This window comes from Pyrus communis, chromosome 15 (genome assembly GCF_041283825.1).
Source record: "Pyrus communis isolate YQ-2024b chromosome 15, ASM4128382v1, whole genome shotgun sequence".
Lineage (NCBI taxonomy): Eukaryota > Viridiplantae > Streptophyta > Magnoliopsida > Rosales > Rosaceae > Pyrus > Pyrus communis.
The window spans coordinates 23,028,724-23,097,173 of NC_142579.1; the positions used below are offsets into that span (position 1 = coordinate 23,028,724).

The 68,450-nt window shown below is 38.5% G+C and overlaps 5 protein-coding genes and 4 pseudogenes across 8 annotated transcripts; 4 read left to right on the top strand and 5 right to left on the bottom strand.

Moving 5' to 3' along the window:
- The first annotated feature begins 20,328 nt into the window (after nucleotides 1–20,328).
- LOC137742063 (F-box protein SKIP2 pseudogene) lies at nucleotides 20,329–22,654 on the top strand (annotated as a pseudogene). Its single transcript, XR_015956922.1, has one exon. The product of XR_015956922.1 is annotated as an F-box protein SKIP2 pseudogene (transcript).
- Nucleotides 22,655–23,864: 1,210 nt separating this feature from the next.
- LOC137708623 (small RNA degrading nuclease 1) lies at nucleotides 23,865–28,629 on the top strand. Its single transcript, XM_068447744.2, has 12 exons — nucleotides 23,865–24,101; nucleotides 24,368–24,550; nucleotides 24,638–24,727; nucleotides 24,877–24,945; nucleotides 25,441–25,581; nucleotides 25,672–25,788; nucleotides 25,891–25,960; nucleotides 26,126–26,226; nucleotides 26,565–26,699; nucleotides 26,793–26,900; nucleotides 27,125–27,232; nucleotides 27,831–28,629. Exons 1-12 carry the CDS (start codon nucleotides 24,069–24,071, stop codon nucleotides 28,224–28,226), a joined length of 1,551 nt encoding a protein of 516 aa, XP_068303845.2. The 5' UTR covers nucleotides 23,865–24,068; the 3' UTR covers nucleotides 28,227–28,629.
- On the bottom strand, nucleotides 28,593–34,323 carry LOC137708614 (phosphatidylinositol 3,4,5-trisphosphate 3-phosphatase and protein-tyrosine-phosphatase PTEN2A). Of its 3 annotated transcripts, XM_088685779.1 has the most exons (14): nucleotides 34,111–34,323; nucleotides 33,995–34,039; nucleotides 33,284–33,568; nucleotides 32,377–32,478; nucleotides 32,235–32,291; nucleotides 31,980–32,045; nucleotides 31,213–31,389; nucleotides 30,997–31,083; nucleotides 30,835–30,899; nucleotides 30,471–30,547; nucleotides 29,952–29,998; nucleotides 29,704–29,834; nucleotides 29,400–29,466; nucleotides 28,593–29,261 (listed from the first exon to the last, which is right to left on the bottom strand). In XM_088685779.1, the coding sequence occupies exons 3-14, from the start codon at nucleotides 33,512–33,514 to the stop codon at nucleotides 28,785–28,787; spliced, it is 1,584 nt and encodes a 527-aa protein (XP_088541905.1). In that variant the 5' UTR covers nucleotides 33,515–33,568; nucleotides 33,995–34,039; nucleotides 34,111–34,323; the 3' UTR covers nucleotides 28,593–28,784. The 3 variants fall into 3 exon arrangements, with proteins under 3 accessions (XP_088541905.1, XP_068303836.2, XP_088541906.1); XM_068447735.2 differs by having other exon boundaries at nucleotides 33,995–34,235; XM_088685780.1 differs by lacking the exons at nucleotides 33,995–34,039; nucleotides 34,111–34,323 and adding an exon at nucleotides 33,728–33,826.
- Nucleotides 34,324–34,583: 260 nt separating this feature from the next.
- LOC137734679 (protein RER1A) lies at nucleotides 34,584–36,142 on the top strand. Its single transcript, XM_068473945.2, has 4 exons — nucleotides 34,584–35,223; nucleotides 35,427–35,607; nucleotides 35,730–35,804; nucleotides 35,898–36,142. The coding sequence occupies exons 1-3, from the start codon at nucleotides 34,829–34,831 to the stop codon at nucleotides 35,793–35,795; spliced, it is 642 nt and encodes a 213-aa protein (XP_068330046.2). The 5' UTR covers nucleotides 34,584–34,828; the 3' UTR covers nucleotides 35,796–35,804; nucleotides 35,898–36,142.
- A 195-nt stretch (nucleotides 36,143–36,337) lies between these two features.
- Nucleotides 36,338–37,156, bottom strand: LOC137734672 (UPF0481 protein At3g47200-like; annotated as a pseudogene).
- A 2,777-nt stretch (nucleotides 37,157–39,933) lies between these two features.
- Nucleotides 39,934–42,452, top strand: LOC148690724 (uncharacterized; annotated as a pseudogene).
- Nucleotides 40,537–40,641, bottom strand: LOC137735814 (small nucleolar RNA R71; annotated as a pseudogene).
- Nucleotides 42,453–45,612: 3,160 nt separating the features above from the next.
- LOC137739403 (cysteine proteinase mucunain) lies at nucleotides 45,613–48,509 on the bottom strand. Its single transcript, XM_068478973.2, has 4 exons — nucleotides 47,908–48,509; nucleotides 46,450–46,685; nucleotides 46,202–46,342; nucleotides 45,613–46,107 (listed from the first exon to the last, which is right to left on the bottom strand). The coding sequence occupies exons 1-4, from the start codon at nucleotides 48,350–48,352 to the stop codon at nucleotides 45,829–45,831; spliced, it is 1,101 nt and encodes a 366-aa protein (XP_068335074.2). The 5' UTR covers nucleotides 48,353–48,509; the 3' UTR covers nucleotides 45,613–45,828.
- A 5,021-nt stretch (nucleotides 48,510–53,530) lies between these two features.
- Nucleotides 53,531–58,593, bottom strand: LOC137748091 (beta-1,4-xylosyltransferase IRX14). Its single transcript, XM_068488184.2, has 3 exons — nucleotides 57,508–58,593; nucleotides 56,694–57,254; nucleotides 53,531–54,170 (listed from the first exon to the last, which is right to left on the bottom strand). The coding sequence occupies exons 1-3, from the start codon at nucleotides 58,239–58,241 to the stop codon at nucleotides 53,933–53,935; spliced, it is 1,533 nt and encodes a 510-aa protein (XP_068344285.2). The 5' UTR covers nucleotides 58,242–58,593; the 3' UTR covers nucleotides 53,531–53,932.
- Between the last annotated feature and the right edge of the window lie 9,857 nt (nucleotides 58,594–68,450).

Genomic DNA, 68,450 nt, shown 5'->3' on the forward strand with positions numbered 1-68,450 from the left:
GGCTAGGTGAGGAAAATGTGGGTAAACAAAGAATAAAGGCTAAACAAGGCTCAACGGGGTTAAAACTTACAACATATACGAAGTATGGGAAGTAAGGCTATTTGGCTATGGTGGTGGTCACTACACAACTTCTTCTTGAATATGTGTTATGCAAATCAATAACATGCTTTGAATGAAATGGGCATGAGTTCTAGCATTTGGAACTATATGATGAAACGCCTTCTAAGTAGTAACCAAGCAAAGAATAATGAGATCATGCAACGACTTTAGAAAACAAGAAATCACAGATTAAACTCTCCAAAGAACGTTATAGGCTCAAGTCTCTCAGGGTTGTAGCGTTTGTTTGAGTTCCTTCCTTCAAGCATGTTACAAAAACGAATTTTTTTTTTCTTTTATGATTGCATGTGAAGTCATACATTATAACCATAACCAAGCATATACCAAGAGTAAATCATACTTTTCTCTATGTTTATAACTCTTTCTAACCGTCATGCAATTATAAACCAAATCCTTGTCATTGTGTTGGAAGGTATCCTAAGACACAAACACACAAAAACGACTCAAAACACTCTTTTTAGGCTTTTCAAAACAATTTTTTTTTTCAAATTTTTATGGTATTTTCGGAGTTATAAAAACAAAACATACTAAAATACTCTAAAACAACTTAAAAACGCCTTAAAACAGTAAGGAACAACATTTGAAGTTATGGGTGATAAAATCTCACGAATTTGTATCAACAACATTAGTTACCCCCCCCACACTTAAATCAAACATTGTCCTCAATGTTTTAAGCTTAAAATCACACCAAACAAAAGTAAACATAAAAACAGCAACTAAACATACTAAACATGGCAGAATGTAAATAACAAAGAGAAGAGTTTAGAGACGCAAATCTGGTTGTGGAATGTAAATTCCATCTTCTCCTTGTTGATTTCATTGAGGCTTGATGTTGTTGATTCCACAGGGGCTCCTCCCATCGTTGATTTTCCTTTGTGCTACTCTTGAACTGGGCAGCAGGATTCTTTTGGTCTCCCCCGGAGGTCTGAGCTTTCCCCTTTTATCTGTTTCTTTGTTCAATCTTTGCAGGAGTGGTCCCTTCTCTGGAAGTGTATCAACCGTTGAAGATGACTACTCGAGAGCAACGCTAGGTAAGCAATCAGGAATAGATTCCAGGCAGTTGGCTCCAGATCGGAAGACTGGTTCCAAGTGCCGGCTGATTGCTTCTTTTACCTTGCCATGCGAGTAAGAACAAGGAGAAAGAAAAAGACAGGGAAAGAGCATGATATGAGATACTTTTGCTTTTGACCTTGATGATATGAGATACCTTTGCTTTTGAAGAAGCGGTGAATGAATCAGCACATGTATTTGTTGTGCTGTTTCCTCCTGGGTCATATGTACTCCAGACATCTGGTATCATCTTTAGGGAAGAAGAAAAAAATTGAGTAATTCGAAAGGCTTTGCTGGGAGTGCGCCCTCAGAGGTGAGGGAGAGTTGGGCATTTTCTTCAGGTTTGCCCTGCCATAAAAGACGAAGGTCGACATATATAGAGATAATATCAAGTGGTGGTACTTTTTACCTTTGTCGACAAACGTTTTGATCCCGCAAATCCGGCTTTTTGAAATAATGGCGCCTCTTCGATCTCTGAACACGCCTCTTCGATGTCTGAGCAGGCGCCCCTTCGATTTCTGAACGACGCCCCTTCGCTTTCTGAACGACGCCCCTTCGCTTTCTGAACGACACGTGGTAGTGCAGATGCGGCTCCTTTTGACAAAGCTGCACGCGTCTTCTGAAAAGCTGAGAAAGCGTCGCCGAACTTTGCGCTTGTCGGCTAAAGATGTGTAGTTGCGATGATGGCCTCCACGTGTTGTCTGAAAAGAAGAACTCTTTTGACAAAGTTGAACACGTCTTTTGAAAAGCTGAGAAAGCGTCGCCTAAATTACGCCGGAAATTCCGGCTTTTTGAATCGGTGGACGCGTCGCCTTGGCTTCTTATTGAGGTATCGATCACCGCCACAAACACACTCTGAAGATTTCCCATTCTTGAAAATCGTCTCCGGCCCTTCGAAATTTGACTCCATCCACCCATTCTCTTTGAACACTTTTGAAAAAAATGGCAAACTCATCGAACCTTAGCTTAGATTTGAGTCTCAGCAGCGATCCGGTTGCGCCCCGTCAAGGTAATGTATGGCGCCCTTCTTTTTTTTCTTCTAACGGTCCTCTTTCAGGTGAAGACTCTGTGATGCAGGACGCCACAACAGCTACAATAGTAGCTAAAAACCTCCTCACTCCAAAAGATAGTAGGCTGCTGTCAGGACGGTCCGATGAGTTGGCCGTTCAAGAGTCCCTCGCACTTAGTGTTCAGTGTGCGAGTTCTGTGTCCAACATGGGCCAACGCCTGCTTGCTCGGTCCCGCCAAGTGGAATCGTTGATGGCAGAGGTGGAAAGACTCAAGCAGGAGATCAAACTGCTTAAGTACGAGAATAGAAGTTTGCACGTGCTTGCCAACAACTATTCGACGGGTATGAAGAGGAAGCTTGATGAGCTACAAGAATCCAATGGTCGGATGCAAAGTGACCGTCAAACTGACCGTCAAAGGCTTTCGGCTTACTTCCAGAGGCATATTTTTCCTGGCTCGTCCAGCGTTTGGCCAAGTATTGGGGCCTGGAATGCTCTAGCTCCGATGCCTCCTGCTCCGATGCCTCCCGCTTCTATGCCTCCCGCATCTATGCCTTCCGCTTCGACGCCTCCTGCTTCTAGAATTTTGCCCAGTAGTGGGGCTTCAAGTAAACGCCCTTTGTGAAGGCTCCATCTTTCCTTGTTTAGCAGTGCCTATCAATAAACCAAACATTTTCTCAATGTTACAATCATAGACTCACACAATTAATAAACAAACAAACAATAACAACTAAACAACCTAATAAGGCAGAAACGAAATAGCAACAAAGAGAAGAGTTTTTAGGAATCTGGAATTGGAGTGCTTTCTAAGTCTTCCTTTGTTGAATGCATGGGTTGCCTCCCAAGTAGCGCTAAGACACAAACAAACACCAAAATGACTCAAATGACTCTAAAAACACATATTTTTGGGTTTTTCAAAAGATTTATTTATTTTTTTATTTTTTTATTTTTTTTTTTTTTCATCAATTCTCAAACGGCATGGAATTTATCTTTGAATGGGCGGTGATACTTGAAATGATCCGGTAATAGTTTAAATTCCAGATTGGGTGCCTGAATCATTAACCACATGTTAGTATAAAAGAAAATTGAAATTCGGGGAGGCGGCTTACCTGTGTGCTCCAAAATGAACTCCAGAATAAACACCCCTTCGAAAGTTATGACTTGTCCCGTGTCATAAAATCCAACTTCCTTAGGAATTGTGGTTTCAAATATGTCCTCTTTGATGCCTTCTACATCTTCTCCAGCCACTACCTTCTCTTGAATCATTCTTCTTGGTGTACAAAGTCCTTTGAAGAATTCAACACCATCTAAAACTTGCTGTGTTGCACCAAGAATTTGAATAGCATTTTGCTCCTTTGGGAAGGCTTCCACGATGTCCTTTTTACTCTCTTCTTGGTTGGGAATCAAAAACCTGCTAGGAAAAGGGACATTGGGTGGAATAACATCAGAATAACATGGAATTGGGACGTCCTTACTGGTGGTGGGTGGTTTAGAGGGCTTAGGGGGCTGCGGCAAGGGTTGTTCTACCCTTGCCGTGTGCATGTCTTCTTCCTCCTCCTCAATTAGCAGCTCTTCATCCACTTCTAGGCTATGTTTGGACATTTTTAGGTCAGCTCCAACCTTCATAGCACTTCCCAAAGTGATAGCATTATGGATTTCAAAATCTTCCTTCGAGTTTTCAATAGTTGAGTTGGAAAGTTCACTTTGCTCTTGAATTTGTTTCATGAACTCCATAATCTGCCCAAATTGCTCGTCCAATTTACCCAACTTCTTGTCTTGATTTTGTTCGTCCTGCGTCAAAGAGGTTAGTAATTTATCATTATCCATGGACATACTTGAACTTGATTGGAATTGTTGTGGGGGAGGTTGTGGTGGCTGCATAGGTGTTGTATTGAACTCCTCATATGGTTGCCAATATGCTTCTTGTTGAGCCTCCTTGGCTTGATTTTGTGACCCCTGCGCCAAAGAATTTATTTCATTAAGAATTTGAATATAATCTATTGGCGAACTTGAATTTAATTGAGCATATTGCATATGAAGTTGTGGTGGCTGCATAGGTCTTGAATAGAACTCCTCATATGGTTGCCAATATGCTTCACGTTGAACTTGTTGATCTTCCCACCATATAGAGTTTGAATGATCCCTCCAATCTCTTTGTGGACATTGATTGGCTTGAAATCCTTGCCTATATGAAGCACCAAATGTAGGGACACTCTGCATTGTGGTCCTTTCGGCATACGGCGACAATTTAGAAGTAAGATTTGCCAATTGAGCTTGAATGCTAGCAAAATCCATATCTTACTTCTCTAGTACCTAAAATCAAAGAAAGAGAACTAAATCAAATATCAAAAGTAACAACAAACAAAGAAAACAACACTAAGTTAGAAACTAAAACGAAAACAACTAAACCAAAAAAAAGAAAAGAACCAAGGGATTAGCAAAGTTGCTAATCCCCGGCAACGGCGCCAAAATTTGATGTGAGAATTACTTGACACTCAAATTAAACCCTCGTTTGACAATTGTAGTAGAATGGATAAGTGAGGGATCGTTCTAGACCGGGGATTAGGAGGGCTTGCTAAAACCTTCTAAATTGACTTAAAAACATAAAAACACAATATAAAACACTATTTAATGCTCGAAGAAAGCAAAACTAAAAATAAGGAAGATTAAGACTAAGACTTCAACGAAATAGGGGGGAATTGGATTTGGACGAATTTAAACTAAAATGAATACTTGGAAACAAAACAAATTGTAAATATGGATTTGACGGAAATGAATGGATGGGAAGCTAGCTAAGGGTTCTTTCTCTACACATGATATTTATGCATATGAATCAATTTCCAGTTATTCCTTCATTGAATTATGAACGACAATGCCCCAAATTAACCGTGACATCACTAGTTAACCCTCAGATTTTCCTTATATTATTGGATTGGATGGCATCATTCGACAACCCAAAACATTCTCAAAAGTTCCCTACATGTCATCATAATAGAGATACAATCGAAGATCATTAAGAATAATGAAAACCATAAGCATTGACAAAGCATTTGCAACTATGACATCATGTTACTCATGCTAAGAATTAACTTAACGCGATCGTGACAAGCGACCTTCACTACTTTCAAGTATAAGTTAGTAACGATTATGTGAAACCTTCTTAAACTTTAGCCACATATTCATGCATGCTAATTAAGTGTCGACCCTCAATCAACAAACACAAATAAGTTAATCATCAAATAGTTAAGCCAATTTCATTCACAAATCAAGAGTTCATAACCGGAATTCATCAATTCATATCACATAAATAATCATGGTATTGAAATCACCCCTAGCCAAAAAGGGTTTAGTTCCTCATAACTTTGAAATCAAAGAAACACCTAAACATTCCAACAACTCAAACTTGAATTGTATGAACGTTTAGGCACTCTTCTCTTCCATTCCTCATATTACAAAACAAAGAGAATTGAATTTAAACATTGAAATCAAATAAACGCGTAAACATTCCAACAACTCAAACGTGAATTGTATGAACGTTTAGGCCCTCTTCTCTTCGTCTTCGTTGTAGCACAAGGTCTAAGGTGAGGTTTGGGGGATTATGGAAATGGATGAGGAGTGGTGTAGAAGTGGAAGGGGAATGGAAAAATGGTGTTTGGATTATAAGGGGAGAGATGGGAAGCTCACGGCTAGGGAAGGGAGAATGTGTTTGTAATGTGTTGTGTATGAAAATGAGATGTTCATGAATGAATGAATGCAAGGGTATTTATAGGAGTAGTGGAGGGAACATATGGCTATGTCATTTGTAGGTGAAGTAGGTGGGTGTTGTAGGTGAAGTAGGTGGATGTTGTAGGTGAATTAGGTGGATGTTGTAGGTGAAGTAGGTGGATGTTGTAGGTGAAGTAGGTGGATGTTGTAGGTGATTATGAGTGATAAGTGATAAGTGTATGATATGTTAAGTGATAAGTGAATGATTATGATAAGTGATAAATGAATGTATGATATGATAAGTGGTGAATGATAAGTGATAAGTGGTGATGATATGTGATAAGTAATGAGTGGTGATGATAAGTATGGAGCATGTGAATTAACTAATGAAGGAAATGCATGTGCAATGACAATGTGTTAGAATGGATGTGTGTTATGCATGGCATGATTGGGATTAGGAAAGGTTTTAAATGTCCTAAAACTAAAGAGAACAAGGTTCCAACACTTTGGTCTTCAATTAGGTCTTCAATTTCGTCCAACACTTTGGCTCCAAGCATAAGCTATCCATCCTTAGCCCAAAAGTGCTCCAAAAGTCTCCAAAATGCATCTTTTTGCTCCTTTAGCCCTTTGGACCTATAAACACACGAAAATAGCTTAAAGTACTAAAATAACTAAAGAAACATAACGTAAATGCACGAGAACAAGCCATTTAAGTCGCATGAATATGCTCCTATCAGTGACCACGCTCGTCCTCGGGATAGGTATCACCTATATGCGAAACAACTACAAAAACGTCAATTTTAAAGCGCATAACCAACCTTTAGAAATAACTTTTCAAACAATGTTCAAATGGGGTGTATGATACACCAATGTGATCTACTCAATCTCAGGAACATCCCCATATTTTTAAAATAATTTTTCACCGTCGCACGCGCCCCCACGTGCCGGCCACGCGCAGGTACGTGTCTAGCACGCTGACGGCGTCAACTGACGCTGTTAGGAATATTCCGTTATTCCTAACGGATTCCGTTAACGGCGTCAGGAATATTCCGTCAGACTTGACGGAATATTCTGTCGTCTTCTCCGGCGAGCCTTCGGCGCCGTCGCCGACGCCGAAAAATCGGGAAAATTTCAAACTTCAATATCTTCTTCGTTTTTCAACCAAATTTCACAAAATTGGTACCAAAATGAAGCTTAGAACTAGAGGAACACAATCATACTACTTTCAAGGGCCAAAAACCACGAAATCTCACCTGCAAAAACACCCCAATTCCGGCCAACCTCGAAACTCGTGATCCCGACGTCCAAAACCTTCAAACGAACCACCTCGAGCCTCCTAGGGACCTCACCAAGCTTCCTACAAGCTTGAAATTCCCTAAAACGTGAGAAATCACGTGTGCATGAACAGTACTCGAAATCGGACATCGTGGATTCGACGTGAAAACGAAGGTGTTCTTACCTGAAAATGGTATGGATGGACTCCTACAAGCCTCACGAGCTCGAATGTGGTCTTGGTTTCCTTGATCTGTGAAGGTTTAATGGGATTTGGGTGTGTGTCCGTACGTTCAAGAAGAAAAGGGGAGGGAAAGGGAACACGGGACAGTGCAGGGAAACAGGATAAGGGAAAGGGTGTGGAGTGTGGGAGTATGTGTGTGGCCTACAACATGCCAACCAAACTAAAAAACAACCAATAAACGTAAAGAAATCGAACTAGGGTCAATTTCGTCTTTTCACGCGTACGTTTTTAAATTTCTCGGGACGAGCTGTCACAAATATCGAAATCACAATCAATGAGCTGAACTTAAAACTTCTAACTTACATGTGAATATCAATACCACTGCAGTATACTACTTAATGACATTCATTTTTTGCCTTGAAAAAAAAAAAAAAAACTAAAATTGTTAGGGCATCTCCTATGAAAAATGAAAAATCTCGTAAAATAGGTATTTTGCATATTCGGTAGGCCGGAAATTCTCCATTGAAAAAAATGCAAAATTTACATCTAGACCGGAAAATAGAAATAAAAGTGAAAATTTGTATTTTTTTTTATAGGTAAGCCCTGCCAAACAAAGAGAGAAAATTTAATAGGATTCTAAGTTTACATCTCGACCATTAGAGTACAACTCACGTTTATATCTCCAAAAAATGTAAAATGGGATGTTAATGTGGGATTTGACTACAATACTTATATCACAATCATTATTTCAACTGTCAGATTGTGATTGTATGAAATACATATGTATTCACATGAATTATATCTCACCATCAGAAAAATATTGTATTAAATACACACACACACACACACACACACACACACACACACACATACATACATACATACATATATAAGTATTGCATAAATGCGATTTTTACATTTCAAATTTGCATATCTCTATTGAAGGTTGTCTTATTGCTAGATATAAAGTACCAACGAGGGCCAAAACCCATGAAGGATGGGAGGAGGGGGCATGTGCCCCCTCTCATTTATCTTGGTAAAAAAAAAGAGAGAAGACTTTATGAGTAGTTTAACAAAGATACCTCAAAGCTACATAGTATTACAATCTAGTGATATTCTTTTTTATTTGTAAGTGAGAGGTCTTAGGTTCAATTCTCACCGAAGACAAATTTGAACCACATTATTACTAGCCCATTGTGAAACTAAGCTCACTCTCCTTCCCCATTAATGTAGATAATATTGTCTGTTAAAAAAAAATACCTCAAAGTATCTCTTCTTTAATTCTTCTATGTGAAATAGACGAGTTCAACAAAAACTATAACAACATCAACATCTCTGTAGTGCAACTCTATCACTTGATCTTCGTCTAAGATTACGTTGAGGCGAATATCAGAATTGGTTATGAAAGCTCACGAAGAAGAGCAACAAGGAAAAGCCTATATGTTTTCAAGTTAGTCTTTCTTTAAAAAATAATAATAATAAAGGGCCCCTTAACCTTCCCTAGTCTCAATCACTTTATAAATTTGAGCTTCGCAATACATATACGATTTAACTCGTTGTTTTATTTACTATAGCAATATGACCTATAAACAAAGATGAGAATGTAAACTAAACACACAATGGTATAGGTTAGTCACGTGCTCGACGAAATGTCTCACAAAAAAATATGCTTCACGCGCTATTGTTGGGTTCAATAAGAATAGAGTCATGTATGTACTACTATTTAATTATGCCCCAATGAATTAACTTTCTAGCTTCATTTGGTGCCAACTATAGATTTTAAGGAAAACTAATGAAAAAGGCTTGAAAACTTTGAGTTTTAACGATAAAGATAAAATAAAGGGTAAAGTGAATAGTACTAAGATTGATTTTTTTAGTGTAAAAATATGATTTTTTCGTTAATGTGAATAGTATTGAGAGTTTTTTGTTAAAAAAATCCCTAGATTTTATCCAACAGAAATAAAGTTGTGCAAGTTGTAGTAACATATTCTAAATTAAAATGTTGAAGGAAACAAATCTAAATAGAAGCATGGCTTAACCGTGGACCAAGTCCTAGTCAAAGGGTATATGTATAAACTCGTTTCCTATTGTTCTGGAAATCGCATACAAATTAGGGCGGCAGATCAGAAGAAGAAGTTGAAGAACCGATGGCAACTACCGAGAGAATGTTGACCCAAAATAAGAAAGAGAAATGCTAAAAAGAATCTGTTAAAACGGAATTCTTTATAAACTCTCAACTAATTTATATTTTTTGCACAATATTTTATAATGTCGATCTGAAAATTAATATTAAACTGTAAGGTGACAAAGAATCTATAAAAAGTTTCATTTTAAGAAAAACATCAATATTTATTTACAAGAAAAAAGAAGTAATCGAGAAATATAATCACTGAATCACATTATGATTGATAATCCACATTACTCTATAATTCCATGCACAATTCGCGTACTTAAAAAAATTTAACAGAAATGGTTAATTGCAAAATTTGCCCCTTAATATTTTGTTTTCCTTCACTTTGGTGCTTTTAACTTTTTTCGTTTAGAGTTGGTTCTTAAACTTTTAAACATGTTGTTTGGGCCCAAAATATTATTGTGGACTCAGCTTTGAGTTATTTTCGGCCCAGTAGCATTCATCTAGAATCTTGTCGTGGGCTATCTAATAAGGGTCAGTTGAATCCTACTGCGAGGAGGATTGGTTTAGATAAGGGTGAGATAGTTGAAACCTAGTGCAAGAAGGAGTCTTAAGGCTAAGACTGAGGATGCGGAGAATTAGGCGATGAATCTGGTTTGTTAAAGAGCTTGGTTCAAAGTCCTAGTGAAGATAGGATTGGCCAAGACCTAATCATATTAGGTTGAGGAGTTCTAATTTGAGTATAATTCTAGCTCGGCCATGAGGAGGTTTGCTACTATAAATAGAGAAAGGAGTGCATCATTCAAGGTCTCAAATTCAACACACAAATTGCCCTGCGCAAAACTTCTCAATAACCTTTGAGATTTTATCCTCTTCCCTCTTCTTCTCGCCAACACATCTTCAGTTTGGATAAATAGCACTATGAAGGCAAACAGCAACATCTTCAGTTTGGATAAACAATACTGGAGCCGTAGAACCAGCCGATCAAGGATCACTTTCAGTTTGGATAAATAGCACTGCTTCGAGACCAATTGGTTATTTATCCAAGTCTCGGTCGACAAGGGTTTTCGAGTCTTTGTTGGTAGAGGTCATCTCATCAGCCTTCTCAACTAAGTAAGGTGTTAGAAGTTATTAGGCTCGACACGTTGAAGGCCGAGTTGTTTTATGATTGGGTATTCACAAGTATCCTTTAGAGTTCGGCATTCCGACAGCCGAACCACATTCACCATCAAGACATACATCTCTTTTGAGTACTTGTGTTCGTATAGTTTGGTGCCGGTTCGTCGTGCTTATACTTTTACGAATATAATCACCTTAACCGAACCCAGCGCTGACGATCCGTGAAGTTCGCAAGATTAGCAGCCTTGTCTTTAGGTTTTAGAACCCAAAGGCCAAGACGTGTTCTTTCCTTGGCTGCAGTCTCATGATCAAGAAGTCAGCAGTGCACTCAATGCAACATTAACATATTTTACTCTCCGGCTGAGCTTGGCTGTCGAGTTGGCACGCCCCACACATAACTAAAGGACGTAGTTAGCTTATTAGTTACTCGGTGGGATGAGTGCTAAAGCTATGAAGTTCATGACCATTGAGACACGGTCAGTAAAGAAGAAAACGGTCATGGGTAAGTCAACGACTAATCTTCCAGTCTAAAACCCAGGACAAAATGGCTTAACACAGGCACAGAATCCTTCTGCTGCCACGATACCTGAAGCCACAAGTGCGACACGCCGAGAGAAGCAAGTAAATCTCGACTGTCAACCTCATGATGCAGAAATCCTCACCAAAATGACAACATGAATTTTTGTTAAAGGATTAGTGGAAGATTATGACGAAGACGGTGGTGAGGCATCTGATCCACCGACTAGGTCGTTTCTTCGACAACGACTTGAAGAGCAATATCGAAAATTTAAGCAAATGTTCAGTCGAGAGGTGAAAAACATACTCGAAGAGATGCACGATAGTAGCGTTATACACAACATGTTGCTCAAACTACTGGTTAATAAAGCCCACGAAGGAGGACCTGCCGATCGTTCCAGATACCCTCTATTTAAGAACAATCCCTTACCAATGGTACAGGTCGAGATATGATCTGCTCGGCTCAAAATGATCGATTTGGAAAAGAGAGGTGGGTCAAACAGTAGATCGGATAGATTTAACCAAGGAGAAAAAAATGACATCTATTGATATGGTCGAGGTTTAGAGAATGATTGATTCGGCCCTAAAAAGGAGGCCAAAGTTACCAAAATTCATTCATCCATATCCAGCCTTCATAGAAAAGTTTGAGTACCCCAAGGGATTCAAAATTCCAGACTTCAGCCTTTTCACTGGAGAGTCATCCCTATCGTTGTTAGAACCCGTGGCTCAATTCACTGCCCAATGTAGGGACGTTAACAGTGATTTCCATAAGCTTCAACTGTTCAACTTCTCGTTAACTGGCTCAACATTCGAGTGATATATAAACCTTACACCCAACTCCATCCACAACTGGGAGGAACTAGTCGAGAAATTTCATGAGCAATTATATCGACCAGGAATAGACATGTCAGTATCTTTTCTGGCCAGGATGGCTCAAGCTTCTGATGAATCCCTAATGGAATACCTTATGCGGTTTAAGTCGGTCAGAAACTGATGCCGAGTACCTCTCCTGAAAGTCGAGTTTGTTGAGCTTGCCCTAAACAGCTTGGATATGGAGTACAAAAAGAAATTATTCGGGGTAAACTTTTGAGATATATACGAACTGGCTCAACATGTCGAGCAATATGATTATTTGCTTTGAGAAGAAAATATCTCGAAGTCCCCATCCTGAGGAACGATCTACAAGAACCCTACGGTTAGTTATGCATCGGCCGAATGCGAAGAATCCTAATATGCCAGTATTGACGCTGCCGAGATGATGACCGACAAGCCATACATACGCAAAGCATTAGCTCATGCTAACTCCAAAGATGCCAAAAATCGTTCGGCCTCTAAAAAAGCTATTATCAAAACATCGAAAGTTTATACTTTTGACATTACCAAGACCGACGCCATCTTCGACCAGTTGTTGCTCGTGAAAATTGTCAAGCTTTGGCCAGGGCATAACATTCCCAAGGCTGATGATTTAAAGGGCAAGACATATTGCAAATACCACAATTTGAACAAGCATACGACAAATAATTGCGTCGTATTTTGCAATGCCATTCAAAGTTGGATCGACAATGGTAAGCTCAAGTTTCCCAAGAAACAAATGGGCGTTGACACCGATATTTTCCTTACGGCGATAATAAGCATGGTAGATGCTCATCTACCTAGGGATAAAGGAAAAGGAAAGGTTAAGTTCCTTCCAATGCAATTCGTCCCAAAGCAGAACTTTCGGCCATAATTAACGATTGATTTATTTTCAAACGAGCCACCCAAAGATTTGAGGGAACCAGCTATTGTCGAGTCAATGTTGGAGTCCAACACAGAGGAAATTGACAAGCCGATGGTTTTATGTAGTCGATGCAAAGCGAACATAGTCTTAGCTGAGCCAAAGGAAAAGCCACGTCAGTTTGAAATATCGCAACAAGTGCCCACAGCCGCGGTAACATCCCAAAAAGTGCTCGGTACAGGCCAATGCCATAAAGTTTTTGATAGGCTTGGCCCTCAAGTACAAGATAACATGCCATATCCGGCCAGACGACGCCTTGATTTCAACGCGCCTTTTACAACGAGGATTATTATGCACGTAACTCTGGCAATCCAAGTTCACTCGCGAACCAGCGCACATTCAGACTTCCTAAGCCACGTGATTAGTGTTGGTATACCTAGAACTCCCATACCGGTATATATATTGTGTTGTCTAAATTACAGAAGTGTCGGCACTAAAGAATGGAACTCAGGACTTACAAATGGGTTGTCATGTTGTTCGGCCTTAAAAACGCCAGTGCCACATACCAACACGCTATGAATACTATTTTTCATGATTTAATTGGTACCATCATCGAGGTCTATATCGATGATGTTGTAGTTAAATCAAAACGTTGCCGAACACATTTAGATGATCTTCGGTAGGCTTTCCTTCGTATGTGCCAACATAACCTTAAAATGAATTATGCTAAATGCGCATTTAGTGTATCGGCGGGCAACTTCTTAGGTTTCCGTGTACATCATCGTGGCATCAAGGTGGACGCAAATAATGCTCGAGCAATCATTGATGCCCCACCTCCAACAACCAAGAAGCAATTACAATCACTCCTCAGTAAAATTAATTTCCTCTGCCGCTTCATTTCTAAATCGGTAGGGAAGATGAAAGCTTTCTCCACGCTCTTGAAACTTAAGGATTCTGATTGTGGATGCAAATTTTCGCCTTCTCATTCTTTGACAAAAGTGCACCTACAAAACAATCAACACATTTGGTCAAGGCCAAGAGTTTCACGCGTCCACGATGAATGAGGGGCTTTGGCCGAAGAACCTCCGATGCCAAAGTTAGAATTTAGAGAGAAAAGTGTTTGGAGAGTTTTTTGGCAGTTTTGCAAGAGTGTGTAACTTAACTTTTTAGAGAAAATAGGGTCCAATTTATAGAGCATGGCCGGCCCTCTTTGGGAGAGAGAGTGGTCAGCCTTTGGGTGTTTTTTGGGGTGTAACGGGCGAGGTATTTGGCAATTAATAGATTAATTAGGTAAAAATCCATTAATTGGCCAATTAACTCAATTTATATGGAATGTTTTGAAGGTTATGGAGTAAAAACCTTGTAGGGAATATAAGATGAGGATGGATGAAATAATTTTGAATTTGTTACATATTTTGGGCACTTTTGGCTTGGCTAAGGGATGTTTGCCCACTGCTCGCACGTAGGAAACTTGGTGTGCCTCGAGGGTAATTTTGTCATTTTCACCCAAAAATCCACGTGTCGCCTCTTGATTATTTTTTGCTCCACGCTGACAAATTCGAATGGCGTGAGGAGCACCAAGATGTGTTCACACAAATTAAGGTTTCCCTCACTACCCCACATGTCCTTGTGCCGCCTCGGCCCGGTAAACCCCTCAAGTTGTATATCTCGGCCACCGAGGAGTCCGTTGTCTGTTTTCTTGCATCAGATAATGACACAGGACTAGAGTGGGCTATTTTTTTATCTTAGCCAGAATCTTAACTTGGCCGAGATAAATTATTCACCTGTTGGGAAACTTTGTTTGGCGTTCCAGAAACAATCATAACGGACAACGACACGATTTTTACATCCGACAAGTTCAAAAAATACACAGCGAGTCTAAAAAATTCGGCTTGACCAATCTACATTGTATTACCCATATTCGAACGGATAGGTCGAAGCAAGCAATAAAGTTTTAATCGGTATTCTTGGAAAAATAATAAAAGAAAAGCCCAACATGTGGCATTTGAAGTTAAATGAAGCATTATGGGCATATTGAACTTCACTCCGATCAACAACAGGGATGACCCCATATGTGTTAACTTATGGGCACAATGCAATGTTACCGATTGAGCTAAGCATAAACTCGCTACGAATCATCAAGCAAAGCAGTTTATTCAGCGCTAAATATAGTCAGGCCATAAGGCAAGAATTGGAAGACTTGGAGGAAGCTCGGCTCGATGTCTATAACTTGCTAGTGGCGCAATGTCAAAAGATGTTCAGTGAAGGTAAATTAGTGTGGCAAACCGTGTTACCAGTAGGGAATAAAGATCCTCGATTCGGAAAATGGTAGCCGAATTGGGAAAGACCGTTCGTCATCCGTAAAGTTCTCGGCAAGGGGGCATACCATCTCAGAGATCGAACTGGCTTAGTTCATAAATTACCAATCAATGGAAAATTCTTAAAGAAATATTATCTAGTCATTTAGGAAATGCAGGAGTAAAGAATTTTTATTGATTTTCAAATGACGTACAAGTTACAAGTATTCAACCATCCTACAATTAGACAGAGCCCTAAGGAGTCGAATGAAGAAAAGCTTCAAGAGCGACTTTCAGTTCTAGCCACCTTACTTCGCCCATCATAACCTCGACTTGCTGTGTTCTCTTGTCAAGCTTCAGTTGTTGAATCCGCTTCGCGCTGGTTGCGTACTTCGCCAGTCAAGGTTTGTTCGACTCAAAATCCTTTTCAAGCTCAGAAGCAGTGGCCAACCTCTAATGTTGAAGTTCGGCAATTTGACGGTCAAGGTCAGCCGGTCTTTCCTTCTTCGCCTTTATTGCCTCGAGCTTTGGGCGAAGAGCTTCATGAGCAACTATTGCAACCTTAAGGTCATTCTCTGCCCGAATAGCCCTTTCAAAAATAGTAAAATATTGTCAAGTTCTCTCTAGGACAGATGACAAATGAATAATAGACTCGTTGCTCAGCAAGCCGCCGAATGCAAGGTTGTTCAGGCATTCTGTCACATAGTCGACACCTTTGCATTGTAGAATTTACGAGGCCGAGAAAGATATAACTTATTGTAATAGTAAAGCAGGAAGGCTTCGTGCTCTCATTTCTTAAGAGATTCTACTTCCAAACTAATGAAGTAGGTGATCAGACTATTGTAGTTGAAGAAATTCTTGTGCAATTTTTGCACGTCTTCTTTCGACGGCCTTTGATTCTTCTTCGAAAAAACTTCGATGGCCCGCTCATCGAAGATTGCCTTTAGGTCCAGGTTGAATTCGTACTTGGAGATAATGACATTGATTGAAAGACCAGAGGGAGAAATGCCAAGTATGGCCGTGATGTCCAGCATAGTTGGACCGATGAGACCGAGAGGAAGGAACATGGTGTTGATGGCCGAACACCAGAAGCTCAAGGCGACCATCAGGAGCTCTCGGTCCATGGTAATTTTAAAGGTCGAGAGCTTAATGACATCAAAGATGCCGAGAGTCTTCCACTCGTCACCAAAGTGTGGTTCCATTCGAGTGACCCAAGCAGCCCAGGTCACTGTGGTTGAGGGCCAGGTTCCTTAGGGTTTGGCCAATTCCCATTTCGACCAGTCGTAACCTTGGAGCAAGGGTTTTAAGCAATGAGTCTTTAACATATGGGTGATGGTTTCTGGGACGTTGTCCTTAAAAAGGGGTCCTAAAGTCTGGTGGAATGCGCTCGAGTCATCCTCGGATTGAATAATTTTGATGACGTTCCGATTGATAATGTCTTGGCATTTGTCGCACTCCTAGGTAATCTTGGTGATGAAAGTGTTGGCAGCCATTGACGAAGACTTGAAGTTTTTCTGGGTTTCAAAGTTGGGTTGCTTTTCTGGGTTTAAGAACAAGTGGCAAGGAATTATGGAGATATGAAAGCTTAAAAAGGTAAAGTGAATTTGGATTGAGTATTTATAAGCATTTGGGAAGAAGATTAACAGGTTCATTTTAGAAGAATGAGAGGTAAATTTGACCAAAATATTTAGTAATCATGGCAGATATTTGAGAATCCAGGTGAAGAGGCCGAAAAGCTCGCGGTTTGAGGATGCACGATTGCATGTAGCAGCGAGTTTAATGGCGAATGGACGTTTCAGTATCCGCATGCCTCAAAAAGGCTGAAAAGCTCAAGAATTGAGGTAGCACGATTGCGTGAGACGACGAGTTTAATGGCAAATGGACGTTTCAATGTATGCACACCTCAAATATCATTATTGAGAGCCAAACGTACCAAGGAGATGCCACGTGGCAAGGAATCTAACAGGGTTAAGATCGTGCAATCACGCCTAATAAATGCGCCTGGGTGGTTGGGACATTCAAGGTTTTTCAGTGTCCTTCAGGAATGTGCTAAGGGTTCATTTCACTTTTTCAAGGTCGAGGCTCAGCTAAAAGTTATAGGCTGAATACCTCAGAAGTGAGAGTGCAATGTTTGGGCCCAAAATTATTTTGGGCCGAGCTTAGAGTTATTCTCGGCCCAGTAGCATTCATCTAGAATCTTGTCGTAAGCTATCCAGTAAGGGTTGGTCGAATCCTACTGCGAGGATGATTGGTTTAGATAAAGGTGAGATAGTCTAAACCTAGTGCAACAATGAGTCTTAAGGCTAAGACTAAGGATGATGGGAATTAGGAAATGAATCTGGTTTGTTAAAGAGCTTGGTTCAAAGTTCTAGTGAAGTTAGGATTGGCCGAAACCTAATCAGATTAGGTTGAGGAGTTTTAATCTGAGTATGATTCTAGCTTGGCCATGAGGGGGTTTGCTACTATAAATAAAAAAGGGAGTGCATCATTCAAGGCCTCCAATTCAACACACAAATTGCCATACACAAAGCTGCTTAACAACCTTTGAGATTTTATCTTCTTCCCTCTTCTTCTCGCCACCACATCTTCAGTTTGGATAACAACACTGTGAAGGCAATCGGTGACATCTTCAGTTTGGATAAACAGCATTAGAACCGTAGAATCAGCCGATTAAGGAGCACATTTAGTTTGGATAAGCAACACTACTTCAAGATCGATTGGTTATTTATCCAAGTCTCGATCGACAAGGGTTTTCGAGTCCTTGTTGGTAGAGGTCATCTCATCAGCCTTCTCGGCTAAGTGAGGTGTTATATGTTACTAGGCTTGGCACGTTGAATGCCGAGTTGTTTTATGATTGGGTATTCACAAGTATCTTTTAGAGTTCAGCATTCCAACGACCGAACCACATTCACCATCAAGACATACATCTCTTTCGAATACTTGTGTCCGTATAGTTTGGTGTCGGTTCAGCGTGCTTATACTCTTACGAATATAATCACCGTGATCAAACCTGGCGCCGACGATCCGTGAACTTCGCAAGACTAACAACCTTGTCTTCAGGCTCTAGAACCCAAAGGTCGAGACATGTGCATTCCTCAGTCGTAGTCGCAAGACCAAGAAATCAGAAGCGCGCTCAACGCGACATTAACATATTTTATTCTCCGGCCGAGCTTGGTTGTCAAGTTGGCACGCCCCGCACATAACTGAATGACATAATTAATTCATTAGTTACTTTGCCTGCATGCCACATAAGCTTGGTAGTTTTTTAGAGTCAACACATGTGTTTAGCGATTTCAAGCATTATTGTTCGTTAGAAAAGTTGACATAATAGTTTTGACTATTATTCTGAAAAGTAGTTCAGTCAAAGCAAAACATGGTTTATACACCTCCATCTAATGTGGCCAAAATGCATTTCATATACTAGCACATGACCGCTTTTATCCATGAATATACACATGTGCCGAAAACGAACAAAATCATCGAAGTTGGATTCGCCCGTATGGTTTGGTGTATATTTTAATCTACAATAAACATGACATAATTAATATAAAAAAAAGGCGTTTTGATATAGATGTCTCGTTTTTTAATTTTTTAGATTAAACATACTTTCTTTTTGAAAATTTGATCAAACATTTTCCTAAAATTTTGGTCATTAATTTCAATTTTTCACATAAGTTTAATTTTGTTTAGAATTTTAGTTTTTCACGACTTCTCTTGGACATTTCAGTTTTTTTTCTTCCTATTATCCCTATATTTATGCATTTATTATCCATCTCTATGCATTTTTTTATTGTTTGTTATAATTTTTACTTTTTTTTTTGTGTGAATATAGTAGAATATTTATAATAAAAAATTGTCATATTTTATTATTTAGAAGACCCAACACATAATAAAGATTTGTTTGATTATATAACTACGTCTAGTTACCTATAATATGGACACATTTAGTTTTATAGTGGATTTGATTTTTTGTATTTCTCGGTACATTTGGAATGTAAATGTACCAAAAAAGGGTTATCTGATAGAGACATTTGGTTTTGTGGTACATTTGCAATTTTTTGTTCATTTGGTCTTTTGGTACATTTGGAATCTAAATGTACCAAAAGGGTTACCTGACAATGGGCACCTTTGGTTTATGGTACATTTGAAATTTTGGTACATTTGGTTTCTCTATATATTTGAAATCTAAATGTATCAAAAGAGTTATATAACAATAGGTACATTTGGTTTCTTGGTATATTTGAAATCTAAACGTATCAAAAGTCGATACTTTTGTTCCCAAATGTACCATAAGTTTTAAGTATATTTTTTATATATCTATACGTGAAAAAAAATATGTATTGAAGACTTTTTATTGAGACATTTTTAAGAGAAAGATAATATTTTTTTAATACTGATAATAAAGAAATGAGGAATTAGTTAATTAATTTTTTATTTTATTAAAAAAATATCATTTTATGCATAGAAGGGGATTCAAAATTAAATTCCTATATTATAGGCAATTAGTTGCTAAGCTACCTTATGCCTCTATATAAATGCATTTAAATTAATGACATGGAAATTAAATAAATAGAAAATTAGTGAGGTAACAATTGATCAAAACACCTTAATCAAATCTTTAAAAGGGATGAATGTTTAATCAAACAACTATAACCATAGAAAAGATGTAGTGCATTCTAAAATCGTGATTACGTGAAGAAAATTGACATGATTTAAATCATTTATTTACATATGTCACTATCAAAGCGATGATTTGAATATTACCATTGTTTGCAAAATACTTTAACATCGATTCCTAACTCCCACTTGTTCCACATCATTTGCTATCTTCAAACAACCAATCTTATCTTAATATCTCATTTCGCTTTTTAGTACGTAGAAATTGTAGAAGTTCTTAATCGAACGCAAGATGTTTCTTTAACCACATCGACAACACAACAGTTTGATCTGACAAAAAAATCGAACAGATTGAAACCCGTCCACCAATGACTCCGTCAACTTTTATAACGAAACCAATTCACATTGGTCTACTCCTTGTTAAACACAGTTTTAAAAAGTCCACAAAATGACTTGAGAAGAAAAAACAATGAAGGACCAAGTTGTAATAATCCATAATGTACAGGGGATAAATGATAAAATCTGTAATTTGACCCTGAAAAATTAAAAGTAAAAACAAAACAAAAAAGGGCGCGTATCTGACGGCCAAGCATGAAAAAGGATGGTCGGCCGTGGCCCGTGGAGATTGCGAGGACGCCACGGAGCATCCCATTTGACGGGTCACATAAAACGCACTCAACGCCCACTCTCTCTCTCTATCTCTCTCTATCTCTCTCTCTACGCGCCTATTTCCGAGAGTTCTATTTTATACGCTCACAACTCACAAGAAGAACTGACACACACACACACACGCGCGCATTTTAAGATAACATTGAAAAAACCAACCACCGCCTCTCTCGCCCTCTCTCTCTCTTTCTCTCTCTTCTGGCGGCGCGTTCAATTCACTTGCAGCAGCGCTATGGGACAGTCCTCTTCGCTTCCTGAGGCTCCGGCGGAGCACAGCCCCAGAGAAATTTCAACGAGCCGACGGTTCAGCTTCAAAACGGTGGCGATTGCTTCATCCTCGACCGACGAAGACTCCGAGTTTTACGGGGAAGTCACTCAGGGCCGTGACTACACGTCTGATCTTCCGGACGAGTGTTTGGCGAGTATTTTCCATTTCCTCGGCGCCGGTGACCGGAAACGGAGCTCGCTCGTCTGCCACCGGTGGCTGAGAGTCGACGGACAGAGCCGGCACCGCCTCTCTCTCAACGCCCAGGCTGGGCTTCTTCCTTTCCTGCCTGTTCTCTTCGCCCGCTTCGACTCGGTCACGAAGCTCGCGCTTCGATGCGATCGCAAATCGATCAGCCTGGACGACGACGCTTTGGTCCTGATCTCGATTCGCTGCAAAAACCTCACGCGCCTCAAGCTCCGCGGCTGCCGCGAAATCACCGACCTCGGAATGGCCACGTTTGCGCAGAACTGTAAGAGCCTGAAGAAGCTCTCCTGCGGCTCGTGCATGTTCGGCGCCGAAGCCATGAACGCCGTCTTCGAGCACTGCCCGGCGCTCGAGGAGCTCTCCGTGAAGAGGCTCCGCGGCGTCCACGACGGCTCAGAGCGGATCGGCGACAAAATTACGTCGTCGTCGCTGAAATCGATAACGTTGAAGGAGATACTGAACGGGCAGTGCTTCGGGCCGCTTATCGTAGGTTCCAAGAATCTCAAGACTCTGAAGCTAATCCGCTGTTTGGGGGATTGGGATACGGTTTTGGAAAAGCTTGGAAATGGGAACCGGGGTTTGATTGAAATTCACCTGGAGAGGTTGCAGGTGACCGATTTGGGGCTTTCCGCCATTTCGAAGTGCTCGAATTTGGAGGTTTTGCACATTGTTAAGGCTGAGTGTTCGAATTTTGGGCTTATTTGTGTTGCCGAAAACTGCAAGCTGCTGAGGAAGCTTCACATTGATGGATGGAGGACGAATAGGATTGGGGACGAGGGTTTGATTGCCATATCGAAAGAGTGCCCCAACATACAGGAGCTTGTTCTGATTGGTGTGAATCCCACCTCTTTGAGCCTAACTGCAATTGCTTCCAATTGCCAAAAATTGGAGAGGTTGGCGCTTTGCGGTAGTGGGTCAATTGGAGATGCTGAATTTGCTTGCATTGCTGCGAAATGTGTGGCATTGAAGAAGCTGTGTATTAAGGGGTGCCCAATTTCCAATGCCGGGCTTGAAATGCTTGCTTGGGGTTGTCCCAGTTTGTCCAAGATTAAGGTCAAGAAGTGCAGAGGAGTGAGTGGTGAGGCGGCGGAGAGGTTGCGGGAGCGAAGAGGATCATTGACTGTGAATTGGGATGCTGGTGAAATTGGATCAATGGATGCTAGTGGGTGTGCAGGTGGAGCCGTAGAAAGCGATGTGGAGCTTCCAGTTGATCACGTAGCAGTTGCTATTGCTCCAGCAAGTAGCAATAGTCCATTGGCATTGTTGAGAACAAAGTTTGGGGTTTTTTCAGGTATGAGTTTTGTTCCTTGCACATTCAGAAGGAGGTCAGGTGGTCAGAGTAGTTCCAGTTCAAACTTGTAGGTGATGTTCTCGAGGGCTACAAAAGTTGCCCTCGGGGCCTCATCTCACGTTGGTACGTTGTTTACAGTGTATTCATTGAATGAAGTTTCTTCTGTATTCGTGGCCTACTTGGGGCTTTTCGTGATGTCGTATTGAATTTTTGTTCGCAAGAAAATGCATGCAGAGAATTGCTGGCATTCAAGTTGTAATGTCTAGCTCAATTATCCAGAAAACAACTTCATCTATTGCAGTTTGTTTTCGTAATTTGCTCACGTCATAACTTGTTTACTTTTTCCTTGATACCATCGTTCATGTAAGAACTTGAAACTACATTCATCTTGATTGCGTTTAATCTGAGCGCAATGGAGTTATGTCGTGCTTCTATGTTGTGTAATCTTACAATCCAAGTAACTGTGCTCAATCTAATGTGGCGAGGTTTCGTGTGATTGCTTTCTTGATATGCCTGGGATGGTGTTTGTCTTCTAAGCACGATGCGTTCAATAAGCGGTTTTTGATCATCCAAAGAGAATAGGTTAATGCTTTTGAATTGCCAGCAGTATCTCTTGTTTACAAGCCTAGCTAATAAGTTAATGCTTTTGAATTGCCAGCAGTGGTATTGCTTTTTGCCCGCCTGAAAGACTGTTGAGAATATTGTTGCCAGGTTGTGCACCCGAACCTGACCTCCTTTTTCTTCCTTGAATGTCCCATACGTTACATGTATTGTTTGTTGCCAGCGGGTTGGCATGTTCCTTGCTACTTCCATTGGAGATGCGTTTTTTCATATGAACTAAGTTAATACGACACTAATCACTCGTTTGGACTTACATCACAATATGATTTCAAAGGCCTCGTTTGCAAAAATTAGTCAAATCAGACTCGTTTTACCATTCGATTGTTTTAGTAGAAATTATCAAATTTCTTTATTTGCACCAAGGAATCAGAAAGTTACATGGGCCCTAAACAAAATCAGGAATGCCCATTTGCTGAATTGCAAGGAGTTTGAGGTGGTGTGGATGAAAACGATGAATCAGCAATTTTCAAACCAAAACAACACAATCTCTGCTGACGAACGGCCTTCTTTTTATTTTTATTTTTTGTGTTTCTCCTCTAGAAAGGCATGCTTACTTAACAAAAATGGAAAAAGAATAAGAGAGCTTAAAAATATGAGAAGAAAAGTGAATCAAATCAACTAGAGATCTAATTCTTGATTTTTAAGCGTTTGCTTACGGATTTCAAGGGAAAACTTTTTCTTGTGTGTAAGTAGACGTATGAGAAAGTTAAAAAGTGAAATGATTCACTTGCTTATATTTTAGTAAACGCATGAAACTTGAGAATTAAATTAATGAAAAATGAAGACCAACAATTGTAGCTTTACGTAAATCCGTAAGTAATCCAATCCAAAAGAGAGATGGATGAGAGTTTGAATTAGAATAATGAAAAATGGAGTTGGGATTGTTTTAGAAAGCAAGTTGGATTTGAAGATTGAAGTAAAAAAATGAAATGTTCATACTAACCTTTAGTTTCTATTTGTTGGAAAGGACGAAATGAGACTATATGAGAAGAAAATGATAATTTCAAGAAATAAAATGAGACAAAACTAGCTGTAAGAAGTGAAATGCGATTAAATGAGAGTTCCACGAGCAAATCAATTAATAAGCCAAAATACGATTGGTCTTTTGCCATGGAGTGCACCAGAAAATATCGAAAACACCCTTAAGGATCCTCCTTTGTAACATGGGCTAAACCCTATAAGCGAAAAACCAAAAACCCTCTCAGTACCGGTTTTTTCAGCCGCCTGCCACACGAACTTCGCGCCGTTGCTCTTCGCCTTGCGTGTGGTCGTCACCGGAAAACGCCCCAATGGATGATTTATTCGCTACCGCAGAGAAAAAGGTTCCCTCTCTCTCTCTCTCTCTGTACCACAACTTCATACTCTTGGTCTCTCAGCTGAGTTTTCACCTCACAAATTTCTACTCAATTCGAATGTTTTCGTCTGTTCTACTTTCTGGGCTGCCGATAAAACTGATTAAAAGCCAAATTATCAAAATTTAAGTTTAAGCATTATTGGGTTGTAACTTATTTGGTTTAATTGTGGGAAAAGTTGGATGCTTTTGTTTTGTGTGAATTTTGTTGAATTTTTCTGAAATTATGGTGGATAGGTTCTTGTGGAAATTGTGAAATTGTCCCAAAAGAGAGGGATGAAGGGTGATAAAGGAGACTGGAAGCAGTTTTTAAGTAGTTATGATAAGAAGTTTGGGGCTAGCTTGAGTGATCCCGGTAGGCGGTCCAACGATGTACTGACTGCATTTTTGAAGACTTTTAACAATGAGGATGATTTGAAGGTAATCAGCTGTGTCCAGTTTGTATGTTAATTTGATAAAACAGTTGTTTAATTCGGATGGTGATTGTTGCCCCTTTTGTGTTTTCAGGTTTTGGCTAAAGTTGTCCAATGCCATACAAACCGCCAAGCCGTGGAGCAATTGTTAAAGAATTTTCCAGAAAATGAATCCCCAGAGCAGGTATCTTTTTTTGTTACACGTAGTTATTGGTTTTTGCTGGCCCTGTAATTTTAGAAGGGTATGCTCCCCTAGTTGCTAATTGCCTTTTTATTTTCATTATGCACAGTTTGTTAGATAGTATTAATTTTGTCGTGATGATGGCCATGCAGAAGCTTGTCCGTGCAACTCTTGAGCACCCACAATATCCACTGGATTACTCGTTCGCATCAAATGATCAGGTTTACTGGCTGTATCTGTGCTTGCATTCTTGTTTTAAAGTTACATTAGTTTGAGTGTGTCTTAACATTCATATGAATCCTTTGTAGTGAAATTGTTTCATTCATTTCTGCATTGCTTTAGATTTCTTTATTACTTCATACACAGGATAGGCATTTTCCTACTCGCCTATGATCCTTTTTTTAGGATAAGGTGTTTTACGGTGTTGTTTGTCCATGTATATCCTTTCTGTTGGAAAAGGATAACTTCTGTTTTATGGAAGAGATATTTTGCGTAGCAAACTGTTTTGTCGCTGTAAACTGAATGATAAAAAGCAATAGAATTTGATTTCCAATTGTTTTGGCCCTGATTTTACAAAATTGGTTACAAAAACTTTGGCTTTTCTACTTTGACTAAATTAAAAGTGATATGCTGTAGAAATCTTAGCTTTTCAAATGGCTGTAAGTTTTACCTGGTCACGTGTTTCTCCCTGTTAACTTGTATAAATGACGAAGCAGGATTGGGTAGCTACAAAGCTAGGTAAAAAATCCAAGGTGATGACCTCAAATGCAATGTTTGCTGTTGATTGCGAGATGGTTCTATGTGAAGATGGCTCTGAAGCTTTAGTAAAGGTGTGCGTAGTGGATGCCAATTTACAGGTATAGCTGCTCTTCAATGTAGACTAGTTACTTGAGTAGTACCTAGGCCTTTTAAAAGTCCCTTTTCTCTGTAACCTTGTGAATTTACAGGTCAAACTGAATGAATTTGTAAACCCTTGCAAAGAAGTTGCTGATTACAGATCTGAGATTACAGGAGTTTCAGCATCGGATTTGGATGGAATTACATGCACATTGAAGGATATACAGGTATTAAGGTTATTTACATGATTCAAGGGGTTCTTTTTCAATCTGATTTCAAGGGATTATGCATGACCCTTTCTTACCTAAACTTGTTGGTTTATATTGTAGAAACTCTTGAAGAAGTTGTTGTCAGATGGTACTATTTTAGTCGGGCATAGCTTATGTAACGACCTGCAAGGTAAGTTAACTGTTATTCTATAAGTAGATATTTGGGCCTTTTTGAAACAAGTCATTATATGTTGTTCTCCTTTTCAGTTTCTGCAATTTAAGTATGACTTTGTAGTTCTTTTTAAATTTTTTGCTGTATTGTTCATTGTTCTTAATTGCTCTTTTTTGTTCACAGCACTGAAGTTGGAACATGCCAGGGTGATCGATACTGCATATATCTTCAGATACTCTGATGGACCTATTGATAGAAAACCTTCCTTGAACAATTTGTGTAAGGCAAGTTATAAGAAACTGGAATCTATTAATTAGTCTATTGCATGATTCTGCAATTGAGTGTTTGTCCATCTTTAATTAGGGATGACTTGAAATTTTTTTACCTTTAAGTTCTTGATTGTTGCAATGTGGGCAGTTATTTACTAACTTTGGCTATTTAGGATGGTGGTCTACATATTTTGAATTTTTTTTTGGTATTGTGTATTATCACTTTGGAGATGCTTTTGGGATAAACTTTTAAAGCTTCTGTTATATTCTAACAAGAACTAAAGCAAAGAAACTATGTGTTGGGATTTTTTTTTTGAGATGGATGACTTATTTTTCCATATTATTTTATCCAGTCTGTATTGGGTTATGAAGTCCGGAAGCAAGGTTCTCCACACAATTGTCTGGATGATGCTTGTGCTGCAATGAAACTAGTTCTTTCTAAGATAAAGGGCGAAGTTGGTGTTGTTGCCCCCCCAGCTCAGGAGGATGTGAGTTTCTAGTTTTTCATCATCTTTTAAACTCCAAGACAGTAATTCCAGGTACATCATTCATTATTGTCTAAATAAATCCTTCTATTGTAGGTACGTGAAGTTAATATGGCAAAGCTACTTCTGCATAGGATACCAATTACAGTGCCTAGTGAAGAACTGCACAATGTCGTTCCTGGGAACTATACGATACAAGTCAAGGTTCAATATATATCCCTACATTTGTTAAATTTAGTGGTTCAGTGTGCTATAGAGGTATTATGTTATGGTTTTACTTCCAAAAGACCTTCACACACCATATCATAGATACCGAGGTTTGGCTTTCATTTGGATAAAATGGTCGGGTATCATAACTTTCTTTCTCCCCCCTTCCCACTTTCTTCCCTGCTTGTTACTGTGAAGTTAATGTAGTTAATCATTTCCAGCAACCATCTGTGAAAGCGCAAGGAGATAAATATTCTGCCTTTGCTATCTTTACGAGTCCACAAGAAGCACATCAGGCATATGAAAAAGTCCAAGGCAGCCGGGAGAAGGTACATACACTTATATGTCTTTATACCGTTGACCAGAGGCTTTAAGGGGATCCCCATTTTTTGAAAAAATGGGGATTGATTGTGTGGCCCACACCACATCGAACTCCAAAAATCCAAACCATCTATTTTTCAAGTTGCACTTTGTAGACCATCTTGCAAAATATTAGCCAAAATTGGAAATGTTTGAGGCATTTAATTGAGTTTAAAGAAATTGACGAACATTATGTTCTTAGAAACATTGAAATTTCTTCGTGACCATTAAATGGGTAAACGGATTGAATTGATTTTTTGCAAGGATGATCTATGATTAGAGACTTAAAAATTAGACGATTTTGATTGTTGAAGTTCGATGTGAAGTGGGTCCCACAACTATAAGATATCTCATTGACAATGTCGAACACATATATAAGATATCTTATTGTGTGCATGCTGTTCTTTTTACATGAGTATATTTTTCTGGTTATATATCCTTGATTTTCATTTGTGTGCTTCAAGTGATGGGGTTAGTTGTCATTACAAGGCAATTCTGTCATCTATACGGCACTCGGATTTGTTTGGTTATAAAGAATATAACGATGTTAAACTATCTTTATTATAGGACTCATGTGGACGGCCCCAGAAACTTGTTGCATTTAAGCTCAGCACAGGTGTAACTGCTGATTTATTCGTTCGTAAAATGGCAAACGTTGATTCGTCTGCCCAAGTCTCATCGAAGAGAGCTTTAGAAGTTGAAGAGAACTCAGGTGTACATAAAAAACAAAAGACAGGTCAGAAAGTAGAAGAGGAGACAACGGCAGAGCTAAATCAGTGCTGCGATCACCTTAAAGAGATGGAAAGGTTGAAGGAAGAACAACAAAAGGCCCTAGACAAGTGTTCTGATCAATTAAAGGAGATTGAAGGACTGAAGCAGCAACTTCAAAATAAAGAGTTTGAAATTTCGACACTGAATAAGATTGTTTCTAAACTCCAAGGGGGCAAGAAAAAAGGGAAGTAGAATTTAGTGTGGCCCCGAGAATTATCCGCAGCTCTGGAGGCACGTCAATTCTCAGCGTGTTGCAACAGCTCGTAGCCCTTCGAATGTGATGGGCAGTTTAACATCAGGCTTCATGAAGAAAAAGGTCGAAGGTCTCATTTTTTGGCAATTATGGCTTCCCCGTTGCATCCGTCGAGAAGTACATCAGTTTTGCTGCTGATCAATTTTGACTGGTGGGATTTTCCGAAGATACAGATTTATTTATATGTAACTTTGATTGGTGATACAACATTTGATTCTTTTTTTTCGAAAAAAGAAAGAACAATTTCGTGTTAGCCGTTCTACCTAAATAACGAACTGAGTAGGGTGGATTTTACTGTTAAAAGATTGCAAAAATGGCGAGATTAACGCCCCTTTTCAATTAGCATCTGATACCTCTGTTGAAAACAATGAAGGAAACACTCAACCAACATCTGATTCCTACGATCGTTCCGAGCTCTGCTATCTATTGTTTGGAATGGTAAATACACAATACAGTGGTGTCTCTTGTACAATGTCAAGTAAAATGGTCAAACTGCTTCATTCACTATCAAAATCGTCATCCCCGAAAGAGAAAACTGAAGCATCCGCGGCTATCGCCCTTATATCATCTGCCCCCGATGAGCTCAACTTGCGGGAGTGGCCCAGGTGAGATTTTTCAGCACCATCACTAGTCGGTTTTCTGGAAGTACTCCGCGGGCTATCCACACTTCTGGTGTTAGATGGATGATTAGATGCAGCAATTCCAGCTCTAGAATTAGCTTCCGGTTGCCTGCTCGTTTTATTCCCAGGCTCATCTCCATCACTATCTGAAAATACATCGTCACCATCTTCACGCTGAAAGATTTTACTTTGGTTGGGGTTTCCTGCAACACCACGAGTTGAAGCATTGGCGTCACTTGAGCTACCCTCAGGTTTTCTACCCGAAGAATCTGCTTTATCTTTTGTAGGCAAAGTAGTACCATCATAGTCTATCATCACAACTTCAACCTGAAATCCTGGACAAGGGAATTTTCTCTGCAAATCACAACCAAGGGTGTTTCACAAGCAAGCACCACGAAGAAACAGAAATGTACGGTAGAGAAAGTGAGAGATGATCTAACATTTGACATATATCATATTCATAAGTAATTAGATGAAGGTCAAACCATTAACCTTGTCAAAATCATCGAGGTCATCTGCGGTTAAGATTTTTCTGTTTTCTGTCATTGTATTTAACCAGCTGAAAAGAGGTGAGAATAAAAACGAAATCAATCTGGCAGGCAATTCTCTTTATATATATTTATTCCATTTCTTGTACCACAATTGCTGAAAGTAAAATTTTGGATATGAGAATAGCAATATTAGAGCAGGTCGCGTGAAACAAAAGCATGACAGATTCAACATTCGTCATTAAATTAGTAAAGGAAAGTTGCATCATAACAAAAACAAGAGTAATATAGAGGAACCGATTACATACCAATAGAAGTCTCCATGGCCATCTTGGAAATGGATTTTGAAATCCCCCACTAACTCAGCAAGACCAGGTTCCCCTGGTAGAGCGAAAACCACAATCCCTTTCTTCCGTGCACTGATCCAGAAATCTTCAGGCTAAAAGAATGAGTTAGTGGCCTTAAATCAGAAACTCAATGGATTTCTACGTATGTATCAAAAAAAAAAAAAAAATAACATGCATATCGAAACCGTTTTACTTTGACAAGCACTTACCATAAGATCTTTTGTTTTTGGATGCTTTCTAGATGAGAACAAAATTCCTGTGCATTAGGATAAACATCCAGATAAGTAGCATAAAACAGCTTCTAAATGTGGAAAGAGTGAAGGCATTTTTAGAAATGAATATGCATGCATGGCTCTAAAAACACGCACATGCAACAACACACAATGAATCATCACGCAAAGATGGCAAACACACACAAAATGTATAATCATCACAACTTCAAGTATTGTACGAGTACTCAACGGCAACTCTGCAAATCGTTATCTGTAACTCAGTACTAGATTCCCTTATCAAAAACGCTATTTTGTACCCAAACAAACTCAAGGTTGGACAAGTAACTAGTTCACGAAGTGAACAATATTAGAAAGGATCAATATTTAAAAACAAAACTGCCTCTTGGGAATCAAAGAACAGTACAGCATCTTTTATACTAATTATAAATATCTATAAAAAGTGTGATGGTTCAGAGCATCACAGAATATTGCAAGGATGATAGCATCAAAGCTTACCCTTATGATCCGAGATTGCAATGGAGGGCCTAATCCAATAAGGGCAATTGTGAAGCCGAAATCCCCTGAGCATGCACCTATAATATCACAACTTTAGTACCTTCTAAAATGGAGTCTTACGGTACAGACACACTAGTACACAAACACACACACACACAGAGGCAAGCGATCTATGTCCATAACTTTAGATATGGACGATTGAGATGCATCTCACCCACTGTGCACCTTAATAACCTATGTCACCTCAGATCTCAACTTAGCTCCTCAACCTAGGTCCTCATTACAACACCACTGTAACACTTTGATACATATACAAGTGAATGGTCAGACTGATATATTTTGGAGAAGTATGTCAGAAGTGTACCTTCGAGGTGGAGGAGTTTCTCCATTGAAGTGTTTTAAGATATGCTCAAAGTATTTGACGTATCTCTAGGAAGATAATAGAAAAAATTGTTAATCACAATGATGTAGATAGATAAGGAACATCAAGCTTAAAAAGCAAATCCAAAAATTTTAACCGACTCACAATCTGACTAGGGAGAACCAGAGCCTTTCCATCTATACATCTTTTATGGTTATAGTAATTCATGGCCTCCTCAGCCGTAGGGAAGAACTGCAGAGTCATGGAAAAACAAACAAGAAAAGGTTATGGTCATAAGTGCAAGAAATATAGAGCCAAAAGAAGCACCAATGTTTCCAGCATACAACCCCCAGGTCTTAAGGTGCTGATTATTGATCTAACCTTGAGAAGTAAGAGAAGGCTACAAATCATTACTCCAGTCCTTGCCATACCAGCTTTACAATGGACAACCACAACATTTTCAATGCCCTCCTTTAACCATGAATGAGCACTTCGACAGAAAGATTCTATGAGTTCGATTGGGGGGCAATTATGATCATCAAACGGGAAACTTGCAGCCTTAAAACATTCAGAGAAGCGAAATATAGAAGAAGCTGTTATTCAACATGACTGAAAAACAGAATTGCAGCATTGAAAAGTTAAACTTCTTAATCTTTCTGACAATACTTTCAAGTTTCTTTCCCAATACATTAATGCATACAAGATAGCTCTCATTAAGCCTATCACATCATTCACAGAATATCTTATGATTTCATCCATGGCCATTTTGTTGTATAATCAAGATTTTGAAAAACTTTAATAGCTCCATCAAAGATACAGTGTTGCTTAATTTTTTTGCGTATAAAAAGTGCCAACCCCTTCATCTAGCAGCAATATCATGCCTTATTTTTCTATTTACTTATAAGGTTTCACATTTTTTGCAAACGGCAAGAACCAAAAACCTGGGACAGCCTCACAACTTGGTGCACTGACAAGGTAACTGATGGTTGGCCAAGGACTTGTATTTAAGCTAATACATATGCCAGAAAAAAAAATTAAATCCTGCAATTTTTCTACACATTTGTTCACATTTCTTTAAGACGGATTATCAGATTCCTTCACATTTCTTTAAGCCTTCAACACATTGCAAGTGAAGACAAAAAACACACCTTCCCCTCAAATCGCGATGCATCATACAATCTCTCTGAACAAAGATTGTACACTTTATATTTTCCCTGCAAAAGAAATGTCAAATTGACAGAGTTTTTTAAACTAGTCATTGGCCGAAAAGAGGAACAAAACCGCAGAGATAACCTAGAAGCACCATATTCTTAAGCTCAACAGATAATTTCCTGAACTGTAAACAGATTTTCATGCTCCAAAGTCAAATATTTATGCCTTCAAATTTGAAAACTGATTCCCACCTTGTGAGTAGTCTCAAGAAATCTGATAACTTCTTCCATGTGGTTTCGGTAAAAACCCTGCATCACATGTTGTAATTGGTATGTTAAAAACGACACACCCAAGCTTACTGGATTCCAAACAAAAACTATGTAATTTTATTACCTCAACATATCCAAATAGACCTGAGCTTATATCTCCAGCTGGGAAACCCATTGCAATTATATTCTCAGTAATGTATGTCAGATCCAAATCAAAACCTCCCTCCTGCAAATTTAGTGAAGAATAGGTGGCTCTCATAGGCAACATTCTTTGTGGAAAACTCACAATTTTATTATAGGTGAAAACAAAGGTAGTTGCAAAAGGTAATTGACTGCAATGATTAAGAAGTTAACCAAAGAAAAGAAAAATCATATACATATGCACATACAGCCTAATAATTCCTGAATGCTTAAGTAATGGGTCCCACACACACGAGTCGAATATTGCCGATATTCCCCCACTTTAGCCACCCGGGAGAAATGGGTGTGGGGTCTTACCAAAAGTCCTTGGCAATATGTGTGTGTGGTACCATTGCTTATAAAGTACTACATGACTCTTCTTCTAGCCAATGTGGGACGCAAATGTGGCTCTAATCTAAGCCACCAAACTCCAACAGTTCTCACACAATAGTCCAAAAGGTCAGCATGGCCAAGTAGTACAAGGAAATAAGGACTGGAACTTTGATGCCACTGAAGTTTCTAATATCATAAAAAAATTTCTTGTGTACATACTTTGGGTATCAATGGCCACATTCAAATATCTAATGATAAGTTTAATAGTTAGATGGGTTGACTATGAAGGAAAAGTCTGACATGACCTAATCACCGAATGACTAAACACTCAAAGCCAATCTATCACCATTCACCAGTATGTAATTTTGTTGAATTATTGTCTGAGCAATCTACATCGAAAACCCTATTTGCATTCTATCAAAAATTGAAATGTTAATAAAGTAGTTGAATTTGTTGATACACTTGGCGTTAATAATCAAGAAACAAAACTGAAGCACCCCTCAACTGTGGTAAGGTACCTGGTATCTTCGTTTGTTTTGAGAGACCAAATGGCGCGCCTTGACCTGCACAGCCTTCACTGCACTCTGAGATGTGTTAAACAAACCCTTTGTAAATGAAAGAAAAACCCCAGATACCGCTTTCGCATATTGAGTGCTATTATTATCTTGACCAGAGGCAGCAGTAGCATTTTCAACCCCAGAATCTTTAGCAGGAGGTTGAGTTGACGGGTCATTAGCTTTCGACTCCATTCAGGGGAATCAATGGAGATCCCAACACTGCCCAGGTAGAACTCAATGGAGATCCTAAAATAATACATCAACAGGAACAAATAACCAAGTGAAGTGATTGCATTACAACATAAAGAAATGAATCAAAACTTAGGCAAAAGGAATTCGTGCTTCGAACATAAGCTGAACCGTAAAAACCCAATTGAAAACGAAGATTAACGGTTCGATTAATACATTCCACATACAAAACCAACAATGCAGTCAATCAGAGACTTGGGTTTTATTCTAAATTTGTAGTATTCAAGTTCTTGATGAACCACAATGCATCATACGATTCACACCTCACGAAGACACGCAGGAAGATCCGTCAAGATTCATCTTTTACAATGGCAAATGTGAAAATTTCTTGTAGCATCACCGATCAAATTGAGAAATTCAACAGATAAGGTGCCAAATTGTGTAAATATAGGTATAGAGTGGGCAATGTGAGAGAGCGCTTACCGAGATTCTGGATTTGTATGAAGGCGGAGATCCTTTCAGGCGTTCCTGTTTAATTTGATTGAAATGTTGGATTGAAGCGAAGAAAAGGAGTTGTAATGTTTATACGTAAATATTACCAGGCAGGTGGAAGATTAGTGTTGCTGCAATTACAAGGTTTGGAACGCCCGCTATCACTCGTCGTTGTTCGTTGTACTTGGCATGCGTCTAATCCAAGGGTCAACTACCATTTTTACCATTCACCGTCACGGAGTGCTCACGTCCAATGTTATATTGTGGCATGTTGCGTTTATGCTTTTTTTCTATATGTCAATGTATTCTTACATCGGGATATTATAGTGAAATAAAGCTTGGCAAAAGAAAATTGCTTGCCTTTCCATGTTTGATAAATTGAATTTTTTTCTTTCGTACAGCGATATATTTAAACTAAAAGGTGAATTTGAATTATATAATTGCTAACATATTATGAGAGAGACAAAACGCGCCCTTTTCTTTTAATATTAGTTGTTAAAAAAAAAAATTCAACACAAAACGTATGACCACGTTTTATGTGAGGTGATGTCTAATATTAGGGACTGTGCAAAGAAACAAATTGGGTGCGAATACAATTTAAACAAAAAATAAAATAAAAACAATCCCATTGAGATCCACTCGTGCCTAACCAAACCGAAATAGATCCGGTCGAACCGGTGACCCGTAAAATTGAGGTCACCTCCCTCCCCGACGAAACGGCCCCAAATATAAAACTCTGAACCATTAATTCCAAAGACAATCGCCCAGAGACAGATTCAGAGAGGGAGAGAGAGAAGACCACCACCCAATAAACAAGCTCGGGAAATGGACACTGGAGCGGCGGGAGTGGGTCTCGCCGCAGCAGTCGCCGACGATCCGTTCAAGGGATCGCCGTTCGCCGCCGTTTCGGATTGGAGTTACGGCGTTTCGCGGCGCTACCAGCACTTGCTCGACCGCACGACGCCGCACGTGCTGTACCGGTGGCTGGCGTGCCTGGCGGTGGCCTTAATCTACGTCTTACGCGTGTACCTGGTCCAAGGCTTCTACGTGGTGTCGTATGGCTTGGGGATCTACGTTCTCAACCTCCTCATCGGGTTTCTCTCTCCTCAGGTCGACCCGGAGATCCACGACCTCTCCTCCTCCGACGGCCCCTCCCTCCCAACCCGCGGATCCGATGAGTTCCGCCCCTTCGTCCGCCGCCTCCCCGAGTTCAAGTTCTGGTAATTTCCCCATCTCACTGTGTAAAGTTGTCGCCTTTGCGTTCAATTCGTGATTGCCCTGTTTGTGTTTGTCGAAATACCTCAATGAGATTGCTTCTTGCCGTCGGTAATCTCATATAGACTATACAATCATTTGCCCGATTGCCCATTTGCCCATTTGGCCATTGTTGAAATTGGTTTGGTTTTGTGGTCGTGTGTGGAAGGTACTCAATCACCAAGGCATTTTGCATCGCTTTTGCGATGACATTCTTCAGTGCGTTTGATGTACCTGTGTTCTGGCCAATACTTCTCTTCTACTGGGTGGTGCTCTTCGTTCTCACCATGAGGAGACAGATTGTACACATGATCAAATACAAATACGTGCCCTTCTCTTTTGGGAAACAGGTTTGCCTTTGCCGCCCAAACGAACCCGAAATAAGTCTTACTTCAACCATTGGTTTGATGGTTTGATCCCCATTGTCCCGATTGCTTCTGTGGATTCATACTCAAATTGTTACTATTTGCAGCGGTACGATGGAAAGAAAGCTCATTCGTCTTCTGTAAAGGCTACAACCCTCCTCCCTAGGGACTGAAACCTTCAGGTGCCTTGACTTACATCTGTTTGTGTTTAAATTAAGCTACCAATTCAACATTGCTCATAGTAACAATTTGTTCTCATGTGTTGTGTTCAACAGCCACGGGAGTTTTTTGGAAGATATGCGGCCTGGAGGAATCATCTTTGGAGCTAATTCACGCGTCTTGTATCTGGACATAACGCGGTTAATTTCCTCGGCTGAAGGCTGAAATTTGTTGTTTATTTCGATTATGCTTCAAGAATCATACTTCTCAAGCACTTGTATTGAAGATTCGTTTATGTTGTAATTGTGATGGTTATTCGCTTATGGTGAGAATAATGGATTAGCTTACTAGTTTTTTCCTACACGCTTGTGTCGGTAATACCTTCGAGGACAACACGTAAATTTACGCACACAAGTTTCACTTACAGTTTACATAACCTTTTCTTGAACTTGATCCCGGCCTCCCTGAGCTCCGTAACGCAATGAATTTACTGCTGCCTCCGTTTATCTGCCACCCGATTCGAGTGTGACTATCTCTTGATCCAAACTCTCGGCACAGTCTGAAGTCCCGTGCGCAATAGACTTCGCCTGAACACGTCAAGACAATGAGGGCCACCTTGTTTGGACGGGATCGAAGGTGGTTGCGTATCCAAGCGATTACTGGAGTTTGTTCCTATTGCTCTTTGTCAATGGCTCGTCAGTAGGCGTCAATGGATCGAAAAACCCAAGTCTAGCTGAGCTACAAGTCCCTTCTGCTTAGGATCTCCATACTGCAGCACCAATAACCGATAAAGAATGAAAAACGGAAGCTGATTCTCAAGCATGATCATGTCCCTCTGAATCGAATGCATTGTGCCACGATTGCAAATATGGGATCATTTCGAGGGTAACCTAGTTGCTTAAATCCCTCGGCAGTGCCTCGAAACAGCTCGAGCACAAAGCAACCGTCAAGCACCATCATTTCTACGAACTCGTTGCTGCTGAGCCCCATTGCAACTGGCTCTTCATAGCAAGCTCGAGCCGTTTCTTCAACTTCTTTTATAGAATCAAGATACAGCTCTATGAACTGGTTTGTCCGCCTTGGCATTAGATGAAGCGACCGCCATTTGTGGCGGTCCATTTTTGCCGTGATGGTAAGGCCCCAGTGACACAATTTGAGGCACAATGGTTTTGTCATCACCTTCCCTCAAGTAGTGTGGGACTCTGTAAATGCAGTGCTTTGCCCATGAACTCGCCGCGTTGTCCTGGCTGGCCTGATCAAGTTTGTCTTTGATGTTGATCATTCACTCGGATTCCGGCGACTTAGGTCACTCTTCAAATTTCTTGATCACAACCATTTTGGATCAGAATTTGGAGTGGCTCAGATGGTTGCTTCTGCTGATGATGAACTTCTTGTTGTGGCAGTTCAAATGATCTGTTTGTGGAAGTAGGAGATTTTGCGATTCCAGATTCGACTGTTTTTAGGAGTTTGACTGTGATGAGGTACCAGCTCAGGAGCTCCTTATCGCGGCAACCATTGTTTTGTTGGCTCAGAAATGCCGTCCTGAGATTGGTATGTGGCTTGAATCCTAAGCAATAAAAAGCACAGCCTGCAAAACAATTTTTCTTGAATACATGCAATCACTCAATGCGGGCACATATTTGATCGTTAAATTTGATACAACAATATAAGCTGAGTGATTGAGGACCGTTGGATTTCGCTTGCAAAGGGTCAACTATCAAGGGGTTGAAGATGATGGGGCTGTTGCTAACATCATGATATAAATTGGATCAGATGGTTGTTTTAAATTAAAAATTTAATAGATGTAAACCAATGGTGCATCCATCGTGGATCCTTTTTAAGATGACTTTTAGTTGCAATCTTGTAATGTTCTATATTCTTTATATTCTTACTCTTACGGTTTATTCTTGTGCCAACCTTCGTTGTTCAATCATCATCGTAGCTCTTAATTTTCACGTTGTTAACAACTGCGGCAAGGAAATTATTTCTGCAATAATAAGACGTGATTTAGAAGATTTTTTGACATTTTTTGTAGGAATATAATTGTATGGTAGTTTTCACACTTTTTCTAGGTTTACCGTTAGGAAGACATGCCTCGTCCAGCTAAGGTTCGTTTGCTTGCTGCTACAGTCGAGATGGTCACAAGTGCAGTTGAAGAAGATGCAGTGTTCTTTGGAGGACTCGTGCGGATATTCAATGGTTGGCTTCTTCTTTTTAGTGCATGACATGAAGGCATGTCTATCGAGACACAAACTTTGTAGCAGATGATGTGACTAATCTAGGTCTTTTCCTTCCTAATATGTATGTTTGGGATCGAAAACTCCATGTTCAAGCCACTACGGCTTTCTTATTTGATTGTAACGGATCTTGGTTTCCTCGCTTTAATGCATTCTTTCTTCAGAAAAAATCATTTCTCTCCAATCTCTAACACTAGAGGTGTCGAGAGTTAAGAGACATCGGACTTGTGCTTGAGATATCTTAGTCTTATTTCCAAGAGGTATCCACGACACGATTCAAGGAGAGGGCTAAGGGCCATTCACTAGGGTATAAGAGTCTTTGACACACGTTGATAAGTATATTTTATATTATATATTTATAATTTGAAAGAATTTTGATACTTTGAATTATGTTTCCAATATAGGATTTTCGACTTCCTTTGGAGCAAAACATGGTCAAATGGACGAATTTTTGAGTAATTCCAATTGGAGGACGTTCGTGAGTCACTTAGCTTGATCCTGTCAAAATATCAGTTTTTTCTACCAAGCGATGATTTTCTGGCAATAAAATAAAGAAGTCATGCGCAGTGCTGGAATAATGACGTTTTGGACTTAACTTGCGATTTTGGAGCCCAAGATGACCTCGGATGGGTTCGTGACCTTCTGGAGATGTGTTCAGAACGTTCTTATCTTTAAAACAAGCTATCTTGGGCCGGATTTGAAGAAGATTTGAGGCTAAAACGTGGCTGAACAGTTTCTGTGTAGTTTTTCCTAGTTTAATTAGGACTTTATTTTTTATTTTATTTTATTATTATTTAGTTTCTTAGTGGGAATAAAATACTTGTTAGGGTTTGTGCGCTGGTGGGAGGAGATATTAAAAGGCTTGGCCGTTCTAAATCTTTGGGGGGAGACTTTTCTTTTATGCAACTTTTGGGAGACAGAAAACTTGGCTAGGGATCTTGGAGATTTTCTACTTTAAGGTGTTTTCATTCCTTTTATTCTTAATAATATGTTCTATGATTTCAATTATGAATATGCGTAACTAATTCCTTTTGCTAGGGTGAAGCCGTAAGCCTTAGCATGAATATGTGATTTTTATTTAATTGCTTATGATTGATTGCATGCATACCTTGAATTATTGATCACCGTAATTAAAACTATCTAATTGTCTTAATGCCTGATCACCATTAGGATCTTTAGAAAAGTAATTTGATGCAATTTTGGTCGGAAGGTTCCCTGAAATTGATGCTGGCTTCTTGTGATTAATAATTGTAATTTCACTTAAGATGAACACCACATCTTAAGGGTTGCATGGTTTTTCAAAGGGTTTTCATAAAGCATAATGAGTCTCTCATGTTCAGATTTGATCCGAACGTCCGGACGGGTTGCATGTTAGATATACGTTCTATGTTGGAGATTCCAAGTAGAATATAAACTAGGAAAACCTAACCTTCAAAGTGGCATGTATAAATCATAAGTAATTGATAAAAATACATAGGATTGCTAGGTGATGGTGAAACCCTAGTGTTTTCTTAATTTGATTTTTCCAAAACAATTTTATTTTCCTTTCATCTTTAATTGCATATTAGTTTATTTTTATTAATTGAATTCGTTTTAATTTAAGTAGGTTATAAAACCAATCATCTCAACTTTCTGCTTTACAGTAATTAATTGAAATTTAGTTTGCTTCGAATTATTTAATAATCCCTGTGGAGAACGACCTTGCGAGAACCGTTTATACTACAACAACCTTGTCTTTCTTGCAAGTAATATAAGAGTTTTTAACCCGGTTGCATGTGTGGTAAAATCTCTATCAAGAAACTGGCGCCGTTGCCGGGGATTATTGCAAATAATTCATTCTAATCAAATTTACAGTTAGTTATTGTTGTCTATACATATAAAAAAACAAAAAAAAAATATTAAATTTCATTTTTTATTTTATTTTTACAGATTACAGTGGTACAACAGTGCATATTACAACAATCTGTGCATGGTCAGCATTAGATCAGCAGCACAAAAATTGATTCCACTTGATCCGGAACCTGAGCAGATTTTAAGGAGACACAGGGAGCAAACTTTGCAGTGGATTCCTTCTTGGCAGGGGACTTTTCTGCAGTCTTTATTTTCTAAGGATCTGCACAGTGAAAAAACAATGGCATTTGTTATTCTAGAGGGTGGTCAACCTTTAGGGGATTCATTAACAGCTCATGCCACTAACATACCAAGTTGCATTACTTATCCGGAAGTGGAGGAAGGGTCTGCATTCGAAATAAAGCAGCACATGTTGAATATTCTACCTACATTTCATGGGTTATCAACCGACGATCCTAACATGCACATTGCAGAATTTTTAATGGGATGCAAGAATATTTTGGTGAGAGGATTTTCAGCCGAATCTATTAAACTACGTTTATTTCCATACACTCTGAAAGATCAAGCAAGGAGATGGCTCCTCACACTTCCATCTGGAAGCATTAGCACTTGGAACCAACTCAGTGAAAAATTCTTAAGCAAGTATTATCCAGCTTCAAAGACTCTTGACATGAGAACTCAGATTTTATCTTTTGCTCAAAAACCAAATGAAGAGTTTCATGAAGCGTGGGAACGGTTCAAAGAGTTGATTAGAAAATGTCCACATTCTGGTATTAATAGTACTGATCAAATGCATATATTTTTCCGAGGGCTAAATATGACTGCAAAAACTCTTGTCAATGCTTCATGCGGAGGTTCGTACAAGGATACAAATGCACAAGAGGCTTGTTTGTTATTTGAAAAAAATGGCAACAGATACACAACAATGGGCAATTGAGCAGCCACAATCTAGGTCAGTTTTTGAGATGTCTAATGGTTCTCCATATGTGTCAGCACAAATTGAAAAAATGGAGAAAAAGCTTGAAAGATTTGATGCAAAATTTGACATGTTATTACAAAGAATTCCAGGTTCACAGGTTGTTGTACAGCAGCCCTTACAAGCTGCCTGCAGTATTTGCAGCATGACAACCCATGATTTTTTTGAGCTATCCACATAAAGCTGCTTATCCGGAGTTTGCAGCGGAACAAGTTAATGCATTTAATAATTTTCAGCGTCCCCGAAATGACTCATATTCAAATTTCTACAACCCTGGTTGGAGAGATCATCCTAATTTGAAGTGGGATAGAGATGAACATGCAAAACCTCAATTTCAACAACAGTTACAGCAACCTGCTGCACCTAAGGCTACTTGGGAGATTGCAATTGAAAAATTAGCAATTACTACAAATGCAAGATTTGCACAGACCAATCAAGAAATCCAAAATATGCATGCAACAATGAAAAATATGGAACAACAAATTGGGCAGATTGCATTGCAAGTTTCAGAAAGAGCACCGGGTACATTTCCTACTCAAACAGTACCTAATCCAAGAGGACGAGAAGAATGCAATGCTATACAGACTTTACGGTCTGGCAAAAGTTATGACAACAGACATGAAAATTGTGCCGGAAATTCGCAGGCAGCACCACAACCACAAATAGATTCAGGAAATGTTGAAAAATCTAATATTTTTGCAGATTCTGCAAATTCAGGGCAGCCACAAGACAGATCCGAAAATACTGCAGAAGCTACCACAAAAACTGTAGAACATGTTTATGTGCCTCCAATGCCTTATCCTGAAAGGTTGAGGCCTAAAGCTAAAGATCAACAGTTGACAGATTTTATGAAGACGTTGGCTAAAGTTCAGATTAATCTACCATTAATTGATGCAATCAAGAACATTCCATCTTATGCCAAGTTTTTGAAAGACGTTTGCACAAAGAAAAAGAAGCTTCTGGATTTCGAAAAAGTGATTCTAACAGAACAATGCAGTGCGGTCTTATTGCATAAATTGCCTCCAAAGAAGAAAGATCCAGGGAGTTTTACTATCCCTTGCACCATTGGAAATTGTGATTTTAGTAGTGCTTTAATTGACTTAGGTGCTAGTGTAAACTTAATGCCTTATTCTGTTTTTAAACGTTTAGGTGAAGGAGAGCTAAAGCCAACCTCCAGCATTATTCAATTGGCTGACCGTTCAATTACCTACCCTAGAGGAGTCATTGAAGATGTTATTGTTAAGGTTGACAATCTATATTTACCAGCTGATTTTATGGTGTTGGACATGGATGAGGATTTGACAACACCCATCATTTTGGGCCGCCCATTCCTGGCAACAGCCCGGACTCTTATTGATGTTGAAGCCGGAACTCTAACATTCCGGGTTGAAGATCAAACGGTTGTTTTTAGGTTGTTTGAAGCTACCACACATCCATGTGATAAGCAAGAATGCATGCGTGTTGATGCATTAGATGGTTTGCCTTGTGCAAAATTTGTGACCAGATCATCAATTGACAATCTGCCCATAAAGACTCAAAATGTGATTCGTGAGTGTGATAGTAAAGCACAACAACACAAAGTTCAATTGCTTGAAGTGCAAAAATAAAAAACAGATCCGAGCAACCAGATGGACCAAAAACGCCAAAATGTCAAGAGCAAGAATAAAAAGTTGCATGGTAGTCCAAGTTATAAAAAAATACAGCCTGGAAACAAAGTATGGTTGTTAAGTTCAAATTTCAAGTCAATTCCAGGGAGACAAGAGTCTCGATGGAAGGGCCCTTATATGGTGAGGCAGGTTTTTCATAACGGTAATGTGGACATTGAAAAAGAGGGCAGGGGTTGTGTGCTCAAGGTGAAGAAGTATTTACTAAAGCCATGCATAAGGAAATTTGTTGCAAGCGAGTCTTTGACTCTGAAGGAACCAGTGATCTAGCCACCAGATTTCTGCGACGTCTAGCTACAGACTTAAAATAAAGCGCTTATTGGGAGGCAACCCAATTTTTCTAAACTTTTTCCTTTACTTTTCTTTTTTTTATTTATTAGTGAAATTTCTAGATGCATTTACATACCTAAGTTTTATTTTAAAATAAAAAATAAAAAAAATTCAAAAAACAGATTTTTTTTTTAAATAAAAAAAAATTACAAAAAAAAAAGCTTTATTTATTTACCCAGTTAGTTTCATTTTTTTTTAACGCATATTGGTTAATTGCAGGTTGCAGCGCATGGAAAATAAAGAGCATCCTATACTGAATCATGCACCCAGCAGCAAATCTACATTAACATCACCACATCTACACTATGTTGGAAATTTAAAGTAATCAGCATGAAGTCATTCACAAAGGCAAGTTTGGGGGTGATTGTTGCAGATCCAGCGCAGAAACATATTTTTGAGCAGTTACTTTTCTGCAGCTCAGTTTTGCGATGCATGGATGAGAGAAGCACAATTGAATCACATACCCATACACCACAGAACTGAGTACATCTATTATTACCATATCTACAACAACTAAACTTGCAGGGATTCGAATTTTACCTTCTAGATGCACAGATCTGGGTCCTGAGGGCCTTTCCTGTTTTGTCCAGCGAGTTTATGTGTTTACTTCCTTTTTCCCTCGGCTCTATCATGGATCCGCATATCCCTACACACAGCGCACTAATATGAGTACATGCAGGACATAAAAAGAACATCTATGCAGATCAGGACCCAACTAAAGTCTGGAATTAATCTTACTTTTACCTTCCTCATTTGCTGCGGCCGAAGCCTTTGCTGTTTATTTTTGACTTCTGGGACCACTGGATCGGCAGCTGAAGGGTTGTTTCCGAAGCCTTTGCTGTTTATTTTTGACTTCTGGGACCACTGGATCGGCAGTTGAAGGGTTGTTTTTTCTCGGCTCTACCCTGGATTTGAGTATTATTTTTTCCGTCACAGTAGTGGTTTTATTGTTAAAATACCAGATCACACTCGATCAATCAAAAGGGTTACGATTTTTACCTCAAAATTTGTAGATCCGTGAGTTTGGGGACTATTCGAGTGGGTCTTTTCAGTCTCTTTGTGAATCTCGGGTATCTAATATAGAAAAACATCAGTAATGCAACTTGGAATGTTAGTGGCATGAGCTGTTAATGAATCCCCTAAAGGTTGACCACCCTCTGGAATAACAAATGCCATTGTTTTTTCACTGTGCAGATCCTCAGAAAATAAAGACTGCAGAAAAGTCCCCTGCCAAGAAGGAATCCACTGCAAAGTTTGCTCCCTGCGTCTCCTTAAAATCTGCTCAGGTTCCGGATCAAGTGGAATCAATTTTTGTGCTGCTGATCTAGTGCTGACCATGCACAGATTGTTGTAATATGCACTGTTGTACCACTGTAATCTGTAAAAATAAAATAAAAAACGAAATTTATTTTTTTGTTTTTTTTTTTATATGTATAGACAGCAATAACTAACTGTAAATTTGATTAGAACGAATTATTTGCAATAATTCCCGGCAGCGACGCCAGTTTCTTGATAGAGATTTTACCACACATGCAACCGGGTTAAAAACTCTTATATTACTTGCAAGAAAGACAAGGTTGTTGTAGTATAAACGGTTCTCGCAAGGTCGTTTTCCACATGGATTATTAAATAATTCGAAACAAACTAAATTTCAATTAATTACTGTAAAGCAGAAAGTTGAGATGATTGGTTTTATAACCTACTTAAATTAAAACGAATCATCTCAACTTTCTGCTTTACAGTAATTAATTGAAATTTAGTTTGTTTCGAATTATTTAATAATCCCTGTGGAGAACGACCTTGCGAGAACCGTTTATACTACAACAACCTTGTCTTTCTTGCAAGTAATATAAGAGTTTTTAACCCGGTTGCATGTGTGGTAAAATCTCTATCACACGTCAACTTACTATTATTCCCTATTTGTTTATTCAATTTAAACACCATTTGTGACTTTGGCATCTGAAGGCCTTCAACACATACTAGGTCAGTTCTCTTAGACCTTTTAAGTTTGAACTATTTCTTTATGCAAGTGTGACAAAAAAATGTACTCACTTTCAGGGCTGTTAGGAAATCCTTGGTGTCTATTCACCAACCAAAAAAAGGGACTTCCTTGGTGGCTAATAAAAAACACACACTTGTTTCATGTATTACAACATGCTATGAAATGATATATTTTCTTTTATCAACAGTGTCGTTGGTGAGAGTTGAACTTGTTAGTTCACAAAATCGAGCCTAGACCAAATGATCATTGGCGCTATAATAGTATATCTAAGCTTACTACGTTGTGGATCTAAATCATCTATTGAAATTTGCCAAAGTAAAAGTGGGAGTTAAGGGCTGAACTGAAGTAACATAAGTGGATTAGTGCCCAATAGGCCTTAATTTCTACACTAAAGATTTGAATCCATGAACAATATTCTGTCTAACAAGCCCCCTTACAATCCATATTGGATATGAAGGTAAGTAATTAAGAAACTCTAAATTGACCTAATATCCCAGATTATCCCATTAATTACATGACATTTTGATTAATCAAGTGATCCTCAAATTACTCTTGTAAATAACACAGGTTGATAGATCCTGGTGATGGATTTTTTTCTCCGTTTTTATTCGCATTTAGCTTTTTATTTTTCAAGTGTTGTTTTTGCAGTCATGTTATTTGTTTATTTTAATTTACTATTAAAGTTTTCAAAACGTATTCGTTTGATTTGATAGAGAATAAAAATGCTACTCCTATAATGGGAAAAAAAAAAAGGGGGTAACCCAAGTAATGTACATATAAATAAAAGTAAAACTTTTGATTGAAATAGGAATGGGATTGCACCAGGTGCAATTTCAACATAATTAAAATCTATTTACAAACAATAATTTTATCCCTAATCAATAATACCAATACCCTCCTCATCCTTTTTGTAAAATTAGACCACAAAATGGAACACATTGGGCATTTTGTACCGCAATTGACCAAAAGGCCCCCATCATTTCAATTTCATGCACTTGTGACCATCTTGATGTCTTCCTCAGCAAAGAAAGAGCCTGATGGGTGGTTTTGGTCCTTCTTTGTAGGGTAAGAAGCCTCCATTGCAATTCCACACTTGCCTGTGTATGTGCTTGCAACATTTCTCTCTATCTTAAAATATCCACTCTCTCCCCAGTTGGTGCCCCACGAGTTCCTCACCAACCAATAGTCTGTACCGTTCTCGGTGCCATACCCAACAGCAACGACACCATGGTCCAATGCTGACCCGCACTCACCAGTGAAAACACCCTGAAAAAAATAAATACCAAAACAAAATAAGTTCTCGAACATGTTATGTTATCAGACAATTATGCGAGGTAGTGACATATATGAAGTTGCTTACCGACTCGTAGAGTTGTAGGGCCCTGCCGCCGGCTTCAATGGCAACGCTAACGGGTTGGTGTGCAACGGCTTTCTTCAAAGCGTTCTCGTCATAGGACGGAACATCTTCGTACCCATCAATGCTAACAACCTTATTGTTCTCCTGCAAAATTATTAGTGCAACAAAGAAAGATGTTAGGAAAAATAAAAGGCTACCCTAAGTTAAAAGAGTATAATTAGGGAATTGGCATTTGAAAATTGACGACTCACCAGTGCAACGTTGCATTTTTGGTCATATGCTTTGTAAGGGTAGTCCGATTCAGTGTCCATACCGCCGTTTTGGATGATGAACTCGAAAGCGTAGTCCATGAGACCACCATTGCAGCCGGCGTTGTAGGATATGTCGCAGTCTACAAGCTCTTGCTCTGAGAGAGACACCAACTCTCCTGTGACTATTTGGTTTATGCCCTCCACCGCGGCCACTGTCGAGAAAGCCCAGCAACTTCCTGCACGCAAGAATTTCAAAGGTTTTTGTGAGCAAAAACTTTGTAGCCATGTTTGGGTTTTGAGTGAGCTTGGAGAAACATTTTGGTATTTCATGAACTTATTGTGACATTATAAATACTTATGTTACTATAGGATATAGTATTAAATGTACACATGTTATAATATAAAGTCGCACAACGCAATAATACGAAAAAGACTTTCACATCGCACTAATTTTATAATATTCAATACCAATAACACAATATTATGTATAAATATTTTCATATAACATTATGTATCACCCATCACAAGAGTTGTTAATATATAATTTATAAAGTATTTATAATTATTAAAAATCTTTTTAAAAAAACATATTTTTAACTAAAGAAAAGTGATGTTGCTATTTTATATTGAGGTGAGGGTAAGGAATCCCAACTTGCAACTGAAAGTCCAAACTACTAGCAAGTAGCAACCCTGTGCCACCTTCTCTTTGGATTCTTTTTGTGAAAATTTCAAAAATTTATAAATTGTGTATGTTTATCGTTCATCTAATTTTTATCAAAATATTATTTATATTTAATTTTAAATAAAAAATTTAAAATTTCTGATCGTATTATATAACAAACGAATTCAATTCACGAATCATTAAAATCCTAATAAAGAGGACATAGTGTGGATCCAAGGTCCCTTTCGTGCATCACTAAAATTCAACAGTGGTGGAGTGCAGAGCAGGGCTTCCCACCATTCAAAGACTTCACCTTTTCCCACCGACAAAAGCACTTTTTTTTTTCTTTCTTTACAAAAATAAAAGTTAAAAAAAAATTACTAAATATCATGAGGCCTTTTCTCCTATCCATGGATTTGACTTATTTGAGTCACATTAAAAATGAATCCGCACAGTTGATCAGCAACATGACATGAAATAATTAGACTTATCAATGTAAACATGACACGATTAATTAAATTTATCAAAAATTTAGTTCTAAATACAAAGAATCTGACTTTAATATGATAAATCTGTTAAATTGAATTGTACAGAGGATCGAGTGACGAGTTTAATTTGGGTCACACCCAGAATCAATTTGAACATGAGACAATTAATCAGACTGATGGAATAATCAATCAACGTGTTAGGGGACCATCTTTGCAGAAAGAACATGTAAACCAATGAATTAAGTTCCTTAATCCAACAAAAAGAAAAACTTGACAAAAAGTGTGAGTACTGAAAAATAAATTACTCACCGCAACTTCCTTGATTTTTTATGGGATTGACGGCACCCTTGACTCTCCAATCCACAGATTCCGGCAACGTTTCACCGGCGCGAAAAGCGTACCTCAGGCTCGGCTTCTTGGCTTTCATGACCCTGCGCTTAGGGTCACTCCGGGTGCCCAAAAACTTGGCACGGTACTCTTGGTTCGTCAGGTCAGCAAAAGCGTTCAGACCGACCTTGTACGGACGGTCCTGTGCATTATGCTCGTCGATGAACTTCAAGTTGTCCTTGAAGATCTCGAACCTCCTCTCCTCCTCCCCGATGCCGTTGTACGTCTTTTGGTGCTTCACGAGCCACTCTTGGTAGATGGCTCTGACGTCGGCCTCGCTCTGAGAGTCGACGATCGGGGAGGAGTATGAGAGGGTGAAGGAGAGGAAGAGGATGGTGAGTACGGCGAGAGACATTGTTGATGCCATGGTTTTTGGGGGAGAATGGTGTTTGTGTTTTCTCCAAAGGATGGGTGTGTGGAAAAAGGGTGGAGACGCTTTGGGTTTATAAAGAAAAAATAAGGGAGTTTAATATTCAAAAGTATCGGTGTCCATAGGTTTTCTTGTGAAAGTTGTATTGGGAGATGGGAAACCGGATTCCCTTCTACTTAATTCACCTAGTTCGGAATTTCAACAGTTAAAATTTGATCTACCGATTACAGTTATTATTACTTTTAAAAGGGTTCTTCATTTGTAGTCGTTGGATCAAATTTCAAACGTCTAGATCTTGAACTAGGTGGATTTAGTGGAAAGGGATGGGAGATAGAGATGTGTATAATTAAAAGTAAATTGTAGTAATGGTCATTTAACTTTAATCAAATTAGAGTAATAATTACTCAACTAAAAATTCATTACCATTGATCTATCAACTCATCAAAATGTATAGCTATGGTTATTTTTGTCAATTTTGTTAGAATTTTGTTAAAATAAGTTATATTGCAAAGATCATTACTAGAATTGGAATAAAGTGAAGGGACCATTTCTCCAGTTGGATTAAAGTTGAGGGACCAATGGTAATGAATTTTTAGTTGATGGATCATTACTCCAATTAAGTTAAAGTTAAAGTATCATTGTTATAATTTACTCTTGTTATAATGTGAATATTGGTATGAGTCACACTTATTTGTTAATAATAAGATTATATTTTAATATATAAATTTATTTATTATTTACAACTGAAGGGAGAAAACTTTTGCAATCTAGAGAGTATAACTGAATACATAAACAATGTCAAGATTAAAAGTCAAAAGAAAATAAATTACAAAGTTGTAGATTGAGAGATGAATACCTTCTAATATGCAAAACCCTAGAATTGTACAAAAGAATAAGCATTTGAGCAGATTACACTTTGTTTAAATGTTGAATTTATGAGTTTGTTTGTTCTTATGTTTTTGTTGTAATGAATAGCTAAGATTAGAACTAGCTCATAGGCTAGATGTATGACAACTATTACAGAAGATGTGTGTGTTAATTTGGTTGTACACGCGAGGCGCACATGAGTTGAGTTGTGTTTTAGGCGTGAGTGGGTTGACAACGGTTAGCTTGTTGAGTAATTGAAACCAAGAGGAGCCGTACTCTATTTTCTCTCTTCGTTCATCAACTAAATCAATTCATCATTGATTTTCATTTTTTAATTTATAAAATCAAAACCTAATTCACATACAAAACACTAACATCTTTTGGCGGCAACACTATTGCAAAAATCAAGATGACAAGATTTTGAGTTTGAATGTTAATTTGATAATTCGTGAAAAAAATTTGCCGTTAAATCACTAATGAGATGAAGAAAGAAACTCTAAAGTTGAAATATTTTTAGAAAGGAAACACTGTTTATTTACTAATTTTCTTAAAAAAGGAGAACACCTGTGCTTTTTTTTTTTTTTTTATTTTTATTTTTTTTTAATACATACCGTGGAGGGATGGTGCGCGCAGAGAGAAAAATGCTCATGTGTCCGCTAAATAATTCAGAAAATAAAAGAAAGAGAGACTTAACAAGGGATTAAAAGGGTAAGTTCGTGGAAAAGTGAGTTCATTTAGGGTTGGAGATAAAATCTGTTCATACACACCATGTGGATGACAGTTAGTGAGCGCAGAATCCAGAAAGGGCGCACGCAAGCTGCAACCAATAATTGTGGGATTGGAACTTGGAATTTGCCAACTTGAAGGAACTGGTCTGCTCTCTCTCCTTGCAAATTGCGGCAAATGGTTTTGTGCCACGTTTCATGCCTTTACTGGTTAACTTGGGAGGTAAGGTTTCCTCCTCTGGCTGCAAATTACGAGAGATTTTTCAATATGATCGAAACATGAGGTAGTACATCATGTGTTATTATATAAATAATGAGATATACGTGTTAAAAATTTAATAACTTAAAAAATACAATTTTCCATCATTCATTTAGAAATGTATAATGTATCATCCGTGTTCCGATCACAATAAAAAATTTCTTCCGAACTACCTGTCAAAGTGCTCGAACTGTGTGCGAGAGGGTTAAAGCAGCTTTGGTAGCTGAAGAATACCAAACAAAACATAAAGATTCATGTACTCATGCAGGAGCATGACAACATCTACTTTTGAATATTTGATGAATCTTATTTCGATTTCAATTTCTTTTTTCTTTCTTTTTAATTTAGCAACAACATGAGGCGTATGCGACTGCAAAGATGTTTGATTCATTAGCCAATTCATTGTTATGTCTCCAAGACTCCAACTATATATCAAAATATCGGTATCTAGCTTTAGATTATCTTCTTGTCACCATAAGGAAATTGTGCTAAGCGACCTTTTAGTCCATTGTGCTTTTGTGATCAAGATTTTGTTCATTTTTATTGTTGTATCTTATATTCTAAAATTCAATCAAAGTGAAAATCGTTAAATTACTTAACAATACATTAGATTTTTAACCGAGAGACGATTTTATTTGGTTGACCTATCATTTGGACGGCTTCAATTGTGAGATCTTTGATAGTTAAATCTTTGGTTGCATATATAACCAACTCTTCATTCATTTGGTGTATGTCATACATTGGAGCATACCAAAAATTTTGAAAGTCCCGATAGGCAAAAAATATAATGAAGGCAGCTAGTATTCTCGATCTCAAACCCTTAATAATAATTAGTTTGAGATATTTGAATCCTACTAATTATAAAAAGCTTCTTCATACTCACGTATTTTTACAAAAAGTTCGAAAAAAAAAAGTACTTTTACAAAATAATAAAAAAGAAATTATCTTCAAGGATAAGAGAACTTGAACAAGAAGATAATGTATGGCATGTTCCTCCCCATTATCTAGTGTAAAGTGGGATAAAATGGAATAAAAAAATCATATGGCATGCAGACATAGGTGAAGGGTCAACTTAGATGGTTACATTGCCTTTCACTTGGACTGTTAGGTCACGTTATTAATTAATTCATGATACGATACGAATACAAATACGATATCCAACTAACAAGTGACACAGAGCAAATGGATCAACTACCTTCCACCCATACCCAATCTCTCTCCCTAATAACTGTATAGCAGCAGCCATATATTAATTTGGCCCATATCGCCGGTTATGGAGTTTGGGAAAACCCTAGCTAGCTATAAGAATAATATAAACTTCCAAGAGCCAACTCCTACATGCATATCTAACTCACCAATACCCTATATGTCAAGTAGGGTTGTATTCTATCTAGCCATATTTGTCGATTTGTTCTTAAATTTGTGTAGAGTTGTCAATTTTTTCCCTGAACTTTAATTTTAGTCAATTATCTCTTCTAAACTTTTATAATTTGCTAATTGCTCCTTGAACTTTAATTTTAGTTGATTACCCCCCCTAAACTTTCATAAATAGCCAATATTTCGCCTGACGCTAGATTTACAAAATTCATCCAATTTTCCATCTATTTTGATCACGGAGACAACACATGAAAACTATATGAAGCAAAAAAAGAATGGGGAATTGGATGGATGAAAATTTTAAAATCTAACGCTAGCGGAATTGGCTATTTATAAAATTTTAGGGGGTAATCGGCTAAAGTTAAAGTTCATGGTGGAAATTGGATAATTATAATTGTTCAGATGAGTAAACATCTAAAATTAAAGCTTGGAGGGGAAATTTTTTATTTTTTTGTCAAACGATAAATTTTGTTATATTAATCACCGACGAGGTTTGAACCCACGCCGTCATGCAAGGGCTCAACACATTTCCACCATTGTGGTAAAAGGCCACTTGCCAAAATGAAAAATTAGCAACTCTATACAAGTTCAATTGGCAAACCGACAAATACCTCTTGTATCTAATGAAACAGGAGAGAACATTCTCGAGTCGAATTTCATATATTTTGTTCAAAGTTCCGTATTTACGTAAATATGAATATAGAAAAGTATTATTGGTACTTTAAAGAAAATAAAACGACACAAGATGTGGATAGCGATCGTGATCATCACGAAGGAAGTCTCGAGGAAGACTCCCTCTGTGCGGCAAGGCAACACAGAGGATAAGAACTCTTGTACTTGGCACTCGGACTCACACCTCTTGTGAGGGAGCCAGCGCCCACATAAAATAACACCACCCTCCGTCAGGATAGAGGTGGGGGCTTTTGCATTTGGGTTTCACCGTCCTAACCTCAGCTTGGACTTACCTACACTCTAGGAATGTCGTGTGGTATCCCATAATAATAATATTAATTGGAGAACAAATTTCGTACACTTACTATTTCACTTGTTGTACACTACTCTTTTTTTAGTTGTTAAATTGAACAAATTAACCAATAAATGTGTACAAAAGGTGAACAAGTTCTATTCTTCTTTAATAGTTCGTAATATTGATTGATACGAAAAATAAATTACTAAGATTGAAAAAAAAAAAAAAAAAAATCTAATAGTTGTGGAAAATCAAATCTAATGAAAATCAACTTAACAATTAAAACACTTACAACATTGAATAATAAGTATATTTTCCACTAAATTCGCTCTCATTTTAACCTTGCCACCTAAATTTGTAAATGACCTCGTTGGTCCTAATGACTGCGGCACCCCCCAGAGGTGTGGGGAAGTGTCGCGTCGGCTGCCCTCATCCACGACCTTTTCCTTTAATATTAGCCTATTTATCCAGAAAAATGGACCCCAAACCGACGGTTTTGCTCACCTTGTCGTCTTTGGGCCATTCTTTTAGATTCCCGCTCCCACAGTTGCTTCCATCAGAGTTTACCGTTAACCATATATATTCAGTGGAAACTCTGGAATCTTATGATCGGCTCGCTGGAGCCAAGATGCTCCTTCAAATTTGAAATTTCCGCATCCTCACTTTCTCCATTCCCACACCTTCGTTTCGTATCTTTTATTTATTCAATTTAAACAAACGCATGCCGTATTAACGGAGTGTGCGAAGGTCAATTTTTTCAGGTTCCAAATTGCATTGGCCCGAAATCTGACTTTTTCTCCACAAATTTATAATGGGCAGTAAGGGCAATTGCTCGGTCAGCTGTGGCTTCAACTAAAATTACGAAAGGCAATTGCTCGGTCAGCTGTGGCTTCAACTAAAATTACGAAAGGCAGTGTTCGGGAAATGAATGGTGAAGTTGTTATTATATTTTGTATCGTTTCATTTCTACGCAATCCAACTGAACACAACTCTATGATTTCTATTTAGAAGAATATGTAACATTTTGGAGCATATAAAATACAACTTCCTGCAAGGCACAAGATGCAGCAGACTCAATTGGTCGCGACGACGACCTACATTTTGCATGAGGCTAGAAAATCAAGCACCCACATCCCAAAAAATAAAAATAAAAATAAAAAAAGAAAAAATTTGTGAAACTAAGGTAAGAATCAAACTCGAATGCACAATCAACTAGCCCCCGTAATAAGGGTACCTCACTGTACGTACCTGCTGACAGCATATGCTTCTCGGCCTCTTCAACTAAGTTTTCGATGCATCTTCATATAAATTTTCCCAATGCTGAAGACTGAAGCCTCAAATTCACACGGCAGTATATATTTTGAGCGTTGATGGCAAGTGTTTCACTCCTGTTCAGTATGCCTTGCAGAAGCCTGCATGTCAATCGTTTTTGTCTCGTGCTTCCTCTTGCTTCGAGAACTTCTCTTCGTTCTGGGTGCATGGATTTTTATAGGACGCTTCACTGTGTGCTCTTCAACTGCAGTTTCTGTTTTTTCATTAGATGGGAGTTCAGGTGGAGCATCAGGCCATGGTGTACGTTTTGATGGTACAGTGATTTCCAAAGGTGGGTTGATAGTCCATCTGTACAAGAAAAATTCAAACTAATGATCAAACAGACAGCAGAGGAATCATGCTAACGTGATAAAAAGCTGAGTGCATGGAGAATCAAATGTAACTATACACTAAATACGATCGCTGATATCTCACACAAAACAAATAATATGACAGAATCATGGACCAAATATATTATTCGTTTCTTGTGAGGTAAAATTTCACTATTAACTATCAGATCACAAAGAAATGACAAACAATGTCCCATGGGAGCATAAAAACACAAACACTAAATACTAAGTGTGGTTTGTACAAGTTCATAAAGGCAGATCAAGTTTCCAATCAGAATTTCCCTCAAAAGGAGTTAATGGAATCCAGTCTTCGCACACAAGTAACGGGGGACTTAGATCACTTCTTCCTGGGTGAACCTAGAATACCCTTTAGCCCAAAGAGAAAAAAAGGAGAGGAAAGACTTCTGACGATGCAATAAACAAAAGGGAACTTACAAATTACACAACCTGCTTTATTAAGAAACAAAAAGATGGGACTAATATACTTGGGACTGGAAACAATACTCTAAGCTAAATCATAAAACATGAAGACATCGTGATAACATGAAAAAGAATGCGACTTCACAAAGGCATGGACACCAAATAAAAAAATGTGGGACAACAATTATGTCTTGAACACTCAAAAACCCTCATGAGTGGACCTTCCATATTATAGAATCTATGATACAATAGGATATATTTTTCAACTGTTAGGATGTGAGACAGCAATTACATACAGCACATACGTGATACATTACACTTCACATATCAAACATAAATTGGTATGAAACAACAACCGCCATCAGCTATATGCACATAAACCAGAAATTTCTGAAATCTCGGTCAGCCCTTCAAAATGCTACAGAACTTAATTGAATCAGGATAAATTAATAAATGAGAAGGAACCAGAATATTATATTCCCATTAAAATGCTAATTAATTCTCTATAATTAGAATGAGAATAAGACTGATTACCATTGCAATGTCTACTAACTCTTAAGAATTAAAAATAAACTGGCTTTGGGTACCAAAATGCCTTTCTACAAAATAATTTTTCTCACATACTGACCGACAAACATTTCAAATGCCATATTTTTCTAGTTGCTACTGATAATAAGACTATCGCAACACCTAGAAGAATAAAATGATAACTATTTCATGTTTTTGTTATCTACATACATTATAGTTTAAAATGCTAGAAAATTTACTAATCAGAAAATTATTTTCTCCAAAACAATTTACATTTTCAAAATCATTTTGCAAATTAATTTCCTTCAACCGTAGCACTTGTTTTACTATACTGAAAAAACATACTAAAGGGTAGTAGTTGTGGTATTACAAAAAATTACAGGTACACTTATGGTATTACAACAAAAATACATGTTTATTCCTAGTGATATTAATTAAAGTACCAAATCCATTCTTTACCAAAAAGAAACACAAATGATATTACCAATTTATATATAGAGCCTACAAGGTCCTACTTTCTCTAGGATAGATAAAAGGCTGGAACAGGAAATAATGAGAAAGGGAATCAAGTAGGTATATATGTTAATTACATAAAGAGGTGTTAAATAAGGATCGTATAAATCTTGTCCACGAAATTTGATCATTTTTTTCCCGGTCAATAGAAATTCTATCACGTGGTTATTGAGAAGTCACATCTTATTTCAACTTGGGTCAATTCAAGTCCAATACTAGCATGTCTTTTTCAGATTGTGAGATGAGAACTTGCATGTGAATGTAATGTGTTGGCTCATCAAATCCTGCTCTAAATTCTCATATCAACCAACATAAGACACTAAGCACAAATGGATATGCCATATGTGCCATGAATCTGAATCTTATAATAGACTGGATCAGTTGGGATAAATCACAAGTGTCGCTAATACTTGAATTGACTTCTAGATACAATACAACTAATATCTAGGGTGAGAAGTTATTTTTAGTCAAGTCCTAATATAATGTAGCAGCATTTACACTAGCACTATATAACCACTAAGCCATTTTTTGGCTACAGGTAGTAGGAAAAGGACTAAATGATAAAGTCTCCCATTAATACATTGGATCAAGAAAAATTGTAATATTTGCGGATATTTTAGGTGGAAATGGGCACAGGATTTGGGATATAGAGACTCCACAGCACCATAGCACCAACAGTCATGAGACACACTATAAAGATCATGCTGAATGTGTTGTAAAGGAAAAGTTCTCAAAATCTAGGCACAGGACTTGAGTGTTAGACACAAGAAATATCCTAAATTGGCTGGCAAATATCTACCTAAGTCCACAGAAATTTTCTAAAATTATCATGTAGTTTTCCGGTATTGTATATGATAACATATACATCACCCACTGGGGTTCATAAGATACAAAAAAGCAAACAAGGAAACACCCCCACACCTAGCTTGCGGATCATCAACAGGTCAAAATTGAACAACCAAACTGCGTTGAATCAATAGGAATAGTGTTGAATACAATGAGCAAAATAAGAAAGACTCACCTGGGAGGAAATTTACTATCGAAACGAGCTTCAACACGGAGCCACCAGAGCAAAACTTGGCGCCCACAATTTCCAAGTGGCTCAACCAAAGACAAGTCCTTCAACAAGAATAGAGGGCTCACTATCAGCTCATCAGCACCACCAATACTATCTAGATCATTAACCCACTCTGGTTTATCTTCAGCTTCACTCCAAAGCAACCGTGAATTCAATACAAACCCAGCCCACTCCAGCTTCTTGGGTAGTACAGGTGCTCGATCATCAATGTAATTTGCGCTCTTTCCCACATAGGGCAAGGTGTTAAAGGTGTGCCAACCAATCAACTTATTGGATGAGTTACAAGCAGGACCTTGAATTGGCATTGACTGGTTCTCCCCTTCTTCCTTTTTCTGAACTGTGGCCTCAGACGATTCATCTGTATTCTCTGAATGAGCAAGTATTCCCACCGAAACAGCACCAAACCATTTCACATTCTGCAACTCATCGAAAAGCTCCATACTGTGCATATTACTATCGTCCGCAAACATCACTATCCCGTCCAGCTTCTGCTCTCTCACAATTCTGCTCCATTGCACACAAAGTCAAACTCGTAAACTAAATGCAACCCACATTTTACAAACTAAACACATCTTCAATTGCTTTAATTCTGACAAATAATAATAACTACAGAATTATAAGTGTAATTAGAATATCCATAATCATTTGGTTAAGCTTCATTTTTCATCTTCCGTGAAATTTAACCGCAATTTTCGAAGAATAACTTATTAACAGAAGTAAACAAATGAAAATAAAACATTAAAAACCGAGAATTCACCTCAAAGCACGAAGCCGCATCCGAGCCTCCAGCAGGCGGCGGCCATCCCAAGTATTAGCCATCCGTTGATCAAACCCCTCGTGGATGATCCGGAGCCCCGACTTGGACACAATCGAGGCCGTCTCCTTCGTGACCCCGCCGGCCTCGATGACGATCCAGACGACGTCGTACGGCACCAGCATCAGCGAGTGCATAACGCCAGTCAAATGCAGCGCCTGGAAGGTCCGAGCGTAGGTGGGCGTGACAGCGATGACCGTTTTGGGGTTGCTGACTCCGAACTGCCTCCTCTGCTCCCTCTGAACCGTCTCAATTATGCGGTGCGCCTTCATGGTCTCGGTCGGGTTCGGGTGCGGCCACGGCCGGATTCGGATGCCATGCCGCCCGACGACGACCCGGCTGCTGGAGCTGCCGGTGGTGGCGTTCCTGTTGAGATTAAACTCGAGACTCTGGACCGGGTTCGCGGGGAGCTCTAGATTTCTGACGGTGAGATCAGCAACTGACCGAAACGGCGCCGGATAGAGATTGGAAACGGAGGTGGAGAAGAGGAAGAAGAAGACGAGGCGAGAGAAGCGGAAGCCGAGGACGAGGCTGATGAGGCAGCAGAGGCCATGGAGTAGGAGCCAGGACAGCGTCGCCGGCGACTTGCCGTCAGATGAGGAGTCCAAAGGCGCCGATCCCCTGAAGCTGTTGCTCCGCCTGGTGAGGTAGCTCTGGTGCAAAGCAGAGAGCTTCATAATCTCTCTCTCTCTCTCTCACAAAAATCCTAGAGAGAGAAAGCAGAGGTCAAGAGTTGGAGAGGTGGGTTCGTTTGTTGTGTTGGTCTTTGAAGCACTATATCCCTTGAGTTCCTTTGACGTTAGTTGAGCTTCTGTAGAGAGAGAGAGAGAGAGAGGTTGCGGATGGTGGGGATGATTAAGACGTAATTAAAGTGTGATTTGTAACTTTTAATCAGAGATTTCTTCAAATTTAAGAATGAAATTTCGAAGTTGTTAGAATTGGTTGGCTTTTCAGTTTTATTCTCAGCATTTCTTTGTCCACTTTCAAACAGAGGAGAGAGAACGGGGGGAGAACGAGAGAGAGAGAGAGAGAGAGAGAGAGAGAGAGAGAGAGAGAGAGAGAAGGAGGGGGTGGGGGGGGGAGGGCCCATAAACTGCGGGCCCAGATGGGCTTTGTGCGGTTTCGGACAGGGAAGGTTTTGGTTTTAATGCACGCAACGATTTTCTATTTTAATTTGAATTAATAGTTTTTTATTTTTTATTTTTTATTTTTAAAACAAACGATATTATCTTTATTAAGGGGTATGAGAGTAGGCTAAATCTTACAATGAGCTGGTAATAGTTTGGTTCAAATTCGCACTTGACAATTATCGAAGCTAAGACCTCTCACTTACAAATGAAGAAAAATATCATTAAATTGTAGTATTAAACGATAATAAAATTAATATTTAATTATGGGGGATTATATATAGTTGACGGTGGGAAAGTGACGTTTTAATATGTAGGTCAACTTAATAGTTGATGGAGTGAGACCTAAACAAGGAGAGAGCGACCGAGACGGACCAACCCGATTAATTTTTGGGGCTTAAAAAATTTGGATTTTTTTCTATTTTTTCTGTTGTTTTGGGGGGTACTGAAAATTTGCCCCCGCCCCTAAACCCTAAACTAAATCTTGATTTTTGACCCGTTTTGAAAAACTTTTTGTGGGAAATCTGATTTTTATTTATTTATTTATTTATTTATTTCTTTTTTGGGGGTGATTTTTTGGCGCTAATTTAATGGTAACCAATTTTGTAAAGATAACGATTTTATTAGGATGCCTAATTAGCAAAATTAGCCATGAAAGGGATGGGATTTTGTTAAATTTACCGGGTTAGGGTGGGTCCCACAAAATGATAGAATCCTTTTTTTATTAGAACAACTTGTTAGAACCTGAACCCAATTAGACTCTAAATCCGAAACGCACGGCCCAAAGTGCCCAATAAAGACCAGACAAAGAGGGAGGCCCAAAAACAGGAGAAGAGTAGGAATGGGTAACGGTTATGGCGGACAGGTAACCGCGGTTATTTATTCATAACCATTTATACTTATACTCACATAATCGTTTACCCGGTTGGTAATTTCCTAAACGATTATACTCATACCTATAATCGTTTATAAACGGTTAATCATACTCATAACCGCATACGTATTTAACTATAACCGTTTATTACCCGTTTACCCTTTTTAACCTGTTTATCTTTTTTTCTTCAGAGAAAAAACAAAACAAGAGGATCAATCAAATCGGTAATATATTCATAAATTTTAAACCAGTTATAAGAACAAAAAGTTCCCCACATAAGATATTCATCCAAAACAAACTAAGGAGTTCCGTACACCAAAGTTTATATTCATGATACCAATTATAAGAAAGGGTATCATGAATATATTACCGATTTAGGTGAAATGTTGTAAAATATTGATGATACCGATTTAGAATTTTGACTGGCATCTTGAGGCTATCATTGATTTTCTAACCTTAAAAGTAAATTCCTGGAATATGTGGTGGAAGCAGGGTAGATATTTGTGCGAATTCGAGTAGCATTTGTCAAATATTTGGATGAATGTCTTATATGGCTTGTTGTGATGTTGAAATGTTTCTATATGCAATTTATCTTCAAAATTCTAAACAACTAAATCGGTAATATATTCATGATACCCTTCTCATTTTCCAGGAAGTGACGTACACCGTTTATGTTAAGTTATATTATTATAAATCGGTAATTCAAAATTCTAAACAAAACAAACTAGGGAGTTACGTACACCAAAGTTTAAACCGGATAAGAAAAATGTTCCCCACACAAAAGCCTTCCCCATTTCCTTTTCCTCACCAAAATTTACATATATAAAATAAATGGGTAAACGGTTGCCCATTTATTCCAGGAAGTTACGTACACCGTTTATGTTAACTTTATGTTATAAATCAGTAATTCAAAATTCCAAACAAAACAAACTAGGGATCAAGTTATGTACACCAAAGTATAAACCGGGTAGGAAAAATGTTCCCCACCTGAAAGCCTTCCCCAGTTCCCTTCCTCACCAAATTTTACATATATAAAATAAATGGGTAAACGGTAACCGTTTATTTATCTAAATGGTTACCCATAACTGTAACTGTGAAGTTTAAATGGGTAGGTAACCGCGGGTATTTTGCCCATCCTTAAGCGCAACCCACCAAGCAAAAACACAAACAAATATTGAACCATGATATTACAACTAATTATTAACGTCATGTTTACGATGTTTTTTTTATTTTTATTTTTTATCAATATTTAGTAAATATTGTTGATACGAGCTCTGTATTTTGTACTAATACATCAATATAACATTGTAATATTGCATTGACATCCGTTTACAATATTGCCGTTCAAGTCGCTCCGGGCCTTTTAAAAGTAAACCAACCAAATGAAACACAAAACTCTCCATCAACTTCATGTTTTGCTTTGGAAAAGAAATCTGCGCGAAATTTAGGATGAATCTAGCAAAAGCTGAATCTTCTAACTAAATAGATAAGAGGAGAAAAACATAAAAACATTACCCCTAATTTAAATTATTGATTAGATCATAGGTCGTGTCGAAAAACATTGATTTGTGTCAAATCTAATTCTTAAAAACATACTTAATTACCACTAATATCAGTCGTAAAACATTGGCTTGTGTCAAATCTAATTCTTAGGTGAATAATTTCCATTTGTATGTCATATGGATTCAGATCGGTTCATAACTCGAGAAATGTCAAACCAAACTACTCTGGCACAAGGCTTTGTTTTGTTTTTTTGCACAATGATAGATTTGAACACAAAACTTGTATACAAAGACAAACGCTCTTCATTGTGTAAGCTACAAATCATCTTACTAATTGACCGTTTTACGACATTTAGAAATGTGAAAGCTTGGGTTTGTATCATAAACCAATTAATTGAGTTAATATAAGGGTGGTGTTATCCACACACCCATTTTTGCCTTTCACACACTGTTTCAATTTCCGTCCAGTAGATCGAATGAATTAAAAAGCATTAAAAGATAAAAATTAACAAAAAATATGCACGAAGTAAAAATAAGTATATAAATAGGACCACTCTAATATAATACCAAAGGAAAAGAAATTAATGGGAGACCAAATCAGCACCACCGCAATAGGTAGAGTATGTCAATGGTCGAATGAGGTTGGTGGGTGGTTAAAATTGCTACCGCACCTGAATCAGTTTGTTTTCTTCAGACTGGGGCAATCAATCTTTCTCAGCCTTAAAACAATTAAGGGAAAGTTTGGCTACAAAGAAAAAGCAACTGAAGGAAGAATGGTATACTGTGGATAACACATAACACACCTTTGAAAAAAAAAAAAAATGACACGAGGAGGAGGTGCATGCATTGTGCCATGTTGCTCAGCTAAAAAGCCCTAAAGCCATTTTACTATAAAAGCACTTCAACCAAAAGCACTTCCAAATTAAAGCTTACAGAAACGTTCTCTAATTATAATGCCATTTCACTTGCACCACTTAACTTATGATCACTTGCACAACTTAACTTATGATCACTTTTTCAGAGTTCAAACACGAATAAATAATACTTGATTACGAAAAGTTTTAAAGAAAGTCTAGCCTAATTCACATATTAAATAATACTTTGGCTTCATGAACAAACGATCACTTTTTATAAAGTGATTTGTAATACAAACGGTTTTGATCATAAGCATAAAATTCTGTGAATTGTCCACGAAGGCCTCGTTTGGCAGCTCGGACTGTAGTGACTATTTCTGTCGGATAGGATAAATAGCCACTGAATAATACTGACTAAATTAGTCGGGCATTTGGTGCAGTATCGGACTAATGACCGTATTATTTATACTGTGTTTGGTATTATACCGGATAGGAAGAATCAAACTTAAAATAAAATTAAACTCAAAATAAAATTAAAAAAAAAAAAACTGAAATCATCTCTTTTGTTCACCAGATCTCTCCGCCGCACCCCCCAAACTCCCTCCCTCTCTCCCCCTTCTTCTTCCCCGACTGATTTCCGACTCCGAAGCTTTGCAATTAACACCCATAGACTCAGTTTTCCTTCACTACAATTTTAGTCAAGAACCTCTCTGCAAATACACCATGTTTCTTTGCAAGACCCAGTTGCAGAAGAAGCCCAGAAACATACTAACTAAACCAAAATCCACAAACTACCAGAAGAATCATTGTCATCGATTCCCGTTCGTCAAAAAAACAAGAAGAGGGGGAGGGCCAACGGTTCGGCGCTCGATTGGTGAATTTTTTACTTTTTATTTTATCTCCTCTTTGCTGCAGATTCAGAGGGGGTACTTTGTAACATATAGAATTGCAATAAATACAACCCCACAATTAGTGAATTAGTGCTGCAATTTTGGGTCAATGGTGATTTGGCCAACGGGGAAGAACAGAAGGAAGGGCAGAACCTGGAAAGAAGAAGAAAAATGAAAAGACGAACTGGGGTTCAAACGAAGAAGAATTTGAGAAGATGAACCTGGGATTCAGACGAGAGAGCAAGAGTGCGTCTAGAGAAGAAGGAGAAAGCGAGAGATTTCAGCCCGACTAAATTGTATCGTGGATTTGGACGGTATAAGCAAGTGGGTAAAGATAATATAAAAAAGGTGGGCCTGGATTATTTAATCCGGTGACTATTTAATCCAAACGGACACCAAACACCGTACTCCGTATTATTAGTACTATCCGGTGCCTTATATGGTGTGCCAAATAGGGCCGAAGTGTTTTGAGGAGTACTTCCTTTAAAACCTTGAGAGCATTTTCAGCCATTCGGTGGATTTGGGTCTAAAAGTGGACTTGGGGTAGTTACTATTGATTTAAATAGTAAACAGTCTTGGTTTCCTTTTACCACTCTCCACCCATTGTGAATAGTAATTGTCATGGTAGTTACTATTCACCAATTATTCAATCGATGAGAATAAATTAGAATAGGTTGCTATGGTTATGCTACTCTTCATCCATTATGAATGGTAATTGCCATGGATTTGGACTTGAGGTTACAATCGACATAGTTGCTACCAAGGCTCGATCATCCATGGCTTGAAGAAATGGGTGAAGGTGAATGTTGAATTGGATTTGGGATCTAGCCATGGCAAAAAAATCATGGACCGACTTGTTATGAGGAACTAAGTATTATTCAACACAAAAAATTTATAATGCGAAAATATTATACTATGAAGTCTTTAGCTATTAAAATCTTGGTAATTGTCCCTATGGAAGCATAAAATATCTCGACCAATAGGAGTACGCCACGTAACTTATCAAATATGACAACTCTGCCCTTGACCAAATGTGTAGACCGTTAGTAAAATCTTAACCGGTAACCGATTACTGGACAACCTGCACAAATTACCCTCATATGTAATGTGCTTGTGTATTGGTCTCTTAGCATGGCAAGACTCTTCGAAGTGTATTGTAGGAATCTCAGAGAAATATTCCTCCATCGGTGTGTAGATCACGTAACACTCTGCTAACAGGTTCAACGAACCTGGAGCTAGGGTTAACTCCTTAGTTTTTTTATAAAAGGTGGTGTTATCCACACACCTTTTTTTTTTATCTTCCACACACCCTTATTAATTTTCGACCTTCGAATTGAAAAATGATCAAATGATAGAAATTAACAGAGTGTGTGTGAATGGTAAAAAAGAATGTATAGATAGCACCATTTTTCTATAAATAGCCAAGGTTAGCCACTTTATTCCAGTAATCAAGAACTCTCACCATACTATTACTTTCTATGTTAACGTAGAGTCATTTTAGACCCTTAAAATGATAAAGGCTTGGAAAAGGCCTAAAGAAGGAAAAGAAGACTAAGTCACGTGGGCTTATAAGTCATCCCAATAAAACCAAATGAAAGATGCATGACCACTCTAAACGACCGCTTACTGGTCGGGATTAACTATCAGCAAATAAGCTGAGTATCAAGCAAGAAAGGTACTTTCTGATCGCTCGAGATAGTTTCCCTCGACACCTCAGGGCTGAGCAAGGCACTCGACACAAGTTGGACCAAGAAACATTGCAACTAAACTTGAGCAAATGTCACTTCACTTCCACATGTTCCTTAGTGGAGGAATAATTGGTCGGTAAGGTTTGTGTGTTCAAACCATTTAATGCAAGGACAGTGGAATAATCAAGTGTCAAGACTTTCTGGCTCACCAAATGCCTATATAAAGAAGAACAAGTACCTCTTATAAGGGTCGGACGAAAAAAGAAAGAAAAGGATTACACTATTATCGAGCATCATAGTTAATGTCGCCTAGTTTTAAGGGTGCATCACTTAAAATCTTTTCCATTACCTTATATCATTGCCCCGTGCACACCAAGGGCTGACCATACTGGTGTTTTTTGATATCTCAATTTCGAGCATTAACATCCTACAGTTTTTCTAACTTAGGCCTCAAAGGCCTTTCGGCTAACAGCGTACTAGTGTTCTTTTTTTTCTTTGTGCGTAAGTTTTCGTCAATTCAATCCACAGTGAAAATTTGCTCCCACAAATTAGTGATTTCATTGAGAGTTCTTGAAAAACACTCATGATTGCTCATTCAATTGAACAAAAGTAAAATCCTAAAGACAAACCTTTCTTCCCCAGTTTCTTTTTCAATTCAAGAATGGTGAAAACACGAAGATCGTCAAGTAGGAACACCAAAGTTGCGGCAACACTAGCAATAACACCACCGAAGAATTCGGCGCCATACATCAACGTGTGAAAATTACTCCCCACAACCCAACCCTCAGGTCTCATCGCGCCATCACCATCGACCGCACGCCCACCATAAAGAACGACGGCTCTCGAGCTGTCTCCACTGCAAGAGAAATGACGGCTTGAACTGCGTTGTGACACCCACCACCGATGTACTCCTAAGTGTGGCGCTGCACCACACTCCAAATAAGAGGAAGCCCTAGCCAACGCCGCACTTCGCTCGTTCTGGCTAACCATCAAACACTTACTAATTGATTGATTATGCTGGCAAACCTCGCGATGTCAACTGCCTCTAGGCCTTATGACTTAACAAGGACACGAGGATCAAAGGCACCAAGATTTTCGACTCTCGGGCACAACTGACCAGTCGGAGGACATCTACTCACAAGTGGCCTAACTTTCGAAGAAGATTAATAGGAAGATTACCTTGATCGACCTACTCCTTAGACGAGTCGGTAGATTACCTAAATTTAGCCAAGGCAGTTAGCTTAAGTTAGCTGATCAGCTCACCATCAACGAGCTGGAAAATGGCCTGCCACTAGTAATAAGCCCTATCAGCCGGCCACAAGTGTGCATTTATGCTTGGGTCCTGGGGCTAACATTCATTCTAGGCTAAGGCCGCTGAAACTCCTTACCTAGACCATGATGAAGTTTCTTTTTTCACCTAGAGTGTTCTAGGACCAGGCTAAGTTGGCAAGGCAACATACACTCAAGGCTTGAATCTCGCGGAGCACCTCCCAAACACCAACAGCAGGCCATGCATGAAGAGCCATCACAAGACGACAACTTAGAAGCAAACTCGACCAATCTCCTAAACAACTATTACGAGGAACAACTGCTACCCATCGAGGTCATCCAATCACCACGTCCTAAATGCCCACGATGAGTCAATGGCCAGCGGAATGAGCCTACGCCATTTTGAGCCAGCAATATGCTTCGATTGGTCGACAAATGTCTTCGTAACCTCCGTCCGTAGGAATATAAAATATCATGATCAATGGGAGCAAACCCCCGTGTATAACTTATCAAATATGACTACTTTTCACTTGACGAAATATGCAGGTTGGTAGTCAAACCCTAATTGGCCAACGGTCCACATTCTCTACAAAAGCCCTAGAAGCTCACAATTAACATGTCATCGGGCCCAATTCATTACAAATGGTCCAAGTCAATTGTCACACTACATGTGAAGATTACCTCGATATGTAATGGGCTTGTCTATCAGTCTCTTAGTATGGCAGGACTCTCCGAAGCATATTCTAGAAATTATAATACATCACCATTTCGGAAAAGGCCCCAATAACATTGGTGTCAGCGATGATCGGAGAAAAGGCCCCAAACAACAAATGAAGGTGGGACGTTCCATTCCATCACCATTCCAGCAAGTCAAAGAATGTATTTCTGCATGAAATTATAATCCAAGCAAAGCATTTAAACAAAATGTTGACCTAACGTGCCTGTCGTGTTCTACGATCAAACGTAGCTTCATTAGACCTTTTTCTAATTTCTAATTTTTATTTGGATATTACATCGGTAATTCATGACCTTAATTTCTAAATTTTGTAGAAATTTCTTTCGTTCCCATATTTTGGTAACGAATTAATTAGTAAATATTGACCGTGATATATGATATAATGATGTAAAGACACCAACCAACTTCAAAACAACTTGTATTTTATTTAAGATTGAATATAATTATTAAACCTTAAAATGAAACATTCTTTTTTTTTTTTTTTTAATTATCACATGTTGCTTAAATTTATAGGAACAAGTAAGAGTCGGTGAGCCCACCCAAAAAACAAATACTAATTTGAGATCTGTGAACTTTCCCTCTCTCTGTCCCTCAATCCTTTATAAATCGAGCGCGCACACAGCCTTCAACATTTCCCTCTCTCTGTCCCTCTTTCCCGATGGCGAAAATCCTAATCTACCCTTCCCTCGCCGTCACAAGTACACCCAGTGAACAAAAAAAAAAAAAAAAAAAAAAAAAAAGAAGTTATGGAATTACCGGGTCACAACCATAACCCAGCTTCGATCCACCACAAATCCATTCCAAACTCCAACACCCTATGTCTGCCTTTTTCCCTCTTTTTCCCCCTTCAACGCGCGCAACGGTCAACCCCTATTTCTCGCTTGCCCCTTGTTTCCCTTCGTCAGACAAAAACATGCCAACTGAATAAAAAATATTAAAATTTTCTAAATGCACCAGGTCATAACGACCTGGTTCTACTCGTGAGCTCGTCTATTTTCAACCGTTAGATCCTTGTCCCCACGGATTGTTGGCACGCTTCGTCCGCACCTTAGACACACCATTGGGAATCTTGAGTTATGTTTGAGAGTAAATTAGATTTTACCACCTCAACTTTAGATCAAATAACAAACTCATACCTCCCATTTTAAACATTACAATGTCATTCATCAATTTACGACTTCGTTGCAATATCGGACCTCAGTTAGTCAATTCGTTAATTTGATTGTTAAATGATGATGTGTCAACTGTGGATCCCACATTTTAAGTAATGTGAGATCAAATCTGTGCCATAAGGACACACAACAAATTAAAATTATATGAAATTTTGAAAATGGTATGGCAGGGCAGCAACAAGTTCCATGATTCCCTGCGGTGGTGAAACATGTATGGCGTTGGGCCGGCATGCTGTTGTTTCAAGAAAATGCAATCTGGGTATGATGGTGCGGCGACATTGATGGCTTTCAGGCATGCGACAAATGGTGATGGTCTGGTGATTGGTGGTGGGTAAAATCGTCATGGTGGTCTTTTGAATTTAATTTAAAAATTGTATTTTATTTTCATAATATTACATAATTTTAATTGGTTGGTTGTCCACATGACACAAATTTGACATCACATTAGCAAAATTGTGGGATCCACATTTGACACATCATTTTTTAACGGTTAAATTAAATGCATTGACTAACAGAGGTCTGATATTATAACGAATTTGAAAGTTAATGTATGACATTGCGATATTCAAAAAAAGGTTTTTATCACAAATTGTCATTGAAATTAACCCACCCCATCAAGATGGTCCTAAAAATTGAAAATCAATCAATGTAGTCCCTGAAAATGGGTGTCGGCAATCAATGTGGTCATTCCGTTACCATTCCGTCAAAAAATCTGTTATGTGGTGACGTGGTTCATAATTGAGTCCACAAATATAATTAAATATTTTCCATATA

Excerpts from the sequence above, each read along its gene's own strand:
- LOC137708623 (XM_068447744.2), top strand. The coding sequence starts at position 24,069 with ATGGATGATTTATTCGCTACCGCAGAGAAAAAG. Across the intron at positions 24,551-24,637 it reads ACAATGAGGATGATTTGAAG|GTTTTGGCTAAAGTTGTCCA; the intron begins GTAATCAGCTGT and ends TTGTGTTTTCAG. Across the intron at positions 27,233-27,830 it reads TCCAAGGCAGCCGGGAGAAG|GACTCATGTGGACGGCCCCA; the intron begins GTACATACACTT and ends TCTTTATTATAG.
- LOC137708614 (XM_088685779.1), bottom strand. The coding sequence starts at position 33,514 with ATGGAGTCGAAAGCTAATGACCCGTCAACTCAACCTCCTGCTAAAGAT. Across the intron at positions 30,548-30,834 it reads GAAACTCCTCCACCTCGAAG|GTGCATGCTCAGGGGATTTC; the intron begins GTACACTTCTGA and ends GTGATATTATAG. Across the intron at positions 29,467-29,703 it reads GGCCATGGAGACTTCTATTG|CTGGTTAAATACAATGACAG; the intron begins GTATGTAATCGG and ends ACCTCTTTTCAG.
- LOC137734679 (XM_068473945.2), top strand. The coding sequence starts at position 34,829 with ATGGACACTGGAGCGGCGGGAGTGGGTCTCGCCGCAGCAGTCGCCGAC. Across the intron at positions 35,224-35,426 it reads CTCCCCGAGTTCAAGTTCTG|GTACTCAATCACCAAGGCAT; the intron begins GTAATTTCCCCA and ends CGTGTGTGGAAG. Across the intron at positions 35,608-35,729 it reads CCTTCTCTTTTGGGAAACAG|CGGTACGATGGAAAGAAAGC; the intron begins GTTTGCCTTTGC and ends TACTATTTGCAG.
- LOC137739403 (XM_068478973.2), bottom strand. The coding sequence starts at position 48,352 with ATGGCATCAACAATGTCTCTCGCCGTACTCACCATCCTCTTCCTCTCC. Across the intron at positions 46,686-47,907 it reads AAAAAATCAAGGAAGTTGCG|GAAGTTGCTGGGCTTTCTCG; the intron begins GTGAGTAATTTA and ends TCTTGCGTGCAG. Across the intron at positions 46,343-46,449 it reads AAAAATGCAACGTTGCACTG|GAGAACAATAAGGTTGTTAG; the intron begins GTGAGTCGTCAA and ends ATAATTTTGCAG.
- LOC137748091 (XM_068488184.2), bottom strand. The coding sequence starts at position 58,241 with ATGAAGCTCTCTGCTTTGCACCAGAGCTACCTCACCAGGCGGAGCAAC. Across the intron at positions 57,255-57,507 it reads ATGCGGCTTCGTGCTTTGAG|AATTGTGAGAGAGCAGAAGC; the intron begins GTGAATTCTCGG and ends GCAATGGAGCAG. Across the intron at positions 54,171-56,693 it reads GATAGTAAATTTCCTCCCAG|ATGGACTATCAACCCACCTT; the intron begins GTGAGTCTTTCT and ends TTTCTTGTACAG.